Source organism: Rhinolophus ferrumequinum, chromosome 6, assembly GCF_004115265.2.
Source record: "Rhinolophus ferrumequinum isolate MPI-CBG mRhiFer1 chromosome 6, mRhiFer1_v1.p, whole genome shotgun sequence".
In the NCBI taxonomy this organism is placed as follows: domain Eukaryota; kingdom Metazoa; phylum Chordata; class Mammalia; order Chiroptera; family Rhinolophidae; genus Rhinolophus; species Rhinolophus ferrumequinum.
Window position 1 is genome coordinate 93225356 of NC_046289.1, and position 72089 is coordinate 93297444.

The 72089-nt window shown below is 35.3% G+C and overlaps 1 pseudogene; it reads right to left on the minus strand.

Moving 5' to 3' along the window:
- Positions 1 to 21405: 21405 nt before the first annotated feature.
- LOC117023221 (vacuolar protein sorting-associated protein 33A-like) lies at positions 21406 to 24449 on the minus strand (annotated as a pseudogene).
- Between the last annotated feature and the right edge of the window lie 47640 nt (positions 24450 to 72089).

Genomic DNA, 72089 nt, shown 5'->3' on the forward strand with positions numbered 1-72089 from the left:
TTTTGATAAATTATTAGAAGGACCCACAGAACTTATTGAAAGCTGTTACACGCACAGTATACTTTTTACAGGGAAAGAATACAGATTAAAATCAGCCAAGAGAAAAGACACATAGGGTAGAGTCCGGGAGGGGTCCAAACATGAGGCTTTCATTTTGTTGAGGACGCATTGCCTTCCTGGCATGAGCACGCAACAGCACATGCAGAATAGTGCTGTAACCCGGGAATCTCTCCTGAGCTTTCATATCCAGAGTTACCACTGGGGCTCCATGTTTGACTTCCCACATGGCTAACCACTAGTCTTCAGCTCGGTGGAGGTAGAGAGGATATCATATGGCCCAAAGTTCTCAACATAATTCACATTGTTAGACATCCAGTGGTAAAGACCTCCAGGAAAACAAAGATACTCTTACTTATATTCTCAGGGCCTGGAGATCACCTCCCATGGTCCAGTAGCTGAGGCCAGACCTCTCGTTGGTTAATGTTAAATCCTTATTACACACTTTTCAAATGTGATCTGGCAAGACAGTTTTAAGAAAATAAACTTTTACATCTTTGACGCTACTTGAACCACACAAATGTATTATTTGATTACCTTCAAGATACCAAATCAAATCAATTTATTTTAATGATTTAACTAATGCACCCTAACCCCACAGGGCTTACTGTCTTTATCATAAATATGCCTTTTAACAGTGAAATATGTGAATATGAAACATGCTCATTTAAAGAGGACATTTGACCTCTTATACAATATAATGAATCTGATATATGGCACAGGGGGTAGTAGGTATGATGACAAATTTCCTTTGATAACATCACCTCTTCTAAACCCTGGCTACTAGTAAGGAATGCATCACCCTTGAGAGAGAGTTCTGTGAGTGCAAGAAAAAGAAATTATTGAATGCTAACAACATCTTCCATTGCTATGACTCCACGTATTTAAACATAAGCAATTCTTTTAAGTTATTCTCAGTACTCTTCCTCATAATGAAAGCACTTTCAAACTGCAGAAATAATTGATTCAATCAATCAAACAATGATATTTAAAAATGTTTCTGGGATGTTGTACAGCAAATTTCTCATGGTAAAAGTTCTCAATGAAATGTGTGTGTGTGTGTGTGTGTGTGTGTCAGTGTCTGCGTCTGTGAGAGAGAGAGGGACAAAGAGAGAGAGAGAAAGATTTCTTTTTGATTTGTAGCTTCAACTTATTTAGTAAGGAAGTTAAAACCTACCTTATTAAATCATATCAAAAGCTATATGTCCAATGACAGGCAACTCTCATCTTATTTACACTTATAAAATATATTTCTTCTATCTGTAATTTGCAAATTGTTTTCTGGCTATCAGACCTCCATTAGTTTTAGCAATAGATAATTGTTTCTTTCATTAAACATTTAAGAAAATATGACCATGATGTATACAACAAACTAAATGGATTTATTTCTGATTTTTAGTTTTCACTGTTCAATCATTTTGAAAGCCCAAAATACACACACTCATACGAGTTTATCAAAGGAACATTATGTATTTCATCATGCTTCTTCATAAATGACAAATTTTAGCTACACACATTGCATAGCCTTATTACAACTAAAAAATGAGAAACAGCACATTGATATATTATCTAACTCTTGTAACTTAAGATGGATAAATTCATTATCAGATGTCCAATATTTCACTCTTGAGCGCATGTATTTACTGACCTGTTTTTCCAGAATGCGTGCCACTATTTATCCCTCAATATTCTTGATAATGTTCCTTGTAACACACTATAACACATTTATGCAAATTGACAAATGAAAACGGACTTTCTGTGTCAAAGAGGAAGAAGTGGATATTTGGCTTGAAAATGAGAATTGGCTTTTCTAATCTGGTTGTATTGTGGACATTTTTCATACATTTTTGGAGCTTAATCTGCAGCTCCAAAATATCTGCCAAAAATATCTTTAAAGTTCAAGGCAAGAACATTTAAAATATTAAATTAATAAAATTGTAACAGAATTAAAATATCTTCAGGACTCCAACTCTGTATCAGTCAATAGTCAACAGATGACACACAAAATTAGAATTTTTGAGGATGATGTATTTACAAAGCAACGAATTAAAGAGGAATGGTAGCGTTTTAGAGGAACCACATGGAGTAAAATGGAAATGAGGACCAAGCAGCAGTGAGGCTGTCATCTATGTTTAGCCGAAGAGACAAGGGAAGGGAGAGTTTATTGAAAACTGGAAGGAGAGTAAATCTTGTAGACAAGTCTGCTTGTAAGTGAGCACTGACCTTTGGTTAGGGACATAGCCATTCTGAGGCATGCTTGAAGGGGAAGGATCTAGGAGAATAAATGCCTCGATTTCACTCACTTCTCTCCTTTCAATAATTTGCTAGGGCTTCTTATTAGCTGAAGCCAGAGAGAAATTAGAAGGCATGGAAGCCCACTGACTACTGGATACAAAGTCAGTATATCAGAGTAGAGAGCAGGGCAAAAAAAGAAAGAATAAAATTTGAGTGGCACTTAGAAGCTACCCCAATACAAGCCCGGGTTAAACATGTGTCTAAGAGAAAGAATAGCAAGTACGATAAATTGTCATTTGCAAAGTCTCTATTAAACATTTTTGGGTAACCCTCCTGTGTTACTCAGGATTCTCCAAAGAACAGCATATAGGGTACATATACAAGTTCTGACAATTAAGTTTGCGAACTTGTTTCAATGATGTTGCTAACCATTTTTTGGAATCAGAGGGATTCTTCATTATGAATTTGTACCAACTGGACAGTTAACCAATTTCACTCTTTGGAAGTGCTGAAAAGGCTGCATGAAAAAGTTAGATGACCTGAACTTTTCGCCAACAACTTATGGCTCTTGCATTATGACAATGCATCAGCTCACATGGCATTGTCTGTAAGGGAGATTTTAACCATCAAAGAACTCCCCCACTCACCTGATCTGGCCCTCAATGACTTCTTTCTTTACCTAAAGATAAAGAAAATATAGAAAGGAAGACATTTTGATGACATTCAGGACATCAAGGGTCATACAATGACAGCTCTGATGGCCATTCCAGAAGGAGAGTTCCAAGATCGCTTTGAAGTGTGGACTCGCCCTTGGTGCCGGTGCATAGCTTCCCAAGGGGAGTGCTTTGAAGGTGACCGTAGTGATATTCAGCAATGAGGGATGTAGCACTTTTTCTAGGATGAGTTCGCAAACGTAATTGTCAGGCCTTTTATAGATATATAGGAAGAGATTTATTATGAGGGATTGACTCACATGATTATGGAGGCTGAGACATCCTATGATCTGCTGTCTACAGCTGGAGGCCCAGGCAAGCTGGTGGTGTAATTCCAGTCCAAACCCAAAGGTCTGAAAACCAGAGGATCCAATGGTGTAAGTCCCAGTCTGAGTCTGAAGCCATGAGAACCAAGAGCATCTGATTTCAGGGGGCAGGAGAAGATGGTTGTCCCAGCACAAGCAGAGAGCAAATTCTTCCTTCCTCTGCCTTTCTGATTCTTTCTATCCAGGCCCTCATCAATCTGGATGATGTCCACCTGCATGGGTGAGGCCAATCTTCTTTACTAGGTCTATCCATTCAAATGCTAACCTCTTCATTTGATAAACCTGCAGAAATTGCTTATTAGGTCTATTTGTCTCTTTCTTTGACTGTCTTGAGTTTATCAGTGAATGAGCAACCATATAAACTGCTAATAATGATAATTTTGATTGTTTCTTTTCAGTACTCTGAGTCTCTACTTCTCCCTTTTTGTGAAATTTCATTGGCAGGAATTTCCATTATAAAACTGAACCATGTTAGTGATAACATGTGTCAGATTTTTATTGGAATGCTTCAAGTGTTTCACAGTTTAGAATGCCATTGAGTGTTGGTTTCAAATGGATATATAATTTCCAGTTTAATGAAAAGTTTGTTTGTGTCGTTGTTTCTGGTTGTTGATGTTTTTCTTGGTTATTGTCTCATCTAACTCACCCAATCTGCATGGCTAATTTCACCAAATGCCTTTTTGGCATAAATTATAATCATTTGATGATCATTTTTAATTTAGGTTGATTGTAATGATGCATTTGTTAGGGATCTCTAGAGAAACACAATGAATAGATTTTACATATATATATAAATACATGTGTATAAAAATATATTTTCTATAAATATGTATAAGGAGATTTATTATAGGAATTAGCTCATGATTATGAAGCCAAGGAGTCCCAGGATTTGCCATCTGCAACCTGGAGAACCAGGAAAGTCTGTGGTGTCAATTTAGTCAGTCTGACGGCCTCAGAACCAGGGGAGTTGACAACGTAAGTCCTAGTACAAGTTCTAAGGTCCAAAAACCAGGACAGCTGATATTGGGGATGGGAGAAGATGGGTGTCTCTCAGCAAAAGAGAGCAAATTCTCCCTTCCTCTTTCTCTTTGTTCTAGTCAAGCCCTTATCAGATGAGATGATGCCCACCTGCCTTGTGGAGGGCACTCTTCTCTACTCAGTCTACCAATTTAAATGCTCATTTCTTCTGGACATAGCTTCACAGACACACCCAGAAGTAATGTTTTATCAGCTATCTCGTTATCCCTTACCCCAGTCAAGTTAATACACAAAATTAAGCATCACATGTCCCAAAAATCAAAACAATGAATAATGTTAATAACTGGGTAAAAAAAAAATTGTAATTTAAGTATTTTGTGTTCTTTGCTTTCCACAAATCTGAAGCATAACCTATTCAACTTGCCAACTGATTTATAATTAATAATATTTTTTTATCATAGACTATTTTGTTATTTTGGCATGTAATTATGAAGGAGTTAAAAAAAAATAAGTGACATTGTTAAAATGAAACCCCTTTGATTCCTATCAACTTACACATGTAAACAGCTATCTTTACCAGTTCAAATAATAAAATGAAAAATACCACTAGGCTTGAATATAAATTGTCATATTCTAGCAATAATTCATATATATTCATGGATAAGTTCAGTAACTGAAACAATGCTTTTTAGACCTCATTAAGATATGCATTTTGAAAAAACGAAATTTATGTTAAAATTTCTTAACTTTGTAATATAATTATGCTAAGATCAATTATGTACTAAACAATTATAGTACAACTCAACCCAGAATAAAAACAATTTAATTAAGATTTATATAGTAAAATCTTAATTTTTATTATGTATACTATTTTGTGACAGAATTAAAATGGAGTGTGCAATATAAGAGCTTTAAGCATGAAATGTATTAGCATGAAATTTAGTGCTATAAGTGAAATAGAAATATGAGTTCAAGATGAAAAAAAGAAAAAGAAAAGACCTCTGAATCTTAAAAAAGGACCTCTTAATATGTATTTTAAATGGTTGATGACAATTTCAAATTATTATAATTAGGAAAAAAATAGTGATGAGGTATCTCTCCTGCAAGGATTTATCCTGAGCTCTCTTGCAGAGTATTGAGAGTCTGGTAGTTTATATTCATTGACTGCATTCCTTTGGTGTCTCTGATCATCTACACCTAAAGAAAACTTCCACCAGAACATTTGGCATACTTTCTTTAAAAAATATATCTGTGTAGGGGTGGCAGGTTAGCTCAGTTGGTTACAGTGGGGTTCTGATAACACCAATTTGCCGGTTCGATCCCCGCATGGGCCCCTGTGAGCTGTGCCTAACTTAAAAAAGAAAAAAAAAAAAACTATCTGTGTTTTGTTTGTGTTTCTAAAATGTTTATTTTTAATCACTTGAATCCATTTTTTCTTGTTTTGGTTATGGTATGAAGAACAGATATCAAATATGTTATTTCTCTAAATTTATTGTCACTTATCCTATTTTATGAATAAATGTCATAACCTGGACTGCTTCTTCAAATCCTATATTTCTTATGAATTTGTTTCTGTACTTTCTGTTTTGTTCTATTGATCTGTTTGTCTTGTGCTGTGACTGGACCTTTTATTTATGTCATCTTCTTCCTCCGTTTCTTCCTTCCTTCCTTCCTTCCTTCCTTCCTTCCTTCCTTCCTTCCTTCCTTCCTTCCTTCCTTCCTTCCTTCCTTCCTTCTTTCTTTTTCCTCTCTCTCTCTCCCCCCTCCTTCTTTCCCTGCCCCTTCCCCCTCACTCTTTCTTGTTCCACTAAAACCACTTTCCAAAACTGATAATGTGTGCCAAGTATTCTTATTTTTGTCTTTATTATGTTACTGAGTTTTTAACAGTACACCCAAAACATTGTTATAATGGCAAACACTGTGGCTTATATGTGGCTTCGCCAAGAGCTGTTCTCTAATCTTGCCTACTAACAAAACTCTAACTTTGTTTTGACTCCAATGCTCCCAGTCTAAGAGGATTAATTATTGGTCTTGATCCTTCAAGCTGATCTCATTCTTCTGGACAGATCCTTGCTTTCATAACTGTCCATAACTATCTAGAGGGGGGCATGTGACCTAGCTTTGTCCAATGAGTTGCAATTGGAGTTTCTGAGGGAGTGCTGGGAAAGGGACTCCCACTTAGATGATTGAGCAATAGGCATGTGAAACAGACAGCTCTTGCCTCTCTTGCCTCTTGCAATTGAATGAAATCTTCTGAATATGTGATTCGTGTAGCTATGGCAATCATTTGCTATTTCAGGGAATTACAGGAATATTGTAGAAGAAACACATATTGCACTCTTTTCTTTATCACAGGCTCTCTGAATTGTAGCTGTGTTCACGGCTACTTGGAATAAGCCAATATGTACAAACTTCTTTTGATGCTAGTTGCTGTCAGTGTTCTGACCAAAGATATGCAACTTCTAATTGTTTCTTTCTCTACCTTTTCTCTTATTGTTATCTAGGAAGCAGATAGCATGGTTCTGTCAATCCTTCTATACTATAATGTGAATTAGGAATGGAAACCATACAAAAATGGTGCAACAAGATAGGAAGAACTAGATCTCCAATTCTGTGCAGCACATTTAAGGCCACGACCACATACCTGAGCTTCCATGTAATAAAGAATTAAATTTCCATAATTTGACCCTCATCCTAATTTTGGGTTCCCTGTCTCTGAATTCTGAAGCTAATCTTAACTAACACTGATGCCCATTCAGATTCCTGATGTTTTTTTTAGTTACATAATGGAGAGGGTAACTGCTCTAATTTCAGGTTCTCATTAAGTAAAATAAAAAAAAAATATTTTCTTTCTTCTTGGTTGGCTCCTCTGTAACTTGCAGACAAATCATTCACCATAGTTAAAAAATGAAAGCATCACAGATACATCCATAGACTTTATAATTTAGTATTATTGTATTAACAAATTTTCTATGTGAGGAAAATAACTGTGCCAATAACTTATTAGATTTGATTATGCTGGGATCCATGTTTGAAGCAAGATCATACTTGAAAACATACTTACTGACCTCTATTGCTGATTTTCATAGACACAATTTTTAAAGATAATAATCCTCATTAAAAGATAGTATTTAAACTTCCATATTTCATAGCCATATTACACATTTTTCAACATCATAGAATAATTTCCATTTAATTTTTTACTTGACTTCACATATGTATGTGTATGTTTATCTATGTATGTTTGAATTCTAATATTCAAAATTATATTTCCAATCAATTATGCCCTTTGTCATATGCTATAGTAGAGATTAAAAAGCTATTAAGTTTTTTCATTCAAGCAGCTATGTTTAAATGGCATAAATAAAAGCTGTTTTCCAAATGGAGAACATTTTTTTGATCCACTAGAAAATAATGAAGATTATGACTGTTGGACTGAGTTTAGAATGTTAACGTGTATAAAGTTAATTCTTATTTAATTGCATAAAGAGTGTTCAGGGGCAATAAGTAGCATGAAGAAGACAATTATTCAGAAAAGTAGACGGTTTTTCCTTCTCCAGATGACTTGTATTTCAAGGTCATTCTATGTCTTTAAATTGTCAGCCTTACTACTACTTGAATACTTTAGAGATGTCAAGCTATTCAAGGTATGAACACGGTCAACTCTTTCATTGCCTTGAGCATTGCTAAAGGATATTCAAGCTATTTGCTGATCTCTAGCTATGTTTTAACCAAACTTTATTTTATAAAGAGTCCCTAGGCTCAACTATGAGACATTTTTATGCCTCGTGCAATTGATGCTTCCAGCCATAGCCCTCAGTGAATTGGTAATATTTTAAATCCCTGCCTAACTTCTTTCTCAATTAGATAACCAGTGTGTAGAGCGCCCAGAATATTTGTATTCCATTTTCTGTGGCCAAGAATTGATTTAATGGTCCCTGAGAGAATTTTATTGTTTGATGGCTCTCCCCATTCTAACGTCTGCTTTCTGTATTTTCACGGAAAACTTATTGTCTTTGAAATTAGGCCTCCTCTACTTATCCTTCTGATCCTATTGCCTCCACTCTTCTATTCCTTCTGAACATGGCATTAAGTCAGTCATAGCTGATTTTGATACTAAGCTCTATTAGTATTTGACTTAGGCCAGGATACTGACCTCTGAGCCATGAGTTCCATAAAATCCACATTAGGATAAGTAAAGAAAGTTGTTATGTAACAGTGACAAGCACATAGTGAATATTTCAAATAAGGTGTATTTTCTCTCCTCCCCTTTTAGCCCCATTACAATTATAAGTAGTCCTTTTGTATTGAAGGACTAACTCATCAGGGATTTTTAATAATAAATATAGTTTTCAGTCAACATTTATTGTATATCTATACTTGTATTTAATCAAGTATTTGTTTCTCTTTCCTTTGTTTCTAAATTATATGGTTGTTAATTTGTAACTCAGAACTTTCCTGATTAATTGGATGATTACTCATTTTTTCAACTAGAAATACTTTGTTGAAATACAGTAATGTCAACTTGTTGTTACATTGGAATGATTCCACGCACTTTGGAATTTACTAAATAATCTATTTTTATGATAAAATCATTTATTAGTAATTTTATCAATTTGGAGTCTTCAAGCTTTGACTCAAGGTAATTGTATGCCCAAATGCAGATAATATTTTATATTCAGGTTTTGTCAAGCATATTTTTTTTTGCTTCCCTCAAGCTTTACACATTGTTTTACGTAAAGTTTAAGGCGTGGACCTATTATTATATTTTCAATGAATTGCACTAATTTTCTATTATACTGAAGATTAGACTTAAGCAATGCATCTTTGTATTCAACAAGAATTTTTATGTTTCCACAATTACCTAATTTTACCTGGACTTTTGTACTTACATTTCAGAATTCATGATCTTCTCTTAGTTCAATTGCAAACTGTTCTAATTTTACATATAGGAAAAAATCCTTTGTAACTTTTGTGGGAAACCAGAATATTCTCTTAACAGTTAGCCATCTGTGCTTTCTTAGCTACTGTATATGAGATTCATGACTTGAGGCTTAATTAAACCCAGGATGTAGAATTTGTACATCTTTCTAAGAAATCTCAATGGTGGGCATCTCAATATTTTTAGAGAAATTAAAACTAATTAACTTCTAGGAATAAGATAAATCAATTGCAAATATTTTAAAGATTTAAAGCATCTTTCATTAATCATTGTTCAAAGATATTATTGAAGGTACTAACTAGTCCATTAAAAATAAAAGATGAAAATTTCTGCATCAATTTGAGACATACGGAGTTGCAAGAGGATGTCCCTTCATCCTAGCTTAAGTTTCTTAAGCTTATAAGAGATATGAGCATGCAAAGAAACCTATTGAATTATCACCCACAACGTAATTAGCTGGTTATAGAAAAGAAGTGATCCATGGCTGCTTTTACATCTCATGAAACAGCAGGAGGAAGAAAAAGCCATCATAGCTGTGACTAAAGAGAAAACAGTTATACATTTAAGAAGTTGTTAAAGACTGATAATGGGGTGATATGACAGTTTAGAATCCCAGGGAGGTAGAGAAAGAAAATCCGCAACTATCTGCCAACTCATTTCCACAAGCTTCACTGAACATTCATGAGAAAGATTGTGAGTAGCACAGGAGAGATGAGAAGGATTTCATATGAGATTCAGGTGTGTAGGGGCTGCTACAGTCTAAGGACAGGACAGTAGAACTGAGAGAAACCTCTAGGCAATTCAGGTACTCATTGTGTGGCTGTGTGATGGGTCTGCTAAAATGGCAGGCAGGGGAAGGAATAATTGAGAAAAAGCCTCCAAGTCCTCCATACTTTATACTGAGGTGGGGAGTGGAGGCACAGCCTCTGTCTATGCCTGGAGAAGAACTGAAAGAAACTTTTAGATGTAGATGTGCAGAGATTCCTTAAATCTGAGGACCATGCTGAAGAATGGAGGTACTCCACACAGAGACTTTTAGTATGAGCAAGAGGCTGGGTGTAGGGAAAGAGAGAAGATAAAACTCCCCAAGGGGCATGAGCATGGGGCCTGCTAAAGTCAGAGGAAAACAGAGAAATGATCCAGGCACTCAGATCCCATGTCTACTAATGGGAAGCTTCTGAACTTACCCCCAAATAGTTTGAAACCTCAGTGAACTAAATCCAACTAAAGCAACAACAAATCTAGACCATGCACAACTACAGACAAGACTGACGTAGAACGAGCATGCTCTTTTCTAGGCATAAATATAATTTACTTCAGTCTCTATTTTTTCACAAACTGCCTGGCATTTAAAAAAAAATATATTAGACAAAAAAAAGAAAAGAAACAAAAAAAATAAGACCCAAAATCAACAAAGAAGCAGTCAGGAGATGTTAGAATTATTAATCAGCAATTTAAAAATAACTGTAGTAGAAATGTTAAAGGGTCTCATGGAAAAGACCAACCATTTTAAAGTAACTCTGATAAATACAGAGGGTACCAAAAATTGTGTACACATTTTAAGAAAAGAAAGAAAACTATTAAAATTACGCTAATGGTAACCACTTTGATCACCTCTTGTAATTGTAGAAGTCAAACATGACTTGTATTCATTATTTGTTATTGGTACATATTATTACAATTTTAATACAGTTTTTTTCTTTCTTAAAATATGTATACATTTTTTTGGCACCCTCTGTATGTTAAACAATCTAGAACAAAAGGCAGATGACAACAAGCATGAACAGATAGGACATATCAACAAAGGGATAGATGTTACAAAAGAATAGAGTCGAATACAAATGGTAGAAATGAAAAACATGGTAACAGAAATGAAGAATTCCTCTGATGAGCTTGTCAGTAGTCCACTGACAAGCAGAGAAAAAAATCAGTGAATCAATGTCCTTAAATATAGGTCAATAGAAAGGGTCAAAATTGAAATACCAAAAGTAAAATGAGAGAATATAACAGAACAGAACTTGTAAGACTTTGGGAACAATATAAAATGGTCTATCCCATCTATTTTGAGCCCAAGAAGAGGAATGTAGCAGAAAAACAATTTAAAGAGATAATAGCAAAAAACTTTTGCAAAATTAATAATACATCAACACAGAGTTTAAGCATGATATATGTAATGAAACTACACATGGCATTGAGTAGTCAAACATCTGAAAACTAAAGAAAAAAAGAAAATAGTAAAAACACCTACGGACAAAAAGACATTACATACAATGGAACAACATTAAGAATACTGCTGATTTCTTACCAGAAATGATTGAAGCCAGATGTTAGAATGACATGCCTTCAGTGTTGGAAAAATAAATATCATGCTCAAAGATTTCTATATTCAAAGATAATGTCTTCTCAAAATAAAGGTAAAATAAAGACATGCTTCAGTAAGCAGAAACTCAAAGAATTCATCTGCTGCAAACCTGCACTATAAGAAATGCTAAAAGACATTTTTCAAACTATAGAAAATGAAGGAATGAAGAATGCCAGAAAAAGCAATAATGTAAGTAAATATGAAGAACATTTTTTAAAAAAAAATTTCTAAATATTTACATCTATGTTCATGTCTTTATATATAATTATTTATATGTGTATCTAAAATATCTTTAAGACACTATTGACTGAAGTAAAATAACAACAGATTGTGAGATCTATAACATATGTCGACTTAAATATAAAATGAGGGCACAAAGAACAGGCAGGTGGTAACTTGAAGTATAAGTCTGTAGGTTTCTTGCTTTGTTTATAAAGTAATAGATTATTTTTGCAGGTAGACTTAATAAATGAAAATGCATAAGAGAAACTACAAAATAAATAACACAAAGAGACATGACTAAAAAGTCAACACAGGAAATGAAATGGAATACTAAAAATACCAATTCATTCTAGAGATGGAAGCACAAGATGAAGAGAGTAAGAGCGGATAGGCAAATAGAAAACATATATCATTTTAGGGGATGTAAACACAAACATATCAATGACTACATTAAAAGTAATGTCATTTGGTTCCTCCAGAAAATTTACCCAAGACAAAGTTAGAAGCTCAAAATATTTACCATGGTGACTCCTGTGAATAATAAAATGGGAGTCATTAGAAATCAGTAGGACAAGGCTTCATGTTGCCAATGTTGGTTTAATACCAGTAAAAGTAGAGATAAAAGGAAATGTATGTGTAAAAAGAGCTTCAGATTGTGAAAGTATTGTTTATTTCACATCATAGCAAGGGGAGATGCAGCATGATTTATTGTTGATGATGTTGACCTTCATCAACTGGCCAACTTAGTTGATAAGTTTTTCCACTGTGAAGGCACTCCCCACTTCCCCACTCTTTACTTTTTTGAAAGCAAGTCATTATTTGGTACGACCCATATTCAAGGGGTATGGGTCAGTTAAGCCCCACCTCCATGAGGAACAAATATCTACATAAATAATTTGGCATTTTTTGGTAAAGTACATTTGTCTCTTTTCCCCCATTTATTTATTCACTCAATTATTCATATCACTATGGACTCATCAGAGTATGTTCTCTGACCACATGGAAATTAAAATTAACAATAGAAAGATATTTTGGAAAACACCACATTTGTGGCAATTAGACAAAATAACCCATGCAATAGATAATTTTTAAAAATCACAAGGGAAATTGGAAAATATTTAGATATGAATAATGGCAAAAACACAAACTGTCAAAATTTGTGGAATGCAGCTATTCATTATAGGTTAACTTAAAAAACTTTAAATAATTATATTTAAAAGTTAAAAATATGTCAAATTTATGAAGTATGCTCCTAACTTACAAGCTACTAAAAATAAAGATAGAATGGAAGTCATTAAAACTGAAAATCAACAAACAGTAGACAATATAAACAAAATGAAAAACAAAAAAAAATAATAAACTTTATAAGCCTCTGAAAAGCAAGAAGCCATAAATTTCCAAAGATAAGGAATGAAACTATGGATATAAACACAAATTTTCCACATACTAACAGGATAATAAGAGAATGTAATAAAGAATTTTGTGTGAATAAATTCAACAAATTGGATGAAATGGAATAATTGCTTGAAAGACATACTTAGCATAATAAAATAACAGAAAATACGAATAGCATTATATATTAAAGAAATTGAAAATAACCACAGGCCCATTTGACTTCATTAATAAATTCCAAATATTTAAGATAATAATAACAATGTACAAATTATTTTAGAAAATAAAAAAGTAAGAGTACTTTGAGTTTATTTTATTGGTTACTATATCTTTGATTCCCAAACGAGCCAAAGATATTCAAGAAGTGAAAATTACAAAGAAAAACCACTCCTGAATAAGATGAAATCATTCTTTTAAAAAACTAACAAATTGAATGCAATATATAAAATACATTATTTGAATATATGGTTTACCCCAAGAATGTAAATCATCTAATATACAAAAGTGTTCAACAATTAATTTAATGTAATCACCATACAAATAGATATAAAGGAAAAAATATCATGTGGTCATTTCAGTTGATTTAAAAAATGACAAATTTAGTATTTGCTCATGGAAAAACTTTCATCAAATAATGAGTATAAGGAAATATTACTAAATGGATGGAATGATTAAAAAATTCTGCAGCTAATATGATTAATGTTAAATAGTGAATGTTTTCTTCCTGAAATTAGGAATATAGCAAATAATTTTTCTCTTACTTTTTTTTTTTTTTTAATTCATCATTGTAAGGAGATACTGGTTAGTATAAGGCAGGAAAATAATTAAATGACATAGGCATTAGAGAGTAAGTATAAAGTATCTTTCTTACATGACCTATTGTGTATGCAGGAAATCTTAAAAAAGTCTACCCTCCAAAAATACCTATAAGAATTAAGCGTGAATTTATCAGTGTTTCAGGGCAGAATATGAATACACAAAAAATTCTGTCTTTTAATTCTATCAATTAATTTGCAAATAAAATAGTAAAATCTACAACATACCTATGAGAAGTAATAAATGAATCCACAACAATTCAGGTCACTAAGCTAATATTCATTAACCAATTTATTTTCCATATACTAGCAACAATCAATTAAAAAAATTTTAAATATCATTTACAGTATTATTCAAAAATATAAAGTACTTCATGATAAATTTAATTATAGATATGCAAAACTTCTTCCCTGAAAACTCATTGTTTAGACTCTCACAGAGTATTTTAGGGATGGAAAAGAAAAATGAAACAATGACCTAATAAAATGGAAAGTTATACCATGTACCTAGACGAGAGGACTTCATATTATTAATATTTCAATTTTCCCCAAATTGACATATAGACTTAATATAATTTCCATATATCTCAGCAAGCATTTTGATGAAATTGACTTACTGTTCCTAAAATTTATATAGAAAAAAGGCAAACTAATTTTAAGAAAAGACAGATTTAAAGACTAACTCTAATTTACTTCAAGATTAACCATAAAACTACAGTAATCAAGAAAGTGTGGTATTGGTGAAGGAATAAACCATGAAAAAAATGAAACAAGTAAAAGTAAAACAAAACAAAACAAAACAAAACAAGATGGCTATGTATAGCTTCAAATGACATGGCAGCTAAAGAAAGTCAATGGAGAAACAAAAGCTCTTTTCAACAAATGGTGTCAGAACAACTGTGTATGCATATATTTTTTAAAAGAAACTTGACCTCTCCCTCACACCACACTTACAAATCAGTAGAATTTGAGTAAATAGCCCTAACATAAGCGCTAAAAATAAAAGCCTCTGAGAGGGGGAAAAAAAGCAAAAAACAAAATAAAACAAAAACATGACATAATTTGTGGAGGTTCAAAAGTATCAGTGAATATTTTGCTGTCCTAAATGAAATATCTTAATGTTTTATAAAATAGAAGCAATATAATGGAAGAGTGGCCCTTCTAGGGCACTATATTCCAAAAGATGTAGTTTGTTCAAAGCTATGTCTAAAATACAATTGTAGGGAATGGTTTATAAATAAACATGGAGCCATTTAGTGACAGAAAATATGAATACTAATTTGAAAATGTATAAGTACAATATATATAAAAGCATGTATTGTACTAAAATAAAGTTTTACAAGTCAAGAGTGACTTGTTTCATTAAAATTGAATCTCTGAAAATACATATAAAATTTTCAATAAATTAAAAATCCATTTCTGACAGGATTTGATGAATTGTTACATGAAAAACGTACCAGTGAAGCAAAAGAATGATAAATTGTGTTTATATTGTTAAAATTAAGAATAAAGAAAATTATTGAAATTAGTTCATATGGGGAGAATTATTGGAAAAAATAAATGGTATGACTTAAGCAATTTTATTAAGACACACATGATAAAAAGAAAATAATAATGTTTCTAATGTTGGTAACATTTTTCAAACATTAAATGAGTTATTCAAATCCAACAAATCAAATAATGAAAAATTAAATCGGGAAATATTTCAAAATCTACTATGTAAAGGCTTTACTATGAATGGTAAAGGATATAAAACATATCTCTAGTATCAAAAAGCTCACATTCTAACTTAGGAGGTGAAAGACACATAGAAAGTTTTTGTAAATGGCGCATGATCAGTACGCCATGATTTGTGTGTGTAGGTGCTACTGGATAAGAGAAATATTTTTGAATTATGTTATCTGGGATTTCAGTAGTTAGAAATAAACAAAATAATTATATAAAGATAAGAGTTTACCGACTTTTTATTCCTTTCTCTTCCCTAAGCTTAGGAGCAAAGCTCACCACGATGGCATTCTTGATTTGTTACCAGGCCTAGGTAGGCCAAACTGTAGCCCGGAAACAAATCCAGAGAGCAGCATATGTGTCCAGATATTTACTCTCAAACATGGCAATAAACTGAGATCTTGAGATTCATTCCAACAAAGTAATCCAAGAATCAAGAAGCCAGAAAGGCAAAATTTGTCTCGTTACACAAAGGTATTTTTCTTTGAGATTATAATGGAAATATAGTCTTTGTTTATCATAGACATAGCTGACATATTCTTATTATGGGTTGATTTTACTCTCTTGATTTTGCAATAGACTCATGACAAATGCACTAGAGTAGAAGACAACGGAATTACAGACAATGTCTTTCACTGACTAGCTGTTTGAACTTCTGAAAGTCACTTAACCTCTGAGAGACTTAGTTTATTTTTCTAAAAGACAGAAAGCAACTATTTCAGGGTGTTATACCTAAAATTCCTATAAGATAAACATCTGAAAGCAAGCATATGTTCCAAATGCCCAGTCTCTCTTAAAAAATATTTCATGACTGCAATTTAATTTAGGCCACTTAGAGGGTACCTCACGTTTGCCTTATTACCTTGTTTGTTGTATTTGTAAAGCAGGCAAAATTTATATGTGTCGTGCATGGCAGTTTCTATTCACATGTAATAAATATGTTTGTAATGCTATTTTATTGAAATAATCTTTAATATATCTTCTATAACACTTATTTGTAAAAGCTACTGATATTGATAATTAGTTGCTATTACAAACAAAACAAAACAAAACTGTAATACTCCTGTATTTGGCACTAAGTTATTAGGAAAGGATAACATTTCCATTTATTCTAATCTTTATTGTATCCATGTAAGAATTTGATTTTATGGAGATAATATCTCCAATCAAAAAAGTGTTTCTCTTTATGATAACCTTAGTCATTATGGCAGACCAATATTGGGAACTGGTATTTTGTGGAGAGGGATCCATTTCTGTAAATCATATGGGAAATGTAGCTTAGAATCAACACTATAATAATGCCAGCAACATCATTAGTAGCATTATCTTCAAATACACGGAATTTTTTAAAAGATTTAAGTATATCTTTCATTCCATATAAAATTTCATACAAAATTCGGAAGCAAACTTTACAAAAATATAAAACATAGAAAAGGGGTAATGCATTTCATTTTGCTATGTAGGTCAGTACAACCTACGCATGTAAAAAATCACAGTTGATTATATTCCCTCAACTGTCTTTCGTATCCCTGTAATGCTGTAAAGATTTTGTAGGGTATCCGATGGACACTTGTCTTATTAGGGAGACCACTCATGGATGGCGTAGGTGCCTGATCACTGCACTATACACCTGAAGCTGGAGCTGAATGATAATGAATGTCAACTATGATTTTATATATATATATATATATATATATATATATATATATATATATTCAGAGGATTTGGAGTACAGCATAAGAAATAGAGTCAGTGGAATTGAAACAGTTATATGCGATGTCAGAGGGGTAGTAGACTGGGGGAGAGAGTTTATCACTTTGTGAGGGGCATAGATGTCTAACTAGTACATTGTTTTGTACACCTGAAACTAATTTAAAAAAATTAAAAATCACAGTTGAATTTTCTTGGTTGGAAAAACACCATCACTGATTTTCAGACATTACACTAAGCCACTATAAGTTAAAATCTGCATTTGCAAGTCCAACAACTCCACGATCCTGCCAGCAGTGAACAATGCTGATTAAGGAGCCATATACCATTTAGCGATTATTTCATTGCACAATTAACATTTCAAAGTTATTAATACAGCAAAAGAAGAACTTTCATAAGAATACTTTTTTGAATACTATTTTATTCTCTAGTCGAATTCCCCTTTGTTATTATTTTTTCCCTAAATCCCATGGAACAAGTCAATATGTAAATAAGTCATTTGGCAAAGGGAAAGAAAAATAAAAATTCCCCAAACTCGGCACTAATAAGATTTTAGATAATAAGCATATGAAAATGATACATATATTTTCTACTTCCTCCAGGGAGTTTCTCTGTGACCTAGTTGCAATACTACATTGTTGAGGTATTTTCCACGTGCAGTCTTCAAAAAATGTTACAATGTTAAGAGAGATTTGGGAAGCTTTGTGATTTCTAGATGTATTAAAAGATAAGTGAAATAACTCAGGATGAAGAGGGTTAATCAAAATAAAACATTGGTTTTATGAGATTGGAAAAAAAAAGTAAAACCTTTCTTGGTGATATGATAATTTAAATTCCCAGTGAAATCTAACGTAAATGTGTATATTTGTCATTCCCAGGAGTCAAAAGCAGATAGAAAAACTGGAAGATAGAAAAAATAGACTAAAAACAGAAAAAAAAAAAAAAAGTCTCCAGAGCTCTCCTGCAGCTAAGGCCACTTGTAATCAAGGCCCTTCTTAAAATGACAGCTACCAGGTGAGAACTGTGGGCTAGAGGACTAAATGGACTCCAGATTCCTCAGGCTAGACAATGCAGAAATGATTGCTTTCCCAGAATGTTTCAGAACTATAATACATCTCACTACAAACACCCAACATAGCCTGGGGTGGTGCTAGATACTGTAGACAAAATCATTTGACATTAAACTTCAACAATATGGACCGGAATTTCAAGAGACAACACACTGTCATTTAGAACCAGCACACTTTTATAGTCAAAAGGAAAAGAAAAGGAAAAAAGACGCGACTTTTGTAATTCTCCCTCTCCCTCTCAGGGATCACATTTGACATACGAGAAGCATTTTGTGGAAGTGAAATAAGACTGTTTTGAATAATGTGAGAATTTAAACGGCTTTGTTGGTAAAAGCACTAGTTTGTCACATGTAGAGTACATGGCACGGATTATTGAAAATTCAGTCATAAATGACAATAGTGTAAGAGGAAGACAAGAGAAGTTGGATACATTCAGTTCCTCGTAAAGCAGGTCTCAAGTGGAGTGGGACTTATAGTTAGCTTAAAGGCAAGCAGTGACAGAAGTTTGTTAGGAAAACCCAGAAAATGATTAGAGACTGTAAATGCACTAATTAGGATTTTTTTAGCGATCTCACATTTCTCAAAAAGCACTCCAGTTTGGCTCAGCCAAACTTACTTACCTGTAATCCAGAGGGTTATTTTTTAGCTTGATTGAGATTTTGAAGTCATTCTGAATGATGAAATAGGATTTATGTTCATTTATCCAGTAAAATGTTAATATTGCATGCTAAGTAAAATATGGATTGATTTGTTACAATAATTATAAAGGTACCTGTCGTGCAGGGGACCCTGCTCGCTGAGCCATGTGTCGCGCAGGACGGCCTGCAGGGTCTCTGGTCCCGCTCCCCACACAAGAACGCAGGATATGGCTAGGCCAAAAAGGAACACCCACGGAGCCATAAGTAGGGGAGTCATATCTCTATATTCTCGCTGGCGGCTGGGTTGGAGACACAGGAAACAGGAGCCACACAATTCTCAACCCTCACTGCACCGCTTGCAGGCCCAGCCACCATATCCTTGCTAGCCCCCATTTGCTGCTAGCGTAGCCACAGCAGTTATATTAGTGGCCAATTGCTCACTGGTTACAGCTGACGGCCAACTAGCCACAGCTGATGGCCATTTGATCACAGTCGACGGCCATTTACTACCTGAGCCAGCACCTTTCTATGTGAGGCCGAGAGCCTGGAAACTGCTTTTTGGGGCTCTGTCCTCACAGTACCCTTTACAAATTCTATTCTGAGCCAGGCACTATATGAAGCTGATAATTTTTTAATAAAAATTAAAAGTGCTTAATTTTTGTAAAAATCTTTGGTTGAATTAACTACAATTTAATCACAAGTATGTTACAATCTGATTAAATGTATAGATTAGAATGTCACAAAAAAATAATATTATGGCCATTCTCTCAAACTTTTGAGAAGGAAATAGACAAAGTCAGGAGTAAACAATGATTCTTCACAACATATGAACTATGAGTTATAGAATAATATTGCTGTGGAAGAATCCGGGCAATGTTGATAACTTCTAGTTATTGAGCACTTAGTAAGCATATGACAGCTGCTAGCTCTTATTATACACCAGATGCTGTGCTTAATGCTTTCATACTGTATTTTATTCAATCCAAATAACAGCCCAGGGGAACAGATTTGCTATCCCCATTCCCCAGACAAGCAAATTGAGGTTGCAGACATTTAATAACTGGTTCATGTTCACAGAGCCAATACATGGTGAGATAAGTATTTGAATTCTGATTTCCCTGACTCCAAAATGTCTTTTTCTAGCTACTCAGCTATATTTTTGTTCATTATTATAAAGTCACCTACAGGCTCAGAGAAAGATGCAACTCTGAGGCTGTTCCTCCCTGTGGGCTTATTCAGTAGCGAGAACCTCAGGCTAAGACTTAATCTAAACCTATGTCTCACCCTAGCTCTTTGGAAATGTCAGTGATCTCGGTAAGCTCTGCTCTTTCATGAAAGTGAGGTGTTTTGAGAGGAGAGGCCAGGATCTTCTGGTGGTAGAGGCTCATGAAGTAGTGCACGTCCACACGAGGTTTCAACCTCTCCTCATTTGGGGAACCTGAGTCACCAACCGATTAGTAGGTAACAGCCTCAGAATTTCTGTGTCTCAACACAACATTTAATTTTCTCCAAGGGTGTATGTTTCAGGTGGATTCTTAGAGGGCTCTGCTCTACCACCACTCAGAGACCATCCTGAACATGTGGCCTCCTTGGTCATTGAGTTATTTATTTTTATTGGCATCCATATTGTAGATTCACACAATTTTTTTTTACTCTGATAATATACACAGTTAACGTTTTTATTTTAATGGCAATATCGTCCTGTAATACTTTCTTTAATTTAATGAATTTTTAGGGGTTGGACTTTCCACTTTTATTTTGATTTTAACCTGCTTGGTCCCTGCTTTCTTACTCTAAATGGCCCTATTTGTGCGGCAGTACAGTTTATCCATCCCCACCATCCTTAAAATATTTCCAGAGGTCTCTAGTGGAAATTCTGAGCTTAAAACATTAAAACAACATGATATATTGATGATGTATTACAGAATGGTACACTTGAAACTTATGCAACTTTACTAAAGATTGTCACCCCAATAAACTTTGATTGAAAAAATAAAAATAAAAACTGGTGTTTCTTTTACTTGGGTTGGTTCTCTGCTATTCTTCCTTCAAGAAATTAGGAACACAAAAGAGAAGCAGAGAATAGCATAATTTAAGAAGCTGACCCCAAAGTAAATTCTGTCTTCCTGTGTTATTTCTCTATGGGGTTGTACTTCCTTTCAGCAACTTCTTCAAAGGGGCAGTTTATTCTGCAGTTCACTTAAGTCCACTCTGAGTGCCCTAGAAAGATTTTTCCGTCAGAGACTCTATCCAACTGGCCGCGTTCACTAGCTTAGTGGTGGTGAAGACATATTCTGAACCTCCATCTTCCAAATGGGAGAGAAATAGCAGGGCAGCAATTTCAGCAAAAGTTACACTCCCGAGGGAAAAGATCAGGGTGACTCGGTATTCTACCGGTTGACGTCTCCTTTGCAGTTCCAAGGGCAATGGCTGCTGTTCTTCAAAGTGAAGCCCTGGTCACATGCAGAGAACTTTGATACTCCACCAGGCCGGGACGGGAAAAGAGCTGGCTGCACTGAGAGGGGTGTATCCACTATACACACAGGATGTATCCGTGGGATTTTGTTCCTTTACATCATCCATCCATCCAGAGGCTAACGTTTCCCGGTCGTTGGGTAATTGTTTCTGTCTCCTGGCTGTGGCTTCAGCGGCCAGCCTTCTCCAGGTTGTGTAAGATCAATATGTGCTCATAGCCATACGTATGGAAAATTTCTCTTTGTAATAATCCAAAACTTTTTGTTTGAGTCCACTATTGCCCAGGGATTGGAGGCAAATTATTTTAGCACCTTGATCAGCGGATGCTTTTGGGTAATACAACCCTTAATGTAACTGTTGACCTTACCAGTGTCTAGTCCAGATATAAACTCTTGCTACACTGTTCAGTTATCAAAGAAGTCTTTAGAAGTTGTGACATCTTTGATTCACTCCGCAATCAAGGTGTGGTTTGCAAGTGAGCCTCTGCCCGCCTGCATGCGGGGCAACTGGGACATAGACTGTTTGATCTCCCCCACGTTAGCCTCCCAAAGCTAAGCACCGAGGCCACGGCGTTTAAGTTCTTACCTCGGATCTCAGCATACAGCTCCCATGCAGAGTTCAGCTGAAGCTTCTGGGCTTCCGAGGGAAAGTCCTTACCACCATCGCCCTTTTTCTTGGGCGCAAATTTCTCTGGAGGTAACTTCACGTAACTGTCGGGAATCCTATCCTTCTCACCAATAGTCTTGGTACGGAAGGTGGCTGGCAAGAGGCATTAATAAATCCACGTTTCGATGGAGCAACAAGAGATTATAAAAACAGGAAATATTGAATTTTGGCTTCCTGTAAACTCGCTCTTCATCGTGATCATCATATTGGTCACTGCCGGGGGCACTGTCCTTTCCCAAAGATCTGGGAGATCGTCGGGTCTAGAGCATGCAGGGTCATCAGCCCCTTGGCTGCGTGATGCAGGCTCCTCCGGTTGCTTTCCAGGTAGCACTCCGAACACACCCTCTGATTCCGCGGATAAAAGATCCCCATCAAATGGAATGAGATTTAGGCTGTAGGGCTCCCTATGAATAAAGGAGCCCCGAAACAGCCAGATCCTTTAACTGCTGTTCCCACAAGTAAGCTATGTTGTGGCCCAAACGAAATGTGGAGATCTCTTGCTGGACCACGTTTGTTCTGTCTTCACTGGGAACGTTTTCAGCAGTTATATCCATCAATTCTAGCCTGGGTCTGACAAAATAATAATGATATTGCTGACATCAGCTGCCGGCAAACGACTTCCTTTACATGTGAACATTTTTTCCACTTCATGTTCCTTTTGCAGTGAATATTGTGCCATCAGGCCAAATGGTCCGGTGACGTCTCATTCCAAACTATTGCCTTGCTTCCGGCGCACTGGTCCAGGAACTAGCGCAGCTCGGGACTCATCGCCTCACTCAGCAAATTCAAGTTCACTCGCTGGTAGGACAGGAGCTCCGCTATTTTGCTCTACCACCCCCCCTTTTTCTCTGTCCCATAATACTTTAAAACATGTATCATTTAGAGTGCTATATAAAAGAAATCATTTAAATAATGTAAATAACTTACATCTTAAATTTTGTTAATTTTATAAGGTACAATGTTATCTCATCATTTTAATGTGCATGTATTTGTTTACATGTCATATAATATTTAGATCTTTATTTTTGTGATAATAAATATTTTTCTATTTTCTTATTTTCAATGAGATTCAACATTTTGCATATATTGTATATATTTGGTTCTTCAAACATATTACTTTCCAGAAGTCATTGTAAACTGGTGTACCTTAACAGGCAGATGTGTGGTTTTTCTGCTGCATAAAAATCAATAAAGACTGCAGGGAGTGAATGCAAGAATTGGAAATGATTTAGTAAAAGGTATATTTGTGGAGGATCTGTCCTGGGATATTTGTTTTCCTTCATTCCCCCTTTTAGGAACAGTCCTTGGCAGAAAAAAATGTATTAAATTTGCTTTCAGTCATTATTTTTAATTATACAAAAGTAAATGTTCCAATGTACTTGTTTGCAAATATAAAGTGAATATAAAGTGAATTGACATTTAAGATATATCTATATCTATCTATATCTATATCTATATAGATATATATGTACTGGGGATGCCAAAAAATGTACACAAGTGGACACTTTGGTCAGCGTTGCTCAAGCAGTAGTTCACCGTCATCAGAAGTGTCTGGACGCTGATAGTAACCACTTTGAGCACCTCTTGTCATTGCAGACGTCAAACGTGACTTGTATTCATATTTTGTTATCAGTATACATTGAGTATTACAATTTTAATAGTTTTACTTTTTTCCTTTCTTAAAATGTGTATACATTTTTTGGGCACTCTTTGTGTGTAAGAATTTTTTACTTTGTAGAATGTGTATAACTAACTTGTTATTTTCTGGATTCTTGCTTTTAGTTCACTTACATTATAGTATTTTAATATATATATGAGTTAAATTTTCAGAATGCTATACCTGCTTTCTGCTATATATCCTAAATGCAAGAGACACCTTGTTCCTATTAAATAATTTGATATTATACTTCATTTATGAGGTCAGTAATCTGATTTTTTTTCTTCTTCTCTTCTTTTAACCAAGCTAATTGCTTTGCATTATGGTCAAAATTGGCACTATCAATTCCCTTTTCAGTTAGTTTCTCCTCTAATCTCTAACAATCATAGATATTGCCTTTATAAAATACAATTTCTAACTCACCTACTTTCATCACATTCAGTGCCACATAAACCAAAATATACATACTGCGTTCAACTTATAAGGATTTATTTATTTTTTAAGCTGGGAAATTATAGCAGCTATTGTCAAGCTTTACCAGTATTTGTTCAACAAATTAAATTTTTAATAAAAATCAAATATTTATGGAGTATCTAGTGAGTGAAAGAACTTTATGGATATAAAGAATTAACAAAAAGCAAATATCTGGACTCATGATGTTCACAAACACGAATAAAAACTTAAAGTGTATCAGCACTAAAAATGAGGCTAAAAGACAATTTTATGTCACTTTCCCACCTTAATATTAGAAACTTTGATTTCTACAGTGGGTTTGAGAGATTTGGTGAAATGTTGAGTTTGTGGAGAAGAGGAAAATGAGGAACCAGAGAGCATGATAATGAAGGTAATCAGTGTCTTGAAGACATTCTTAAACTCTTACAGACAGCAGATTTTTACCCCTACGTGCCCAAGCCAGGAATATTTTACCTTCTTTCTTTTTCTCCACAAATGAATCTAAGTCTATTGCTTTAAAGGATAAGAATTGTGCATAGGAATATAACATGGGATATTTTAGGTACTAGGGAACTGACAGCAGAATCAGGGGAAGGATTTATTTATTACTTCCCAACATCAGAAAATTACTCTGTGGTAGGAGATTTAAGGGAAGATGACTGGAAAAGAAGCTGTGGGAGAGAACACAATGACTGGACCAATGAGCAAAGTAAAACTGCAGGAGAAATTGTACAACTCTTCACAGGAGCAAGTACTTACAAACCTAAGTTTATATCAAGGACTAATGAATAGTCTGGTTGGGCATAAACTCTCTATCTCTTTAAAAGTGAGAAGTTGGGATGCAAGAAAGAGGGGTAAAAGCATGAGTGACAATCGAAAGACGATAAATAGCTTTCCAAATTACTCCATCATAAATACTGCTTTCAATGAGACTAATGTGAATGAACCAGATGATTTATGGGTAAAGAAATGTTGACTATAGACAGAATCCCAGGAGAATAAAATACTGAGGAGCATGAGTTTAAAAAGAAGTAAACAGATTTAATTCACACTGGTAGCCCTGATAAGCCTTCAGAAATGGGATTTTCCCACAGTTCTAATTATGAAACCATCAAGAGCCTTAAAATCCTTCCATCATTTAAAATCCTTCCAACTTTTAAATTTACCTGTTTAAAGAAAATCAGTATTTCCATGTAAATGTAAAACACAGTGACCTTGGCTTATTTGTTTTCTAAATCCATGGTGTTAATCCATAGACTATATCAAACATATTTTAGGGGGAGGAAGCAAATTTCACTTATTCCGTAACTTCAGTGTTCATGATTAAGGATAGCAGGATACTTCAACGGGAAACAAGTTAAGTAGAGTGACAATAAGTAAAGGAGGCAGAACATTAAAATAATAGCAACAATAACAATAATAATTATTGTTGATGCACTGAAATAGCACTTCCAAAATCATTTTGATAGTCTGGGAAAAAAATTCTGGTATTTATTAAAAGTAATATGGTGACCTTTTAAAGAGGAAAGTTTGAAGCACTCCATAAGCATACAAGCTAAGTTGGAAGACCCATCAGTAGAAAGTAGAAAGTGTTAACTAAACTTGACTTTTACTATGCCTTAAAGTCATTTAATCTCGAGATTTGTTTTTATTTTTTTATTATTAAATAGTTTCCTGTGGTTGTTGTAAGACTTAAATAAGTATTTTAATATTTTATCAGTATTAGGTACACATTAAATGTTAGTTTCCTACCTACATTTGAAGCAGACACAAATATTGGCTGCAGAAGCAATTCAATGAATCCTTTTTATACGTGTGTCATAGAGGAAAGCAATGTTGATTTTTTCATGCTGAAATACATAGTGGTCACTATAACATTTGCTAAAAATCATTGCCTCTGTATTATAGACATGTTAAAATGAATCCATGTAATTACGTGTCATAGTATAAAAATATGAAGCTGGCATTACACGAGATTTCATAAGATTTCATGTAAGAAAAATGATTTCATCAAGAAAGTTCCCCAATGTCATCTTTCTGTGACAAACCCAAAAGTCTCTTTCAAAGGCCAAACTTTTAATGACACCATCTTTTATGAAAGAGATAGAGATAAAGCAAAGATTACTCATTGACTATAGAAATGCAAGTGAGAAGGACACTAAATAGCGATGACAGGAAAACATGGCATGATCTGCTATAGTTTCTACACAGATAGCACAATTCATTGTTTTACATCTTAGTCAGTGCTCTCTTTGGGGGCTGAAGCACACACCTTCTGGTTATTTTGGAAAGTTATTAGAGGCATTTCTTTGATTGTTAAATTATTAGGAGGTACTGCTGCATTACTAGGTAGAGACCAAGAATGCTAGACACCTCGTAAAGCACAGAGAATCCTACATGATTATAATAATAAAAACTCCCCTATCTGGAGACACATGTTGAGTGTCCCTTGTTGCCATTTAAAATTATCTGAGCCTAGAAACTAACTCAAATATATGATGGTGTGTTGTGTGTGTGTGTGTGTGTGTGTGTGTGTGTGTGTGTGTAATATTTTTTATGGTTGTAGCATACACCAAATTTTCCTGGAATTCATCTATAAATCAGAAGGACAATGTCCATTATTTTGTTCAAATTTTGCCAAAAGTCACTCTCCATTTTGGAAAATCAGATTACAATGACAATATTGCTTGTGATATTTGAGTCACCAATGTAACATACTTGTGTCAGTTTTAACTTATAATTATTACACTTATGAATTTATAATTATTACATTTATGAAAATTCATATAAGTATGCATACACTTTTTAAAATCCTCATTTAAAAACATCAAATATAAAGAAAATATATCAATGGTGTTCAGCTAATTATTTAACATTAGGTTATATTTGTCCAACAATTGAACAATCTCTTATACTCCTAATCTGCCAACACAATTTTAAGTGAAATGAAAAAACTAGAGAAATGTAATGCAAATTTTACAAAGAAACACATGAATTAAATTAGGAAATATATATCATATTTCTGAAATTTACAGGAAAAATTTCAAACTGTATTACTGTTACCAGACTATTTTAAATATATCATAACCAGAGGAATAAAGGTCTCATTATGTCTTACAGAATAGCACAATGTATTATAGGATGTGTAAAACCAAAAATATTAAAGAAAAGTTAATCTTTCCAGCTGTTTGAGAGGTTATTTTCATTTATAGGAAGAAATTCACGTGAAAAAAAATTCTGTATTTCACTGAGCAATGATATATCAAGAAAGCTTGATGAGATTGTGAAAAATGTTGAAGAGCAGCTTTGTAATGAACTGCAGTCAAGCAAATTTTCATACAATGGATGAAAGTCTGGGTGAAAATGAATCATTACTGCTCATATATATGTAAGTTTCATAAAGATTAAAAAAATCGTGAAGGAAATGTTACTTTCAAAATGACTGAGAATGGATACAAGGAGATTGTCAGTTCACAAAGCCCTTCAAAATATCTAATGGGAAAACGTCTTCACTTTCCAAGCATCACTGCTTCTAGAGCAGCTACTCTGATGGGTCTACAGAGGGGATTCAGAGCTCACATTAACAGCACTAGGTGCTTTGTAATTCATTATATTATTAACTGGCATCAGGTATGTTAAAGAAATACTGCAAAATCAATGCATGTATTTGGTGTTGCTAATAAAATTAAGAGTAAACTATCAATGGCACTAAAAAGAGTTTGAAATTGGAAGTAAGGTAAATTTTCAATATATAGTTCGAACATTTTATTATTAAAATGACCAAAGAATTTTTTTGATTCATTAAATGAAAACTTAAGCATCACAATTGAAATATCACAAGAATATGACACATTTTGCAGATATATTTATATTTGCAAAGTTAAATGAGATCCTTTATAAAATGCTAGAGAGGAAGATCAATCTCGTAGGGAACAGACTTATCAATTTGTCAGCAAACATGTATCATTTAAAATTGGTTTTTGCATCAAACATTTTTATAGTTTTCATCTTTGCAAAAGTTTGATAAATGTAAATAGATTGCTTTCTTTTGAAGGACTACTAAAAAGAGAGGATGAGTAGATTTTTTAAAACTTTGGTTTAATTTACAAAACTGGATTGACTAATTCATTAATCCATTTGAAACAGATGAAGAACACGTTAGCCAAAATTTTCAAAAAAATTTAATTGATCTGGAAAGCAATGTTGGGGCCAAAGCACACTTTAATCAATCTAATTATGAAAGGTTTTGGATGCTGTTAAAATGTAAATATACTTCTTTGGAAAGAAGTGAATTATTCTAGGTTTCCAACAGCATATTTGGGTGAAATGGTTGTCAGGCCTGTAGTGTTATTCTGGCAAAAACACCCTGTCATGTGGGGACTCATGCGGGGTCTCTGGTCCTATTCCCCACATAAGAATACTGGACACAGTGAGGCCAAAAAGGAACACTCACAGAGCCATAGGTAGGGGAGTCACACCACTATATTCTCACTGGCGGCTAGGTTGGAGACACAGGAAGCAGGAGTCACACTGTTCGCAACCTGCCGTCCTAACTGCAATCCACAGTTGCCAGTCACCATCTTCTTGCTAGCCCCCAATTGCTGCTAGCATAGCCACGGCAGTTATATTAGTGGCCAATGGCTCACTGGTTACAGCTGACGGCCAACTAGCCACAGCTGATGGCCATCTAATCACAGTTGATGGCCATTTACCACCCGAGTGAGCACCTTTCCACGTGAGGCTGAGAGCCTGGAAACTGCCCTCCTGGCTCTGTCCCCACACACCCCCACCAATATGTACACATATCAGAGGAAAGATGAGATTCCTTTTAATGTGCTTTGAACAACTTTATGAGCATGTATAATGGGGGTGTGTGGGGACAGAGCCAGGAGGGCAGTTTCCAGACTCTCGCCCTCACGTGGAAAGGTGCTCACTCGGGTGGTAAATGGCCATCAACTGTGATTGGATGGCCATCAGCTGTGGCTAGTTGGCCGTCAGCTGTAACCAGTGAGCCATTGGCCACTAATATAACTGCCGTGGCTACGCTAGCACCAAATAGGGGCTAGCAAGAAGACTGTGGCTGAGCTAGCAAAAGCGGATTGCAGTTAGCAAGTGAGGTGGGTTGGCAAAGAGAAGTGGAGGGCAGGTTGCGGATAGTGTTGGTCCTGCTTCCTGTGTCTCCAACCCAGCCGCCAGCAAGAATATAGTGGTATCATTCCCCTACCTATGGCTCCGTGGGTGTTCCTGTTTGTCCTCACTATGTCCTGCGTTCTTGTGTGGGGGGTGGGACCAGAGACCCCGTCTGCCACCCTGCATGACAATTATATATTATATTTAATATACTACAACTCCCAATTATCATTTCAACTGTAACTAATCAATGTAAACATTATTGAAATATTTTACACCGATTTACTTTTTAATATAAACCTAATTTAATTAAAATTAAATAACATTAAAAATTCAGCATTTTTGTGTCACTGACCTTATTTCAAGTGCTCCACAGACATTCAGGACTACTCATTACATTATCAGACATCACTGGTTTATAGTCTTACTGATATCTCTGTTATTAGTTGTCTTACTGACAATTAACAACTATTAGTTAGCTTAATCAGTTTTTATTTTAGTGTCCATCACATCTCTGTTCTTCCATTTCCTGCATGTATTATATTAAGCTCCTTCTCTTAAATCCAAACTTACTATAAGGAGGTGTAAGAATTACCTACTTCGTTAGACCAATTATTTTGTTAAAAATCATGTTTTCTTTCCCTTATAGTTAGAAAGTTAATATATATGATTTTGCATCAATAATGCATGACTGAATTACTCTAATGTTTGGTTTCAGGTTATAATTTTTTATAAATGTCTTTTTAGGCAGTAAAGAGAACTTTAGAAAATATTTGTTATATGGAGTTTAGAACCACTGATCTCCATGAATACAGTAATGGTGGTTTTCTTCTGTCTCTGGCAGGAAGAACAAGCCATGTTTTATTGGGTTTCAATGAGAGAATTGTGCTGATTGATTTCTAGGCTTGTTAAACCACTACACCAGCTTAGCTCTCTGCACACAGCAAACCTCATTAGCTATTACACTGACCTTTCTTCTTTATTGCATTTTTCTCTATTGCTCTCTTCTGGTCATCATTTCTGTCCATCTACATTTATCCTAAGCACATTAGATGTATGTGTCTTCTAATTAAGTGGTCTAAAATATGAAATGAGAAAAAATTTTCAAATGCTGAGAAAAGCATAAGAAAATGGATTAACAATAATATTCATAATAAAGTGATAAGGTAAAATATATTCAAGGACTTACCATGTCTTAGTTGCTGCGTTAAGACCTTACCCTATATTAGTTGACATATCTCAAAACACTCTGAAGAATGTACAATCTCCTTTTACAATTGAGGTTGATATTTGCCTTACGTCAGATTAGTAAATAGCTGAGATGAAAATCACATGAAGATCTCCATTCCTCAAACCTTTGATCCTAAGCGCTGTAATATACTGCCTCACAAGGACATAGATACAGGCTTTTACAGATGGATGGATGCTCCACACTAACACACCTGTGTAGAGTGTAAGGGAAGATTATTGCAATTGCACATTGTATAGTTTTTACTTTAGCCCTTTGGTTTTAATCTAATAAACCATTGCTGGCATCCCTCAAATGAACAACACAGATGCATTTATGTAACAGTGCTCCGTGACCAAAAGATTATGTGTTGTTTCACTCTCTGCCCTGTTGTACAATATTAGGTTTGTGCTAGTCATACAGCTGTTCCTAAATAGAGACTCCCCAGAACTGTCTGAGTTAATATTGGCTCCAATCATTCTGCTGCCTTGTGGAGTAGTAGAGCATGACAGGGCTGTAGTTACATGTCAAAGGCAAAGGGCCTCCCTGTGCTCAGCTCACATGCACTGATTACACTGGTCTACATTACTTGCCATACTTGTTTCACTTTGCTTTTACTTTGGTCTTAGTATATGGAGTCATTTGCCTGTAGGTTTTACAATTTGCTTATAAACTTCTGTAGGGACGGAGTCCCAGAAAGCAGTTTCCCGGCTCTCAGCCTGGAAAGGTGCTGGCTCAGTTATTAGATGGCCATAAGCTGTAATCAGATGGCCATCAACTGTAACTAGTTGGCCTTCAGCTGTAACTGGTTACCCATTAACCACTAATAAAACTGCCTGGCTACGCCGGCAAGAGGGTTGGAAGAGAAGTGGTCGACAGATTGCGGATCGTGTGTATCCTGCTTTCGGTATCTTGAGCCCAGCCGCCAGCGAGTATATAGTGGTATGAACCCCCTATCCATGGCTCCGTTGGTGTTCCTTTTCGGCCTCACCATATTCTGTGTCCACCCGCCGTGAGCGGGCATTACAACTTCTAAGTTGAATTTGTTTTTTCTCTATAGATCACTTGGTTCAGCTTGCATTGAAAGAAGTAAAGATGTTAGTATTTCTTTTCTTAAAATTAGGCGACACTCATGCTTTTGAAGGGAGCTATTTCAATAGGCAGCCTTTTTTTTTGGTCTTTTTTTTAATGGCAGAAATTATATTCTTGTTTAAAAGACTTTTCTAAGGAATTTTTAAATGGAAGCTTTAGGCTGCATTTCATCCATTATCACCTTGACACATGTAGGTGCTGAAGTTAGGAAAGTGGCTGGCTGAAACAGCTGATTTTAAAGTGGTGAAGGAAAATTATATTAGCAGTTCTAAAACTTTTAAACATTTTCACTTATCTATCAAACATATTAAAAGCATAATTTATTTAAATAGTAAACAAATATATTTTATTAACATTTTCATCAAGAAACTTAACCTCTCTTCTTATCTGTAAAAGAGGAATAATTATTGAAATACAAATTTCTCCACATTGTAATAAGAATTGAATGAGATAATATATAGAATTTAGTTTATACATGCGATTTGCACATATTTTTATTTTATACATATTTTTGATGACTCATATAATTAATGAGTTCTATTTAAAGATGATTTTCGATAATAGTCATCCCAGCAAACAATGAAACCTCCTGTAAACTTATTCTTGTTAGTTAAATTTTTCCATCCATGAAGTCATTTTCACTGAGTCTTTAAAGTAACAAAAAGTAGAAATGCTCTGTAAAAGGAAGAAAGATGTATGCAAGGTTACAAAATAGATTGTCAGGTGTGCTAAAATCTTACTCCATATTTTATTTAATTTACGAAAAATTATCATTTTCTAATTATTTCTTACAGCAGTTTTAATATCTTTCAACCACTCCTCACCCAAAATATGTTAATTTTGCAAAGTTAGATGAGTCATAACAATGTATTAGAAATGGAATAAAATTATATAATTGAAACATTGATGTGTATCAGTCAATACAATAATGCTGCAATAACACTATATAACAAATACTTGAAAGCGCAATGGTTTAATTTTTTTAAAATTAATTTTCATACTCATGAGTCATGAAGAGACTGCATTGTGGCAGGCGTTGGCTCCAGACTTCGAACTTTAGACTACAGATTGGGTTTAGGTCTGCTCCTTCTGATGCTCAGTCTTCTGGGTCTAACAATTAACCCAGTGCATATGGCCATCTCCACATATCTTATTCTGCTTGATTGAGCTTGGAAGACACTTGTTTTGTTGAGGGCATTTTCTTCTTATGGTGAACCATCAAGGTTAAAGAAGGCAAGACAAACTCCACAACCACATTCCTCTCCTATCTCATTGGTCAAGAAATTCTGTGCTCAAGTCCAAAGTCAAGATGAGGGCAAGTATACTTTGTTTACATTGAAGCTATGCAATGGTCACAGTTGTATCAGTATATCACAGAAAAGTAGATATTTTAGACTGGTGGATTCAACAACTATTCCCACCACCTTCTAGTATGCCAAAAATTGAAAAAGCTGGAACTACTTTAACCCAGCTATCTTGCTTCTGATGCTTTGGAGATTATTAAGGGTCAAGCAACAAGAAGAATATCATGCAGAACATGAATGGAATTATAGGCCAAGTGACATCCATTCTAAAAATGCATTTTATGAGAGAAGCTATTGAAAAGAATTTTCTGATGTAAGGTGATATATGTGTTCCTCAAAATCATCACATTACGAGGTCAGACAATTAAGTTCGCAAACTCATCTTAGAAAAAGTGCTGCATATCTCATTGCTGAATATCATTACAGTCACCTTTGAAGGACTCCCCTTGGGAAGCTACGAACTGATGCCAGCACCTAGTCCACTCTTCAAAGCAATTTTGGAACTCTTTTTCTGGAATGGCCATCAGAGCTGTCATTGTGTTACCCTTGATGTCCTGAACGTCATCAAAATGTCTTCCTTTTAATATTGCCTTTATCTTTGGATACAGAAAGAAGTTGTTGGGGGTCAGATCAGGTGAGTAAGGAGGGTGCTTCAATACAGTGATTTGTGTGCTGGCTAAAAACTCCCTCACAGACAGTGCCCTGTGAGCTGGTGCATTGTTGTGATGCAAGAGCCATGAATTGTTGGCGAAAAGTTCAGGTAGTCTAACCTTTTCATGCATCCTTTTCATCCCTTGCAAATAGCAAACTTGGTAACGGTTTGGCCAGTTGGTACATATTCATAATGAATAATCCCTCTGATATCAAAAAAAAAGGTTAGCAACATTGTTGCAACAAGTTTGCAAACATAATTGTCAGACCGTGTATGCTGTCATTAAGGTAAGGGCAACATACTCGTATACAAAGATAGATGAAAACTACACATTAAGCCCTTCTAAGAATACCTGATAAACTGAGTACAGGAGAAAGATTGGTGTTGGGGGTGAACGGGAGTAAACGGTATTATGTTCAGGGAGACAGTGCCACCTATTGGTACTTGCACTAGATTGTATTAGTGTACTTTGCCTTCAGATGTTATTTGGTATGAAAGATTAACAAACTGGGAAACATTCTTATAAATCAAAGCAATTTTTATACTGTACTTTTTTTCTTAGTACCTTATTTAATACTCATATAAGCTAATTCAGGTAATGGGAACACACACTGTAGCAGAGGATACTGTAATGGCAGTTTTTCTAATTGACAGGCAGCCACCTAATCATGACCAGGTTGCCCCTGCAGGCCTAATTCTTGGGGGTGGATTTGGACCCACTCCTACCATCTCCGGCTTGATTCCATCTCATCAAGCCTTCCGAAAATTCTCCACTTGATACCATGTAATAAGTCCCTTTCTGTTTAATTAGTTAGGATGAATTGTTTTTTTCTTGTATTGAATACAGACTGATAGAGTAAATATCACCTGGAGATATTAAAAGTCAGAGACTCTGAAGAAAATAGATGGCTGAGATTGCTAGGTACGGTTTAAAAATAGTAAATATCCTTCTTGATTCTAGAACTTAAGATCTAAGAATGATGCAGTGTTAGTCGTGGTACATAGTTGTGAATGATCTATTTATATTATTGCCTGAAATCACCTAGAATGAAGTGCTTGTTAAGTAACAGAAAGACTAAGTTTTGGGCTGGATATTTTTAGCTTCCTTAAAGGACTTAGAGAAAGAAAAACAAAAGATAAGCTTCATGCTTTAAAATTCTTGCTTATTGATAATCAGATGAGAGATCTTCTTGTGCTTTCTAGTGGAATCTGATCTTTTAAGGCATAATTTTACCATACGAAAAAGAGAAACAGAGATCTCTGGGTTGCTAAATTACAAAGTAAATTGAATTCATAGCCTCCTTAAATATCTTATTTAAATTTAGGGTGTATGTTAGAAAAGAAAGCGACTCTAAAAATTAAAATGGGTACTTTGGTAGATTCAGATATTTCTTAATACCTAAATCTAAATTCCACTGAGCCTTTCTTGCGAGCTGAAGCCACCCTTCTGTCTGATAAATTGTGCCTGCTTGTCTGAAGTTGTCGTTTGATGCTGTTGGCACATAAAGGGATATTATACAGTTTTTTATTGTATTTGTCTTTTGTATTCAATATAATATTTTTGAGAATCATCTATGTTTTTGCATGTGTTAGTAATTTGTCCCATTTATTTCTAAATCATTTTCCATTAAATAGATATACCACAATTTACTTATCCATTTTCCTGTTAATAGACATTTGGGCTATTTTCAGTTTAGGAAAATATGAATAAATCCACCATGAACATCTTTTTGAAGTCTTTGGATATATGCTTTCATTTCTCTGGTGTAAGTATCTAGGAGTAAAATTGCTTGTTTAAGTAATAGATGCCTAACTGCCAGACAGTTTTACAAAGTAGTTGTATGGTTTATAGCTATTTAAGAGTCTGGTTGCTCCAAATCTTTGCCAACAGTTGGTGTGGTCAGTCTTTTTAATTTTAGCCATTCTACTGGATCTGTAGTAGCATCTCTTTGTTTTAACCAATTTCCATGTTTACTAATGATGTTCAGTATATTTCATGTGCTTATTGGCCATTTTTAAATATTATTTTTTGAAGTGTCCATTGAAGGCTTTGCCCATTTATTTTAATTGGATTTGTCGTTTATTAGTGAATTGCAAGAGTTCTCTTATACTTTGGATTTTCAGTTTAATTATTAGTGATTTTTATGGCCTGTCAAAAAAAACTGTGATGCAAAGATCACAAAGGTTTTCTCCAATGTTTGTTTATAGAAGCTTTATATCTAAGGGCTGCTTATATTATTGGTCTTTTATGATGGTTTAGTATTAAAGTGTGTACTTTTGCCTTCCTTTGGTTCATTTCTCCTTGCGTATATTCTTCCACTGTTACTATCAAGCTTTTTAAATCCACCACCCTCCTCTTTCAAAGTCTGTTTTTCGTTTGTTACACAATGCTGGATCTTGGTTTTGTAAATCCATTCTGAGAATTTCTGTTTTCGTAAGTTATTATACTTTAACTCATATACATTTATTTTGGTAAATGAATAGATACAATTTTCAGTATGCAGAATTTAAATCTTTCTGTGCTTCACTTGGCATCTAATTTGTTAAGGTCATTTAAAAATGTTTTCTCTATCACTTTCTTGACATCATAATTTTGTTTTTCCTTCTCAATAAGACTGGCATGCATTTACTTCCTGATTGGTCATTCTCTATCTTACCTCCCAAATTGGTATTATTTTGAGTTTAGTTATGTGTTCTTTTGAATATGTTTTGTTTATTGCATATTTATAAATATGGTAGGGTTCAATTCTTGATTTAGGGAACTGAATTTACCTGGAAGACTCCTTCGGACTTCAGACAGGGCTTCCATCTGAAAGATCACAGAGAAAACATGGTAATGATAGAGTATCATATCCACAAGTCCATTGTAATAGACTTCCTCTTTACATGGTTATAAGATTTCTAGAGACCTTGAAACAGTTGTACAATTTAGTAAATGACATAAATCTCTAGACTCTCAAGTCTTTCTTTCACAATATTTTGTGTATAAGAAACTCTTTCAATTCTTATCACTTGACCCTTTACCCAGCACCCCACAGAAAAAAACGTTATCAAGTCCAAATGGTCAGTAATGTCAGTGTTAAGAAACTCTGGTTAACAATGATATTTATAAATGGAAATTACTTATTTCAAAACTAAAGGTGCAATCTAAACTGTGATGTGACAAAATTATCATTTAATAAGCATATATATTTAACAAACTGTCATAATTAAATTCAGTCTTCTTAGATTGAAATAATATATTCTTCCACAAGAAAAATTTACAGTATTGTAAATAGTAGATTTGAAACAAAGAACCCATCAATTTTCTTTATGGATGGGGAACAATAATGGTGGAAATATGTTATGACATGTCTAAACTCAAACATAGGAAATACAATTTATATTATGGAGTCTAACATTCCCAAATATTGACAAATAAAAATTTGGGACAAAATAACATGTAATTTGTTTCCTTTTAATTGTTTTAAACATTGACTAATGTTTTTCTACAAAACAAATATGTCAATAAATTTTGTCCAAGAGATCCTTGCAATTTCTTTCTTTAAATGACTATCCATTTTTTTAAAAGAAGAAACAAAACAAACTTGTGTTGTACCTTGTGTTGAGCTATCTATAATATCTATGTATCTATCTCTCTATATAAGAATATCTATACATAATGTAATATAATATATAATATTAGAGTATCTTCTTTACTCATATTTTGAGCATTTCCTATAACCTTACATCTTCTTCAAGGACATGATTTTAATAAGTATATCTTGTGGGGGTATCATAAGGAATTCAACTGATTCCTTTTGATTAGATATTTCACTTCCTCTTGTTTCCTAGAGATATAATCCTGTATTGTTAGTTCTTCCTTTTACATAATGTGTATAGCCTTAGTGTTTAGCTCAAACTTAGAGTTTTTCTATTTAAATAAGGGTATTTATATATTTACACTTTTTGGTAAAACTGATGGTCTTCTGTTATTTTGTTTTATGTATTTGACTTTTAAATTTTTTTGCATTTCCTCTCTTTGACTCTAAGTATTAGCTTTCTCTTCTGTTTTATCCTCCAATGATTTGTAAGCTATCCTATTAGTGGCTACATTATACAATTTTTAAACATTATTATTTAAACTATTTTTCTAATTATTTTTTTTTACTTTAAAAAAGTAAAACTATTTATTACTTTCTCCTTCCTAGCTTATTTCTAAAGAGTGAAACTATATAAATCTCATGCATTAGACAACCTTATTCAAGGGCATATTATAAAATTAGATTAATAGATGGATTGTCTCAAAATGTTTATATTAGAAGGAGGGAAATAAACCTTTTCACCTAAAAATGTCGTTGTGAAAATCTCTCCTCTGTGTGACCCCATTTAATTTTCAAAGAATTTTAGTAAACTATATTATATTCATCAAATTCTTTTATATACAGCCCACTGTCCTAGAATATATCACTAGAAAATTGAAATACAAAATATGAAGGCAGTATACTGCCTACATAAGATATACAAACTTGTCTTGAATAATTATTTTATTTTTATGTTTCTGCTTTATAGATATTTGTGCAACGTATGTAAGATTCTGAGGAAAATAGTTCTACATACACTAAAGTATATTAATCTCTGTTAGGAAACATATCATTTTATTCTTTTTTTCTTGTGTCTATACAGTTTCCATACAGTTTCTCTCTTCCATTTTTCTACTCTCAAATTCCTATAAATTTGAGAATGATGAATGAAAATCAATGTAAAAATTGTTGTTCTTTCATTACTATCATTTTAGCAAGTACATCCCTTTTGGTGGGTAGAAACCTTTGCTTTAATCTTTCATTTCAAATGAAGGACTACTCTTTGATTCAAAATGAATTATCTTTTGGGACACATTTTCCCTTTTGGGACACATTTCCAGGCTTTTACTTAAGACTAACAAGTTAAGTATTTACAAAATTATGGGAAATATTCTGATTGTCTATTTTATAAAAAGGGAAGTTAAATACTGGTGAATTATAAATGACTAATTAAAATAAAAATTATTTAAGGTAGAAGCCATAGTATGAATTTATCATACATTTAGTTTATAAGTTATATTCTTTTTTTGTTATTGTTGTTAAGAAGCATGATGGTTTTCCACATTTATTTCCAAACGGATCATAAACCAACTGTCTCTAATGAATAAACAGCTGCATACATCATATTATTATAAATATAAAGACACAAGAACAAATTTTCCATAACCATTAAAATTCTGGGTCATTTAAAACTTTGCGTAGGAAAATAAAAAATAGCACTGCAGCTTGGTGGGGTTTTTTCTTAAAGTGGCTTTTTGAATTCTCACAGCATACTGCCTTTCTAAGAAATACAAACTTGTCTGGATGCCAAGTATGCTTTGCTCATTAACCATACTAAACAATATTTTTATCTGCCTTCTGTGTTTTGAGGGGTATGGGGTTACCCTGCTCCCAGTATCTTAATAAGACTTGCATAGAGCAAGGTATTCACCACCCTATCTACTGGTCTCATGAGAACCCCATCTCCCTAAATGCTTGAAGATAATGGATATCTGGAAAAAGAAGTTTATATGGGTGCTGAGAGCAGTACAGTATGGAAGCCAGCCACGGGTCTTGCACATGGCGTGTGGGCTCAGGGTCAATATGATTGTCAAGAGGTGAGGGGCCAATGCCACAGAAGTATAGGGAGTCTGAGTGGCAACTTCCAAGCTGCTGGGCTCTGCATGCCTGAGGGTGAGTCAGTGTCTGTAAATACACAGCCTCTCCTACAGCATAGTCTTTACTTCTCTGCAGGGAGTGCTTCAGTTCTTAGGTAAAGTCCATTACCATTCTATTTAGTAATAACTGCCACTTTACGTCAGTTGTTCTTTGTTCCCAAAAGTTTACTCCATACTTTTTCTTTACTTTTGCCTTAGTAAATACAAACCATTTACTCAAATGAAAAGGAGAAAGTCATTTAGTCAAACAATCAACTTCTTTATTGAGAATTCGCTAGTCTAGTCTATGTAGTCTTATGGACCATTTTGAACAGCACATACCATATGCTTCTCACATATTTCTCCTACTTTAAATTCACAAAGACATTATAAGATTTCAAATGCTTATTGTCCCCTCCATCGACTATTGCAATGGCTTTCTTACTGGTCTCTCTGCCATTATTTTCTTCTACCCTCAATTCATTTCCCACACTGATGACGTTATAAATTTTCTAGAGCGAAACACTCAGCTTTTCAACATGGGAATCTAAACTCCTTGGCTAGCGTTCAAGAATCTACATGGTTTGTCACCACCCTGCTGTTCATGACTTACTTTCCACTGTTATACTTAGGACACAGTGTACCCTGGAGGATATGGTTGGTTAGGGGGAACATGCCCTCATTTCCTTGCCACTGCCCTGGTCCTTCTCACCACTAGGACTGCTTCTCTCTTCATTCTTATACTCTCTCCTTTTTGAGATCTTTTTTTAAAAAAGATTTTTATTACATTATAACTAACATACAATACTATATTTGTTTCAGGTGTATACCATAGTTATTCATCATCTATCTATCTAAAGAAGGGATCACCATAAGTGCAGCAGCCATCTGACACTCTTTCACGTTATCACAACATTATTGACTATATTCCCCATGCTGTACATTACATTCCCATGACTTGTTTGTTTTATACCTAAAAATTTGAACCTCTTATTCATCTTTTAAACCTCTTTTGTAAATTTTTCAATTACAGTTGACATCCAATATTATTTTATATTAATTTCAGGTGTACAGCATAGCGGTTAAACATTTATATAACTTAAGAAGGGATCCCCCTGAATAGTCTAGTACCCACCTGGCACTATACATAATAATTATCATATTATTGACTGTATTCCCTATGCTTTATATCCCTGTGACAATTTTATAACTACCAATTAGTACTTCTTAATGTGTTCATCTTTTTCACCACATCTCAAAATCCCCTCCTACCACCCCACTAAATCTGGTACCCATCTGACACCATACGTAGTTATTACAATATTATTGACTATATGCCTTTTTCTATATCCTACATCCCCATGACTACTTTGTAACAACCAATTTGTACTTATTAATCCCTTCCCCTTTCTGACGCATTTCCAACCCTGCTCTGGTCTGGCAACCATCAAAATGTTCTCTGTATCTATGAGTTTGTTTCTGTTTTGTTTGTTCATTTGGTTCTTTAGATTCCACATATAAGTGAAATCACATTGCATCTATCTTTCGCTGTCTGACATACTTTACTCAGCACAACACCCTCCAGGTCAATTCATGCTGCCGCAGATGGCAAGAACGCATTTCCTTCCACGGCAGAACAATATTCCATTGTATATATGTACCACCAACTCTTCATCCATTCTGCCATCGACAGACACCAGGCTGCCTCCACATCTCGGCCATTGTAAACAATGTTGAACATATGGATGCAGATGTCCCCTGGAATTAGTGTTTTAGGTTTCTTGGGATAATTAACCAGAAGTGGGATTACTGAGTCTTTCTTTGTCACTTGTTATAGACTTTGTTTTAAAGTCTATTTTGTTTGGTATAAGTATCGCTATCACAGCTTTTTGTTTCTTCTCATTTTCATGAAATATCTCATTCCCATCCCTCTAATTTCAGTCTCTGTGTGTATTTTGATCTGAAGTGAGTCTCTTGTAGGCAGCATATGTAAAGGTCTTCTTTTCTTATCCATTCAACCACCCTATCTTAAGATTGGAGCATTTAATCCATTTACATTTGAAGTAATTTTTGATAGATATGGAGTTATTGCCATTTTATTCATATTTTTTATCTTTCTTTTTGTCTTAAAGGAGTCACTCTAAGATTCCTTGTAATACTGGTTTGGTGGTGAGGAGCTTCTTTAGCTTTTTCATGTCTGGGAAGCTCTTATTCTGTCCTTCAATTCTAAATGATAGCTTTGCTGAGTAGAATAATTTTGGTTGTAGTCCTTGCTTTTCATCATTTTGAATAATTCCTGTCAATCCCTTCTAGGTTGCAAAATTTCTGTTGACAAATCAGCTCATAGTCTTATGGGGGTTCCCTTGTAAGTAACTAACTGCTTTTCCCTAGCTGATTTTAAGATTCTCTCTTCGTCTTTAACCTTTGTCATTTTAAATATGATGTGTCTTGGAGTAGGCCTTTTGGAGTTCATCTTGTTTGGGACTTTCTATGCTATCTGGACTTGTATGTCTATTTCCTTTGCCAGGTTAGGGAAGTTTTCAATCTTTCTTTCTCCCTTCCTTCCTTTTTTCCTTTCTTCCTTTCTTTCATTCTTTATTTCTTTTTTTTTTTTTATTAGTTTCAGGTGTACCAAACAATGTAATAGTTAGATATTTCACCTCTCACAAAGTGATAACCCCTGCCCCTAATCTGTTGCCCCTCTGGCATCATATATATCTATTACAATTCCATTGACTCTATTCCCTATGCTGTACTCCATATCCCATGACTATGTATAAAATTATAGTTGACATACAATATTATTCAGCTTCAGCTTCATGTGTACAGTGCAGTGATCTAGCATCTACACCGTTCATGGAGTGGTCTCCCTAATAAGACGTGTCTCTCTGACACGCTACAAAATCTTTACAACATTATTGATTATATTCCCCAAACTGTCTTTCATATCCCCTTGACAATATTGTAGTTACCAATTTATACTGTCTAATCCTTTCCCCTTCTCCCTCATCCCCATCCCCCTCTCCCATCTAGCAACCATCAGTTTTTCCTTTGTATCTCTGAGACTATTGCTGTTTACTTTGCTCATTTATTTACTTCTTTAGATCCCACATAGAAGTGAGATCGTATGATGTTTGTCTTTCTCCAACTGACTTATTTCACTTAGCATAGTGTTCTCTAGGTCCATCCTTATCATTGCAAATGGCAAGATTTCATTCTTCTTTATGGCTGAGTAATAATACTCCATTTTGTAAATATGCCACAGTTTCTTTTTTTTTTTTTTAATTTATTGGGGTGACAATTGTTAGTAAAATTACATAGATTTCAGGTGTGCAATTCTGCATCACATCATCCATAAATCACACTGTGTGTTCACCACCCAGAGTTAGCTCCCCTTCCATCACCATACATTTGATCCCCCTCACCCTCATCCCCCACCCCCCAACCCCCTTACCCTCTGGTAACCACCAAATTACGTTCCCCAGATTAATTTTCAAACCCGTGGCCATCCTGTGGTCACCGACTGCCCTCCAATCCCCTCACCCTCCCCTCCACCCCCCACCCCTCCCGCCCATCTAGCAACCCTCAGTTTTTCCTCTTTGTCTCCAAAACTGTTTCTGATTAGTTCATTCACTTATTCTTTTCTTTAGATTCCGCAAATAAGTGAGATCATATGGTACTTATCTTTCTCTGTCTGACTTATTTCACTTAACATAATGTTCTCTAGGTCCATCCATGTTGTTGTAAATGGTAAGATTTCTTTCTTCTTTATGGCTGCATAATACTCCATTGTATATGCCACAGTTTCTTAATCCAGTTGTCTACTGGTGGATATTTCAGTTGTTTCCAAGTCTTGGGTATTGTAAATAGTGTTGCAGTAAACGTAGGGATGCATATATTTTTTCAAATCAGCATCTTGGATTTCTCTGGATAGATACCAAAGAATGGAATTGCTGGGTCATAAGGTAGTTCCATTTCCAGTTTTTTGAGATACCGTCATACTGATTTCCATAGTGGTTGCACCAATCTGCAATCCTACCAACAGGTCACCAGGGTTCCCTTCTCTCCACAGCCTCTCCAGCACTTGTTGTTTGCTGATTTATTGATGATAGCCATTCTTCAGTCATTATTTCTTCAAACAGGTTTTCAATTCCTTACTCTCTCTTCTCCTTCTGGTACCCTTATGATGCAAATGTCGGTATGCTTGATGTTGTCTCAGAGGTCCCTTAAGCTCTCCTCAGTAATTTTTGGATCCTTTTTTCTTTTTGTGGTTCTGATTGGATGTTTTCTGCTACCTTATCTTCTAAATCACTGATTCAATCCTCTGCTTCATCTAATCTGTTGCTTCCCTCTAATGCATTCTTCATTTCAGTTATTGTCTTTTTTATTTCTGACAGGTTCTTTTTAATGTTTTTTAATCTCCATTTTTATGTTTCCTATCTCTTTGTTGAAGTTCTCCCTGAGATCATTAGGCATCCTTGTAACCAGTGTTTGGAACTCTGTGTCTGGGAGACTGCTTGTCTCCATTTATTCAGTTCTCTTCCTGGACCTTTGTTCTGTCTTTTATTTAGGACATATTTCCTTGTCTCCCCAATTTGGCTGCCTCCTTGTGTTTGTTTCTATGAAGGGCTGCTATGCCTCCCAATCTTAGTAGAGCGGCCTTATGTATTAGGTGTCCTATGGGACACTAATGGTGCAGCTTCCCTGGTTACCAGAGCCAGGTGCCCCAGGTGTGTCCCTTGTGTGGATTATGTGTGCCCTCTTGTTAAAGTTGAGACTTGATTGCTTTTGCTCGTCAATGGGAGGGATTGACCCTCAGGAAGACTGGTTGTGAGGACTGGCTGTGACTACAGTAGAAGAGTTGTTGTGCAGGGGCTGACCCTACAGAACAGGCTTTGCTTTAGTGGGGCTCTCTTGCCTGCCTAGTCTGCCCTTTGGGTGTTTCATCCTTGGAGGTGGCTGGGTGAAACTCTGGCCCAGTCCAAACCTTGCCAATGGGTCTGTCAGCCCTGGGGCCTTCTGTGAGGCGGCCCACTGCAGGCCAATTTCAGCTGCAGTCTGTGTGCCCTGTCCAGGGCAACCTGGCAGAAACCAGAAAAGCAATCCACAGATGGCTGCTGTCCATGATGTGCTTGGAGGTGCCTCAAGAGGCCACGCCATGAACCAAGGCTGGCTGTTGCTAGTGCTGGGCTTATGGCTGCTCAGCCAGAGGTTTGGGAAACGCCGAAGCCAGATGCTGCTTATTTGGGTTTTGTGAACCTTTGAGAGATTTTAGGAAAGTCTGCAGTATGAACAAATGCAGGCCATTTATATGAAAAAAATCACTGGAAGAGGCTTCAGTGTACCTCAAATTTGGGTGGGGCATGGTCTCAGGGAATCACTAGGATGGAGCAGACGAAAGATAATAGCCAGATTGATGGAGGCTCAAATATGGTGTTTGTCTAGTCTGCACACTGGGAGGGGGGAGGACTCAACAAAGAAACGATGGCTTCCATCAGCTCCTCAGTCCAGAAGAAAGCTGCTCTTCCACACTTCACCCTCAAGTTACACAATTCAATGTCTCACCATATGTCCCTGGTGCCTTCAAGCTGCTGCCCCACTGTTGGAGCTCAGATAGAGTCTAAAAGTAGGTAAGTCCATGCACAGTCCCTTGAAGAGGAGCACCTAGGAGAGCAGCAGCACTCTGTCTCACTCATTCACAATCTCTGCTGGTTTTCACAGACAGAAGACGTCCCTCCCTGGTACTGAAACCCAGGGCTGGGGAGGGGCTTGGACCCCTTGCTCCTCAGTAGGGACCTCCTCTGCTGGGGTATCCCTCCTGATTTTTAATGGTCACAGTCAGATGTGGAACCAGTTTGTTCCACGTCTCCACCCCTCCTACCAGTCTCAAGGTGGCTTCTTCTGTATGTCCATAGTTGTAGGGCTTCTGTTCAGCAAGACTTCAGGCAATTCTCAGTAATGGTTGTTCTGTGTTTAGTTGTAATTGATGTAGTCCTGAGAGAAGGTGAGCACAGTATTTACCTACTCCACCATCTTGACCAGAAATTCCTCCTTTTTGAGACCTTTTAAAACATAGTTCAAGTGGTTAATCCTTCCTTAAGCTTTCCAGAATAATTTCCAATCACTATTCATGTCGCTCACTTTGGGGCTTCCCACAGGATATTTAATTCTTCCTGTATTGAAATGTTTTATTTTTATATCTAATCTTCTGTACTGAATGTTAAGTTTTATAGAGCAGATTCTGAATCTTTTTTTTCTTCTAATTATGGTAACTAGAAAAATATATGGCACATAGTAGGCTTTTAGTATGCATTTATTTTATTAGCTTATAATGGTATATATATATTCAATATTAAATAAAAATTAAATACAGTTAATTATATTTTGAGTAAACTGTTATTTCAGAAGAGCAAGCATTCTATCATACCTAAAATGTCAAGTTTTTTCCTCTCAAAAAAACATAAAAAGCACCATTGTTAAGACAGACAAATATAATACAAATTAACATAGGAAATAAAAATACATACTTTTGAATTAGTAAAATGCTAAATATGTCCTATAAACATATGTTATTTCTTGATAATTGTATCTTATTTAAACTAAATCCAATAAAATAATGTTCCTTATTTTAAAGCAGAAAGGTATCGGAATTCAGTTTTGGAATTATGTCTAAAATCATGTGACTATCTTCAATAAGTTGAAGTGGCAAAAAGTGCTTTGTATCTGAAAACTTTTTTCTGATACTTTCCTCTATAATGCTTGCTTTAACTGATAATGATCCTTTTTCTGTGTATTAACATCATTTAAGGTTATATGACTTTTTTATTTACATTCAAGCTCCATCACTAAAACTTGACAATTTGAGTTCTTAATTCTACTTCTGCTCTTTGGTGCATTTTGTGTATGTATATATATATATATATATATATATATATATATATATATATATATATATATATTTCATGTCAACAAATTTTTTAGGAGGCAAAATAATCTAGTATGTTGTCAAGAAATTTTTATACCAGCACAAAAATAAGTTATGAGCATGGATGGAAAGAAGCTATTCCCCCACCCCCACCCCTGGAGATAAATGAAGAGAGAAACACGCCACACAGTTCAAACCCATTCATAGGTCAATTGTATTTTCTATGTGCGGTTGGGAATCTGCAGATGCAGAGGGCCAACTTAATCTATACGCAAATTTTTTACTGCATGGGTGTCAGAGCTTCCAATCCCTGTGTTGTTCAAGGGTCGATTGTATCTCTGTTCCTCAGTTTTTTTCTTTGATAAAGTATAATAGAAACTCACTCATAGAATTATAATATCAAATTAATTATTTTATATTAAACACTTAGAACTTAGTTCTATATAAATGAGAGCTGCAATTATGTCATGGAAACACTTGAAATATCCAGGAACAGTAATAATTGCTAACTTTTTTTGTAGAACTTACTCTTCCAGGCACTTGACATATATTGGGGTGCCAAAAAAATGTATACAAATGGACTCTTTGGTCAACGTTGCTCAAATAGTAGTTCGTGGTAATCAGAAGTATCTTGACTCTGATGGTAACCACTTTGAGCATCTCTTGTAATTGCAAAAGTTAAACGTGACATATTCATCTTTGGTACCGGTATGTAGAATTAAAATTTTAACATACTTTTTGTATCTTAAAATGTGCATACATATTTTTGGCACCCTCTGTGTTACCTTATTTAATCTATTCAGTTACTCTATAGGTGCCAACAGGAAACTAATGGCATATTCAAAACAAGTCATGTAAGGAGAGTTGAATCTACCTCATAGAGAGGTATTGATAGCATAGGGCCAGCATATGGGCAGTCTTTACCGGCCCTAGGCCTGATTACTGGGACCTAATGTATGTAACTGTATGAAAAGTGTTGCAGCCAAAAGCTGTGGTATTTGATAGGTGGTAGTAGCCAATTTATATATAGTAACTGGCAAGAAGAGAACAGAATAAATACCCTTATTTCACATCCCACCATCTCCATCTCTGGTCTAATGTGAAGGGAGAGGGAAAGAGAGCTCCATGATTTGGTTCATATCAGTAGGCCTCTCCAGGCACAGAGCAGGTTAAGGATAAGTGGAGAAGGGCATCTGATGGGCAAACATAAGATATACAACAAAAAATTTTACAGAATAGAAGCTATTGTTATACTCAGGTATAGGTGAAAGAACTGAGACCCAGGAAGATTAAATAATCTAATTACTAAGCAATCACAATTAAGTAATCACACAATTAAGTAATCACAATTACTAAGCAAATGGTGGAATCAAAGTTTAAACCAGGAAGTCTGGCTCCTAAGGCAATGGTCTTAAACGGTATGCCATACTTCACAGCATGTGTCTATTGTTTACACTCAGCAAAAAGCAGAAATCAAATGAAGCCACACATCTTTCTCAGAAGAGTTATCTTAGAAAGTAGAGGAAATCTGGAGAAGGATATTGCTGCTACAATTTATTTTACCTAGTAAAGGGTCACTGAGGAAGTAGAAGTGTTGGAAACTTGAGAAAAGTGGAGCTTTGGAGTTCATAAAAATTATTAAATGGAATATAGAGCAGAGTTAGTTGTGAGATTCAAGTGGTAAAAAATTTGACTAAGGATAGAAGGCTTCAAATAATTACATTGTAAATTAACAATTAATAATTAGGCTTAACAGTGAAAAACTGAAAGCCTTTCCTCTAAGATCAGGAACAAGCAAAGAATGGCAAATCTCCCACTTTTATTCAACACAATACTGAAATTCCAAGCCAGAGCAAAAATAAATAAATAAATAAATAAATAGCATCCAAATTGGAAATGAAGAGGTAAAACTCTCTTTGCTGATGACATGATATTATACAGTATAGAAAACCCTAAAGACTTCACACACAGAGTTAGAACTAGTAAATTAATTCAGTAAAATTGCAGAATACGGAATTAGTGTACATAAGTAAATTGCATTTCTATATACTAACAACAGACTATCAGAAAGAGAAATTAAGAAAACAATCTTATTCACAATTGTATTAAATACCTGGGGAAAATTTAAAGAGTTAAAAGATTTACATACTGAAAGCAATAGGATATTCATTAAAAAAATTGAATAAGACACAAATGGAAAGATATTCATGCTTACACATTGGAAGAAACAATATTGTTAAAATATCCATACTACCCGAAGAATTTCACAGATTCAGTGCAATCCCTTTCAAATTACAATGCCATGTTTTCACAGAAGTAGAACCAATAATTCTAAAATTTGTATGGAACCAGAAAAGACCCTGAATAACCAATGCAATCTTGAGAAAGAAGAACAGAGCAGGAAGCATCACATTTCCTGATATCAAACTATATTACAAGTCTATATTAATAAAACAGTACTGTATTGGCATAAAAAAGACACATAGATCAATAGAACAGAATAGAAATCTCAGAAATAAACTCACATGTATGTGGTCAATTAATTTATAATAAAGGAGTCAAGAATATATGAGGGAAGGATTGTCTCTTAAATGGTATGAGGAAAACTAAACAGCCACATGCAAAAGAATTAAACTAGACCCCTATCTTATACTATACACAAAAGTCAACTCAAAATAGATTAAAGTCTTGAACATAAGACTTGAAATCATAAAATTCCTAGAAGAAAACATAGGGGTAAGCTCCTTGACATCAGTCTCGGCAATGTTTTTTTCTGGATTTGACACCAAAAGCAAAGGCAACAAAAACAAAAAAACAAATGGGAGCACACCAAACTAAAAAGTATCTGCACAGCTGGGAACCATCAACAAAATGGAAAGGCAACCTAGGGAATGGGGGAAATATTTACAAATCTGTATCTCATAAGGGGTTCATACCAAAATACATATCAGAATCCATACAACTCAATAGCATAAACAAACAAAAAATAATCTTATTTAAAAATGGGCAAAGGAACTGAATAGACATTTTCCCAAAAAAGACATAAAAATTTGCGACAGGTACATAAAAAGGTGCTTAACATCACTAATCAACAGGATAATTCAAATCAAAACTACAAGGTATCACCTCACACCAGTTAGAATGGCTGTCATCAAAAAGACAAGAGCTAACAAAGGTTGGTGAGGATGTGGATAAAAGGGAACCTTTGTACACTGTTGGTGGGAATGTAAATTGGTGCAGCCACTACGGAAATTCCTAAAAAAATTAAAAATAGAACTACCATCTTCATCAGTTCCACTTCTGGATATATATAGCCAAAGAGATTAAAACAGAATATTAAAGAGATATCTGCATCCCCATGTTCACTGCAGCATTATTCATAATAGTAAAGATATGGAAAGCACTTACATGTTCATGAATGGATGAATGGATAAAGATGTTGTGGGGACAGAGCCAGAAGTGCAGTTTCCAGGCTCTCGGCCTCACGTGGAAAGGTGCTGGCTCAGGTAGTAAATGGCCATCAACTGTGATTGGATGGCCATCAGCCGTGGCTAGTTGGCCATCAGCTGTAACCAGTGAGCCATTGGCCACTAATATAACTGCCGTGGCTATGCTAGCAGAAAAATGGGGGGGGGGGGGCTAGCAAGAAGATGGTGGCTGAGCTAGCAAGCAGCAGAGTGTGGTGGAGTGTGGATTACGAATTCTGTGACTGAGCTAGGAAGAGTGGATTGCAGTTAGCAAGTGGATTGTTTGTCAGAGAAGTGGACAGCAAGTTGTGGATCGTGTGGCTCCTGCTTCCTGTGTCTCCAACCCAGACACCAGAGAGACTATAGTGGATGGCTCCCCTATCTGTGGCTCTGTGGGTGTTCCTTTTTGGCCTTACCATGTGCTGCGTTCTTATGTGGGGAGCGGGACCAGAGACCCAACATGACACCCCTCATGACAAATGTAGTATACAATGGATTACTATTCAACCATGAGAAAGAAGGAAATTCTGCCATTTGTGACAACATGAATGGAACTGGAGGACATTATGCTAAGTAAAATAAGCCAGAGAAAGACAAGTACTGCGTGGTGTCACTTATATGTATAATTTTAGGGGGAAAAAGTCAAACTGTTAGAAACAGAGAGTAGAGAAGTGGTTGCCAGGGACTGGTGAACATAAGAAATAGGGAGAGGTTGGTAAAAGGGTACAAACATTCACCTATAAGACTAATAAGACCTGAGGATCTAATGTTGATACTCATAGCTACTATAGTTGATAACATTGTATTATGCAAGTAAAATTTACTAAGAGAATGGAACTAAATGTTCTTCCAAAAAAAAATTAAGATACATATGAGGTGATAGATCAATTAACTACGTGGTGGGAATCCTTTCACAATATAAGTGTATATCAAATCTCCATAAATGTACACTTTAAATATCTTTTTTTTCTGGTTTTATAAATTTTTTTTTTCCATTAGTTTCTGATGTGCAAAGCGATGTAATAGTTAGACATTTACACCCCTCACAAATTGATAACCCCCAATCTACTACCCTCTTGACGTCGAATATAGATGTTACTATTCCATTGACTATATTCCCTATGCTGTACTTCACATCCCATGAATATATAGTTGACATTCAATATTATTCAACTTCAGCTTCAGGTGTACAGCACAGTGGTCAGGCATCTACACAGTCTATGAAGTGATCCCCCTGATAAGTCCAGTGCCCGTCTGGCACCCTACATAATCTTTACAACATTAATGATTATATTCTTCATACTGTATTTTATATCCCTGTGACTATATTGTGACTACTAATTTGTACTTTCTAATCCCTTCACCTTCTCCCCATCCCCAACTCTTCCCATCTAGCAACTATCGTTTTTTTTTTCTCAACATCTCTGAGTTTATTTCTGTTTTGTTTGTTTGTTTATTCTGTTCTTTAGATTCCACATATAAGTGAGATCATACGGTATTTGTCTTTAGTCTGACTTATTTCACTGGGCATAATATTCTCTAGATCCATTCATGCTATTGCAAATGGTAAGATTTCATTCCTTTTTATGGCCAAGTAATACTCCATTGTATAAATGTACCACAATTTCTTCATCCAATTGTCTATCGATGGGCAGGCATTTTAGTTGTTTCCATGTCTTAGCTATTGTGAATAGTGCTTCAATAAACATAGGGGTGCATACATGTTTTTCAAATTAGTGTTTTGGATTTCTTTGAATAGATACCCAGGAGTGGAATTGCTAGGTCATAAGGTAGTTCCATTTTCAATTTTTTGAGGTACCTCCATACTGTGGGATTACATCAAACTACAAAGTTTCTTCACAGCAAAGGAAACCATCAATAAGACAAAAAGGCATCCTACTGAATGGGAGAAGCTATTTGCCAATGATATGTCTGATAAGGGGTTAATATCCAAAATTTATAAAAAATGCATACAACTCAACACCAAAGAAACAAACAATCCAATTAAAAAAATGGGCAGAGAACATGAAGAGACATATCTCTAAAGAGGACACACAGATGGCCAACAGACATATGAAAAAATGCTCAATATCACTAATCATCAGGGAAATGCAAATAAAAACCACAATGAGATATCACCTCATTCCTGTCAGAATGGTTATCGTCAATAAATCAACATACAACAAGTATTATAGAGGCTGTGGAGAAAAGGGAACCCTGGTGCACTCTTGGTGGGAATGCAGATTGGTGCAGCCACGATGGAAAACAGTATGGAGGTGCCACTTTAAATATCTTATGATTTTATTTCATTATACCTCAATAAAGCTGAAAAAATATTAGAAGAGGGACAGTGGAAGTGGGATTTATAGAGATAGACAATAACATCATATATACAAATATTGAAAAAAGAAGTGTTTACTTTGGCCAATATAAGGTATTTTATATATTGAGTAAGACATTTAAATATGCTAACCAGGAAGACAAAGTCATGTTATACTTTGGAAGTGGTACAAGAAGAAAACATAGAAGGGAAACTGTGGCTTGAGGCCATCCAAATTACGTTGTCTCAGAATAGTGCACATTTTCCTTCCAAGTTCTCTGTTAGAAACTGGTAGTCTGAAACTAATCATGATAATGGGGAAATCAATCCCCAAACAGTTGAGGAGATTGTTCAAGAGCATTGAGTCATATTAAAAAAGCTTGACTTACTAGTTCTAGATAAATTAACTTTGTAAAGACATTTCTGCAGTCTTAAACTTTTGTCCAACTCCATGCTGAACAATTTTGCTCCATATCTTGATGGTGTCTCAAATTCACCCTGTAAAAACTGTTCATCCTTTATCCAAAACTTGCTCCTACTTCTCAGTATGTTTGTTTGTTTGTTTGTTTGTTTGTTTGTTTGTTTCACTTCAGTCTCTTAATTCACTTCATTCTCCTAGTCATATGTTCCTGAACTTTCGTAGTCAGATCTGTCTGTCCCACTTCATGAGTTCTTATAGTCAGTCATTTTTTTCAGATGCTGCAGGCAAGCATTCTACCATTTCTTAAATCTAGATTCTTTGTAATCCCACTCAAGTAATTATAATTCAGTCTTTAATTACATTAATGCAATAACAGTTATATTGAGTATGTACAAGCATAAGTAATATGCTGCTTATGCTTTGAATGATGTCATAGTTTAGTTTGTCTCCCTCCTGGATTATTGTGACGCTCTTTTCTGACCTCCTTTTTTATTTATTTTAAATTTTTATTTATTCTTATATTTTTTAAGATTTTTATTAAAATATGGTTAACATACCAAATTATATTAGTTTCAGGTGTACATCATAGTTATTCAACATTTATACACCTAAACAGTGATCACTATCGTAAGTCCAGCAACTTTCTGACACCATACCACGCTATGACAATATTATTGATTATTGATTATTGACAATATATTGATTATTGACAATATATTATATTGTCAATAATATATATTGACAATAATATATATTGACAATGTATTATTGATTATTGACAATATATTGGGACTATATTCCCAATGCTGTACATTATATCCCTATAACTTATTTGTCTTATACCTGTAACTTTGGACTACTTATTCCCCTGCCCCTTTGCCCCCTCTTTTTAATTTTTCAATTACAGTTGACATTCAATTTTATTTTATATTAATTTCAGGTGTATAGCATAGTGGTTGGACATTTGTATAAAGTAAGAAATAATCCGCCTGACTAGTCTAGTACCCCCCTGGCACTATACATAGTTATTACCATATTATTGACTATATTCCCTATGCTTTACTTTACATCCCCATGACTGTTTCGTAACAATCAGTTTGTACTTCTTACTCTCTTCACCTTTTACACCTTGCCCCCAACACTCTCCCATCTATCACCCCAACAAATCTACTACCAATATGACACCATACATAGTTATTGCAATATTACTGACTATATTCCTTATGAAATACCCTACATCCCCATGATTACTGTGAAACAACCATTTGTACTTCTTAATCCCCTCCTCCTTTTCACTCATCCCCAACACCCTTCCCATCTGGCAACCATCAAAATGTTCTCTGTAACTATTAGTTTGTTTCTGTTTTGTTTGTTTATTTTGTTCTTTAGATTTCACATATTTGCGAAATCTCTTTGAAGCTGTCTTTCTCTGTCTGATAGTCCACTCAGCATAATTCCCTCCAGGTCCTTGCTTGCCACTGCAGATGGCAAGAACCCATTCCCTTGCATGGCCGAGCAATATTCCACTGTGTATATGTACCACTTCCTCTTTACCCATTCATCCATCCATCAATGGACACCCAGGCTGCCTCCACATCTTGGCCATTGCAAACAATGCTGCAATGAACATATGGATTCACACGTCCCCTCAAAGTAACATTTGGTTTTTTTCAGATAAATACCCTGAAGTGGGTTTACTACGTCCTTCTTTGTCTCTTTTATAGCCTTTGTTTTAAAGTATATTTTGTCTGGCATAAGTATTGCCATACCAGATGTTTGTTTGTTTGTTTTATTTCCAATTTCATGAAATATCTTTTTCCATCCCTTTATACTCTGTGTCGTTCTTTCAATCTGAAGTGAGTCTCTTGTAGACAGCATATGTAAGGGTTTTGTTTCCTTATCCAGTCAGCCCTCCTATGTCTTTTGATTGGAGTATTTAATCCATTTACATTGAAAGTAATTGTTTATAGATATGTAGTTATTGCCATTCTATTATTCATAATTTTTATTTTATTTTATTTTTTTCATCTTGAAGGAGTCCCTCTAACATTCCTTGTAATACTGGTTGGTGGTGATGGACTTCTTTAGCTTTTTTCTTGTCTGGGATGTTCTTTATTTGTCCTTGAGTCTAAATGATAGCTTTGCTGTTTAGATTAATCTTCGTTATATGTCCTTGCTTTTCATGACATTAAATATTTTGTGCCAATCCCTTCTGGCCTGCAAAGTCTCTGATGACAAATCAGCTAGCTATCTCATGGGAGCTCCCTTGTAAGTTACTAGTTGCCTTTCTCTTGCTGCTTTTAGGATTCTCTTTTTGTCGTTAACCTTTGCCATTCTAATTATAGTGTGTCTTGGTGTGGGCCTGTTTGGGTTCATCTTATTTGGAACTCTGTGCTTCCTGGATTTGTGTGTCTATCTATTTCCTTAGCTGGTTAGGAGAGTTTTCAGTCATTATTTATTCAACTAGGTTCTCAAACCCTTGCTTTCTCTCTTCTGCTTCTGGTACACCTATGAGGTGAATGTTGTTAGGCTTGATATTGTCCCAGAGGCCCCTTTAACGCTCCTCAGATTTTGGATTCTTTTTTTCTTTTTGCTGTTCTAATTGGGTATTTTCTGCTACCTTGTCTTACAAATCATTGATTTAATCCTCTACTTCATCTAGTCTGCTGGTGATTCCTTTTAGTGCATTCTTCATTTCAGTTATTGTATTCTTCACTTCTGACAGGTTCTTTTTTATGGTTTCTATGTTCTTTTTTATGTGTGCTATCTTTTTGTTGAAATTTTCACTAAGTTTTTTGAGCATCCCTATAACCATTGTTTTGAACTCTTTATCTGGTAGGGTGTTTGTCTCCATTTTATTTAGCTCTTTTTCTGGAGGTTTTTCCTGTTCTTTCATTTGGGATGTATTTTTTTGTTTCCTCATTTTGGCTGCCTCTCTGTGTTTCTTTCTATGTCTTAGGCAGATCTTCTATTTCTCGTAGTCTTGGCCAGGTGGTCTTATGCAGTAGGTGCCCTGTGAGGCCCAGTGGCACAATCTCTCTGGTCACCTGCTCTGGGTGCTCCGGGTGTGTCCCTAGACTGGGTTGTATGTACCCTCCTTTTATAGGAGAGACTTGGTTGCTATTGGCACATCACTGGGTGGGACTGACCCACACGCTGATTGGCTGTGGGGTTTGTCCACATCCACAGCTTACAGGCTGCTGTGTGGGGGCTTATGCCACTGAGTGGGATTTGCCCCAGTTGGCTTTGGTGCCTGTTGAGACCACCCTTTGGGTTTGCCACTTGTGGGGCTAATTGGGCTGTGCTCTGTTGTGGTCTGAGCCAACTTCGAATTATGTTGGTTCTGGGCCTTCTTGCAGGGGCCGCTCTGCAAGCACAATTCACCCACTGCCTGTGACAAGCCGAGGACTCCCTGGTAGGAGCTGTAAAGTAATCTGCTATTGTTTGCTCCCTGTGCTAACCCTGGAGGCATGTGGGAGAGGTCACGCTGTGAACCAAAGACGTCTGCCAACAGTACAGGCCTTGGGGTATCTCTGCAAAATGCCAGGACACCCTGAGGATTGCAGCTACCTGACAGCTCCCTTAAGGTTCAGCCACTAATAAAGCCTCTTGTGGTATGCAAGTTGGGTGAGGCAGCATCTCAGGGAGTCACTAGAGTGGGAAGAGTTGTTGTCACCAGGTTAATATAATTTGGATTTGGTGCCAGAACTGAGTCTGAAGTTATTCGGCAAAAGTCTCAGAGCACACTGAGGCCAGTGACAACCTGCCTGGGGTCTTTCAGACTCTGATAGTTTTCCAAGAGGGCAATGCAGGTGGGGCTGGCTGCTTGTGGAGAAAATTCTTCTGGGATTGGGTTAGTTGGGTGGGGCAGGGTTCCAGCAGAGATCAGCAGATCAATCAGATTCAGATTTGTCTGAGTAGGGGAGAGCTCAACACAGGAAAGATAGCATCAGCCTACCAGCTGCATAGAAGGAGGACCCCTCACAGCAAAAATTCCGACTGTCCTCCATCTCTCTCTCCAAAACCCCCTGAGTTACTGTCCCTCCGCTGGAGCCCAACATGAGTGCCTGGGAGTGAGAGAGTCTGTGTATGGGCCCTTTAAGAGGACACCTAGGTTTCCCACCATCTTCCATCTCATCTGGATGATTGGAATCCCCACTGTTTTTCACAGCCAGAAGTTGTGGGCACTCTTCTTCCTGACACCAGTACTCTGGGCTGGGGAGGCCGGCGTGTGGCTGAGGTTCCTTGCTTCTCTGGGAGAAACCTCCACGGCTGAGATATCCCTACTGGTTCTCATCCACCACATGGAGGTTTGGGGTTAGTCAGTTCTGCTTCTCCACGCTGCCTACCAGTCTCAATGTGGCTTATTCTTTATATATCCTGACCTCCTTTTTTAAAAATTAATTTATTATTTTCAATTACAGCTGACATTCAATATTATTTTATATTAGTTTCAGGTGTACAGCTAGTGGTTAGATATTTATATAATTAATGAAGTGATTTCCCCCTTCGATTAGTCTAGTACCCATCTCGTACTATACATAGTTATTACAATATGATTAACTATATTGCCTATCCTGTCCTTTGCATCCCCTTGACTATTTCATAACTACCAATTTGTATTTCTTTATCCCTTTACCTTTTTTTACCCAGTCCCCAAATCCCCCTCCTATCTGGCAGCCATCCGTTTGTTCTCTGTATCTATGAGTCTGTTTCTATTTTGTTTGCTCATTTATGTTCTTTAAATTCCACATATAACTGAGATCATACGATGTTTGTCTTTTCTGTCTGATTTATTTCACTTAGCATAATACCTTTCAGGTTTATCTACGTTGTACAATTGGTAAGATTTAATTATTTTTTAAGGCAAAGTAATATTCCATCATATATGTGAATATGTACCACTTTCTTATACAATTGTCCATTGAGGGACACTTAGGTTGCTTCCATATTTTAGCTATTGTAAATAATGCTACAATGAATATACGGGTGCATACATCTTTTCAAATTGGTGTTTTGGATTTCTCTGGATAAATACCCAGAAGTGGAATTGCTGAGTCATAAGGTAGTTCTATTTTTAATTTTTTGAGAAACTTCCATATTGTTTTTCATAGTGGCTGTACCAATTTGCAATCTCGCCAACAATGCACAAGGGTTCCCTTTTCTTCGCATCCTCACCAACACTCGTTTGTTGATTTATTGATGATGACCCTTTTGACAGGAGTGAGATGATGTCTCATTTCTGCTTTAATTTGCATTTCTCTGATGATTAGTGACATTGATCATCTTTTTATATGTCTATTAGCTATCTGTATGTCCTCTTTGGAGAAATATCTATTCAGGTCATCTGCCCATTTTTTAATTGGATTGTTAATTTTTTTATGTATTGAGTTCTCTATGAATTTTGAATATGAACCCCTTCTTGGATGTATCATTGGTGAATATCTTCTCCCAGATTGTCTTTTTGTTTTGTTTTGTTTTGTTGATGGTTTCCTTTTCTGTGTAAAAACTTTAATTTGATGTAGTCCCATTTGTTTATTATTTCTTTTGCTTACCTTTCCTGATTTTCTGTCCTCCTTTTACCCATTTTCATAACAGTCTATTTTATCCTGAAGACTGTCACCAGTTACAGTCCAAAAGTATAGATTTGATCATGTCACATCCTAATAATCTGCACGTGACTTTCCTGAATTACCAAAATTCCCTTATGTCAATAAACAGTATGGAGGTTGTTCTAAAGTTAATGTTTCTTATTTTCTCAACTGGATGGGCTGGGGAGTAGGTGGTTAATAAAGAAAAAAGGAAAGGATCTTAAATCTCTGGCCTGTTTGATTATCCTAGACTGATGGGCCAAAAGAAAAGAAAAGCTCTAAGAAACTCTTCACAAGGTTAATATCTGGTTTATAAATTTGGAAAAATATGTCTTTTCCTAATTATTTTAAGGTACTGTGATTCTAAATGTTTTACAGTAGAAAGTGGAACTATAACCTTCAAAGATTAATTATGCAATTATTTAACGGGATATTTTATGCTCACTTGTCTTTTAAGAATACTACATAAAACAGAGAAAATAAAACAGCAAATTGCTATATTATAGGCTAAATTAAAAAAAGGAATAATGGCTTAAATAGTTTCTTGCCTAGCATTCTTAAAATCTCTTTTAATTTCTATAATAAAATGATCATACTACTAATTTAAATACTCTAATGATGTTAATGGTATTAGATTCAGTCCCTTTCATCATTTTTATTTGCACTTCTCTCATTTTAAGAAACAGGAGAGAAGATGAGATCTGTAGTGATGGATACAACAACAATACTGATTTATAGCAATATTATAGTCCCTAATGAATAAGTATTTCTCCTCCAAGCAGTGCCCAGATAGGGCATTTCTAGTTATTACAATTTATTAGACTTAATAATTTTACTCACAACAAAATGAGACAGTTAAAATGTCATTTCACAAATAAAGAAATTGAGGTGCACAGAATTGAAATAATTTGCCCAGGGTCACATTGCTATTAAGAGCTGGAATTTAAGCCCCAGTATTTTTGGTCATAGTGTACATTCCTAGACCTTTATAATTTGCAGCATTCTTCCAATCGGTATTTTTACTAGATTATTTATCACTGCCAATATTCCAAATCCAATTACAGAAGTACTCAGGGTGAGTTAAATTTTGGCCTCCAAGTGCTGCTCATTGGGAATGCGGTAATGGTCCCTCGAGAACTGTTTTGATGTATCTTTTATCTTTAGTCTTTCCTCTTGGCTTCTTTCAGAGGGCGTAAATGCTGCTTCCACAAATATCTCACTGTCCTGTTATCACCACCATTTCTAAGGTTTTATTGCACTTCCAACGTAGTCCTCCAGATAATTTTTTTCCTAATTTCTCTTTCTTCTGCATAATCTTTCTTTCATGTTGTTTTCTTTTTAAAGATTTTTATTAACATGTAGCTAGCATACAATATTATATTAGTTTGAAGTACACATAATAATTATTAAACAGTACCCACCTGGCACTATATATGGTTATTGCCATATTATTGACTGTATTCCCTATTCTTTATTTTACATCCCATTGACTACTTTATAACAATTTATATTTCTTAATCCCTTCACCTTTTTCACCCTGCTCCCAACCCTCTCCCAACTATCACCCTGATAAATCAAGTACCCATCTGACACCATACATAGTTATTATAATATTATTGACTATAATCCTTATGCTATACTCTACATCCTCATGACCACAGTGTAACAACAAATTGGTATTTAATCCCACCCCCCTTTTCCACCCAACCTCAACTCTGTTCCCACCAGGCAACCATCAAAATGTTCTTTGTATCTAGGACTATTTCATTTGTTTGTTTATTTTGTTCTTTAGATTCCATTTATAAGTTAAATCATATGGTATTTGTCCTTTGCTGTCTGACTTACTACACTCAACACAATACCTTCTAGATCCATTAATATTGTCACAGATGGCAAGATTTTATTCTTTTTTATGGCTGAGTAATATTCCATTGTATATATGTACCACTTCTTTATCCATTCATCCATTTAGGGACATCCAGGTTGCCTTCATATCTTGGTTATTGTAAACAATGCTGCAATGAGGCATCATTGGATATGGATGCATATATCCCCTCAAAGTAGCATTCTGGGTTGTTTCAGATAAGTATTAAGAAGTGGGATTACTAGGTCCTTCTTGGTCTCTTGTTATAGTTTTTGTTTTAAAGTCTATTTTGTCTGGTAAAAGTATTGCTACCCCAGCTTTTTGTTTGTTTGTTTGTTTCCATTTTCATGAAATATCTTTTTCTTCCCTTTACTTTCAATCTGTGTGTGTTTTTTGATCTGAAGTGAGTTTCTTATAGGCAGCATATGTAACAGTTTTGTTTTCTTATTCATTCAGCCCTCTATATTTTGATCGGAGCATTTAATCTATTACATTGAAAGTGATTGTTGATAGACATATTGTTATTGCCATTTTGTTATTCATATTTTTGATTTTTTTTTTTTTTCATCTTAAAGGACTCCCTCTAACATTCCTTGTAATACTAGTTTGGTGGTGAGAAGCTACTTTAGCTTTTTCTTGTCTGGAAAGCTCTTTATCTGTCCTTCAATTATAAATGATAACTTTGCTGATTAGAGTAATCTTGCTTGTGGGTTCTTGCTTTTCATTATCTTGAATATTTCCTGCCAATCCCTTCAGGCCTGCAAAGTTTCTGTAGAGAACTCAGCTGACAGTCTTATGGGAGCTCCCTTTTAGGTAACTGAATGCTTTTCTTTTGCTGCTTTTAAGATTCTCTCTTTGTCTTAAACCTTTGGTATTTTAATTATAATATGTCTTGGTGTGGACCTCTTTAGGTTCATCTTGTTTGGGACTCTGCTTCCTGGGCTTGTATATGTATTTCCTTCACCAGATTAGGGAAGCTTTCCATTATTATTTCTTCAAATGCGTTTTCAATTCCTTGTTCTCTCTCTTCTCCTTCTGGCACCCATATAATATGAATGTTGGTATGCTTGATGTTGTCCCAGAGCCCCCTTAAATTGTCCTCATTTAGGGGAAACTGTTTTTTTTGCTGTTCTGGTTGGCTGTTTTCTGTTACCTTATCTCTTAAATCTGTAATTTGATCCTCTGCTTCATCTAATCTGCTGTTGATTCCCTTTAATGTATTCTCCATTTCAATTATTGTATTTTTTATGACTTTTTTTTTAATGTTATCTGTCTCCATTTTTATGTTTCTTATGTTGAAGTTCTCCTTGAGATCATTGAGCACCCTTATAACCAGTGTTTGGAATTCTGTAGATTACTTGTCTCCATTTTGTTTAGGTTTCTTTTTTTTTTTCTCCCTGGAACTTTGTTCTATTCTTTCATTTGGGACATGTTTCTTTGTCTCCCCACTTTGGCTGTCTCTCTGTGTTTGTTTCTATGTATTAGGCAGAGCTGCTCTATCTTCTGGTATTAGTAGAGTGGTCTTATGTAGTAGGTGTTCTGTGGGGTTCAGTGGCACAGTCTTCCTGGTCACCTAAGCCACACACTCCAGTTGTGTACTTTGTGTGGGTTGTGTGTACCCTTGTCTTGCAGTTGAGCCTTGGTTACTATTTTCATGTCAATAGAATGGATTGTCCCTTGGGCTCATTTGTTGTGAGTACTGGCCATGACTACAGTGGAAGAGTTGTGGTACAGGGGCTGATCCTACAGAGCAAGATCTGCCTCAGCAGGTCTCTGCTGCCTGCCCAGTCCAACCCTGGTCATCCTTGCACGCATGGGTGATGCTCCAGTTTCTTTCAAAGATGGCCACTGGTTACACCAGCCCCAGGGCTACCTGGGAGGGGAACCACTGCAGGAAAAGTTCAGCCACAGACCACGCCTCTCCTGGAGCTAGCCAACAGAAGCCACAAAGTAATCTGCAAATGGCCATTGCCCAAGTGGTGGTTGGAGGAGCCTCCAAAGGGCAAGCCACCAACTAAGTTTGCCTGCCGCTAGTGCCGACTTAGGGCTGCTCTGCCAGAAGTACAGGGCAGGCTCAATCCGAATGCTGCTTATCTGTGTTCTGAAGACCTTGAAGAGACCCTAGGAAAGACTGTAGCATGAACTAAGGCAGGCGGTTTGCACTAAAAAACCACTGGAAGTGACTTGGGTGTGCCTGAAAGTTGGCACACTGTGGCACACTCTCACTGAGCCACAATCTCCACTGGTTTTCACAACCAGAAGTTATGGGGACTTTTCTCCCCAGCACTGGAACCCTGAGCTTGTCGGGGTGGGGGGCTGAGACCCATTGCTCCTCAGGTGGGGGCCTCCACAGCCAAGATTTCCCTCCAGATATTCAATGGTCACATGAGGGCATGAGACCATCCTGTTCTGCATCTCTGCCCTCTTATCAGTCTGGGGGTGATCTCTTCTGTATGTCCTTAGTTGTAGGGCTGTAGTTCAGCAAGATTTCAGGTGCTTTTCAAAGTAGTTGTTCTGTAGTTTATTTGTAATTTTGATGTGACTGTAAAAGAAGGCAAGCACTGTGTTTACCTACTTCATCATCTTTACCAGAATGGCCAAGTTGCTTTCTTTTTTCCTATATAATTTAAGATTCACTTTCATTCCTTGGTTTTCCATTCTATGGTCATCTGTTCCTACTGTAACCTTGCTTCCTGTAGTGTTATTTTATTTTGTTTCTAATCATCCTGTAAATGATCCTTTCTTTTTCTTTAAAAACCTTGATATTAGAAGGAAACATTTTATTCCCAATATTTTATTTTATTCCTGCAAAGAAAACAAGTTCTCTCAAAAACAATGCACATGTCCTCATGTGGCTTTTCTTCTCCTCGAATTTAAACCACCTTCTGCTCCAAAAACATTTATATAAGTAGTTTAAAGATTGTTAGACAGAAATGCTGATGTGGTAAATTGGTGAATTTGCTTTTTAATCTTCTTTTATCCACCTGCATTTGCATTTATATCTGTTCACGGTTCTTACGTAAGACTATGTGAGTATTCATAATACAAATTATTTGCTTACCTTGGTAATTATGTTTGGAAAATAATACAAAGCAGTTAAATAAATTTGTTTTCAATAACTAAAACCCATTTAAACTTCATTATTGATAACTAAGAATAATTTGTGAATAGATAAATTTCTTAACCTGAGTGTGTAAGTTATTTGAGTTGCTAGCTCTTTCATCTCTTTCCTCTGAAATTTGTTAACTGAAAAGACATTAGAATAGGTATTATTTAATAAATATTTCCTAAATATAAAAAAACTCTCTTCCATACAAATTATACTTAGAAAAATATGATCCACATAATTTCTGTGAATTTTGAAAATATACACCAGATAAAATAAGAAAATGGTAGGGATTCTAAACACTTCACAAAGTCTGACTTCTTGAACAAGTAAGTTCTGCTGAATAAGCACTCAAAATAAAAAGTATAGTATACCGTAAAGAATATCATAGCTGATTTCTAGTGAGGGTCATGTGGCTCTTGGCTCCTTTAATATCTTTTGCAAGATCTGGGTGCAGTAAGCACACATTTTTTGGAGTTTATACATTATCAGCTTTATATCAAGCTGGGAGGCAAATACAGATGCCTTGGAAAAATCCTCCATCGTAAATCATTGAAAGGTAGCTTTTTTAGGTTATAGGAGATTTTAGCTGAATCATATACCAGAAGTGATTTGTGACATAGAGTGTTGTGATGGAGGATGATTTATACACACTTTAAAAGATACCTTCTTTCAATTGTAGATCACACTCAACTGACTGCACTGAACAAGTTGAAACTTGTCACACAATGTTACTAAGTTTCCACACGCCACTTACTGTATTGAAAATCCCTGCCTTTCCATTGGATGGTACTCGGCAGCAGCATTCACTGTATTTGTTGATCACAACAGAAATGCTCCATGTCAAACATCGCTTCTGGTATGGCAATTTCTGTCAAATAAAAACATTATGGTGTGCCCTCATCCATTTTATTCACCAGATCTGGCACCGTGCGACTTCTGGCTCTTCCCCAAAGTCAAAATGACCATGAGACGTAAACGTTTTGAATCAATTCAGGACATCGAGGCAGCATGACAGTGCGACTAATAACACTTAGGAAAGAGGACTTCCAGAAGTGGTTCAGAAAGTGGTAAGAACGATGGGATAAGTGTATTCAGAGCAAGGGAGAATATTTTGAGGGTGATTAATGGCAATGTGTCTTTTACTGTAATAATTTTTCTTTTTAATTTAAACATTCACTATTTTTTTTATCACACCTACTACATATGAATATAAATATGTACTTATTTTTTTGTGGAATGTGAAATGAGAAAATTTGAAAAAAATATGCTGTTTTAATTAAACTGAATTTATTACATATAAAGAATTGTTCTTTATTATCTAATAATGAATTTCCAACATTAATAAATAAATTGCTCTTTTATAAAATAGCAGTAAGATAATAATAACATGTAGGGTAAATAGCTATTTTTTTTAGTTAATAGAGACAATGTGCCAGGCACTGTTCTTAGTTATTTACAAATACTTGTCCTGAGGTCGATATCTTTAAAATTGGCTACATAATTATTTACCGCTTCTCTCATTAAGATGTGGAGTTTATTCCTTTTCTTTCCAATCTCTGTGATTTGTTATGACCAATAGAAAGTGCCAGAAGTAACATTTTTGTTACTTCTCTGTTTCTGTTTCAAGGTGATTTTATAGATTACACCCTCTCCCATTTGGAATGCTGCTTACCTCAATGTGAAAAAGTCCAAAGGGGTTCACCAAAGGGGCCACATGGAGAGATTAGGATACCCCAGTTACCATTAGATATGTGAGTGTGGCCATCTTGAACTACCTAACTCTAGTGAAACTTCCAGATGATGACAACTTCATGAATGATCCCAGGAAAGAGAGCAGCAGAAGAAAGGTCCAGCTGACTCCAGCCCAGATTGCAGAATCCTAAGCAAATTAAATAGTTAATATTTTAAGTCACATAGTTTGGACTTGATTTGTTATACAACAAGAGATATCTACTACGTTTCATTATCAATTATGCCACTATTTTACCTTTGTAGTATGCTATTATTATCCCCATTTTACAGGTGAAGAAACTGAGGGTCAGAGACATTAATATCTTGTCTAAGGTCATACCCCTAGCTAGCAAGTAGCATTTACTGATTCAGATATATAGGCAAATTTTTAGAAACTAGAATGTTAAGAAGATATTTATTTTGTTTTTAAATATCCATGCTTGTTTTAAAAAGAAGTTGGCAAATGATATATTAGGCTTTTATTTTTTTTTAAATTTACCATTCAGTGAAATCAAAATGCTTAGAAACTGCTCTTAGAATATTTATCATATCATAAAGCATAAGACAATTATATTTGATAAAAACTCTCTATAGGTCCATTGCTTTATGTCTTATCTGAAGTTCCTGAAAGGCATGATTGAAGGAAAGTTTGGCATGTAGGTAGTTCATTTGGGAAGTGATCCCAGGGAGCAGGAGTGAAGGAATAACACAAGAAAATGAGAAAACCAGTCAAAGATGCAATATTAAGTTGGCATTTGTTACTGGCCATCTGAGCTCCATCCAGGTGGACCTCCTGAGGAATCCTGTAAAATTAGCCAGCACTCCCTCCAGTTGGAAGAAATGGAGAAGAATTTATCCTCATCACTCAAAGAGTGGTTTCGTGGATGTTAACTCCCCAGACTCCCTGGTAACTCTTGTATCCTAGAGCAGGAGAGAAGAAATATAGGGCACTGTCAAGTGAATTTTCCTAAAGCTGTTCAGAGCCTGCAAGGAAATGATGATTAGAACATCAGCTGGAGAAAGAGGTGGGGCCACGAGGATTTGAAGTGGCCGTAAGATGGATCTTATACACCTACTTAAATACTCATATTTCTTTGGAAGGCACAGCAGGAATAGTATTTTGTGTAAATTCTCAGTAAGGTTAAATAACCTCAGGTTAAATGCTCTGAAACCAAAATTAAAAAGGTTAGTACCGGGAAGAAGGCATAAGCACTTTTCTTTATGACGCCTGACTTCTAGAGACTTGCTTCCTGCCCAATGTCAAGAGCAAAGTAAGAGAGGCATTAAACCGCATGTGGTATTTGACCTTGCCCGAACTCTCACTAGTTTGCACCCCCTCCCCAACTTATTTATTTATTTATTGCTTCTGAAAGCTAAGCATTAGTAATATTAAGAGAAGTGCTAAATGCAAAAGAAATGCTAAAATTCTCTTAATGTGCTATGCTTGCATTTAGTTATACGAGGTCAAAGGAACGTGCACATTATATTTGAGCCAAGCCAGCTACTTACAGCAATATCAGTGTGCGAGAACCAATTTGAACTTAATATTAATTAGGTTTTTAGTGGGCTGTAAAACTCACTCAGTGTATGAAGTACTTCATCATTTGGGAGATTATGGTTGTATTCTGAGGAACCGAGGCAGAAAGACTCTGAATAAAGCAAATTGCATATAGGTCTGAATATAAGAAAGTTCAATGCACTTCATATCTTTGGAAATGTCATGAAATAAGTTTTACATTGTGGGTTTTATAAACTTTTAAGAAAAGCTAAATAATTGTTAGGCATGCAATGGCAAAACTGTAAATTGTACGTATACATATGTTACACTATATATGTTACATAATATATGTGTTTTATATATATATATGATATACATATGTATATATATAATAATAATAAATTACATGAAATAAGATTTCTTATCACCTGGCACTAAGTTTTTCAAAGAAATCAGCCTACTCATTAGAGCTGCAGTATGGTACTGAACACACAATATTTAACAAGGACATGCTGCTCATGTGTAACCAAGGGTAATAATTTACATTCCCTCATTTGAAACAGGTAGCTGCTTTGCTCTCACAACAAACAGCTTTTCTGTAACTAAGTGAGACCTTTAAATATCCTTACATTGTGTATATTAAGTGTTGCTTTCAGACCAATGTGAATTTCCTTTCTTCTTAAAACATTTTGAATTGTAATTTAGTGCCCAACAGGCTAATTACAATGAGGAAACTGATGAGTTAGTGGAATTTAAAGATTAAATTATATGAGAATACATACAGTCACTGACCTAAACCATTATTGAAAGTGTAACGAGTTTGTGGGAAATGCTTTTGAAATTAATTTTTGAAATCTATTAAAAAATGTAACAGAGATGTTCGAGTGTCATTCACAAGTGTTTTAGTAGTATTAATTTAATTTACATTCTCCAACTAACATGAAGAAGTTGGAGATATTTACTTTCCTTCACTTTCTAAGAAATTGTGATGTGAGTGCAGTTTGCAGACAGTGTTTTTCCCCTAATTACTGAATGACATTGATTTTGAATGATATCACAAAGTACCCCTCACTTTGTTGGTAGCGTCAATGACTATATTAGTATATGAAGGATTAAAGACTCGATCCAGAACCTACCAAATCAAAAAAATGCTAAATAATTATTTAGAGGCTAAGCATTGTTTGTAATCAGTATCCTCTGGTCTGCAGAGGAAAAATATGTCGAAATAGGGATGAAAAACAAAGTAAAATGTCAAGAATTCAAAAATCCAAATAGTATAGCCATATTACAGAATTTGTAGGGGCATGGCTTTTTGGTCCTTCAACTTGATCTACAAATTGATGTCCAGTTTTTTCTTTTAGAGTCACGAGTCATGTTTCCTTTCTTGAATTCTCCTTCATTACTATTGTAGTACATTTCTTAAGTACACATTTCTAAACATGTTTAAAAATATAAATTACTAAATATTTAGTTTCATAAACAGGAAATGAGCAATAGATAGTGAGCACTTATGTCAATACCGTGTTTCCCTGAAAATAAGACCTAGCCAGACAATCAGCTCTAACGTGTCTTTTGGTGCAAAATTTAATATAAGACCCAGTCTTATTTTAGTATAAGACTGGGTTAATATAATATAATATAATATAATATAATATAATATAATATAATACCGGGTCTTACATTAATTTTTGTTCCAAAAGACACATTAAAGCTGATTGTCCAGCTCGGTTTTACTTTTGGGGAAACAGGTTATTATAAAATATCAAGATTATGAATTTTCTAATCAGCTTGTCTACAGACATGATGGTTGATATTTTAGTTGAGATTATATTGAAACTATAGACCTATTTTAAGAGTTCTATGCAAATTAATGATTGAGGCTCCAGATCCATCAAGATAGTATAAACCTCCATTCATTCATTCATTTATCTTTTTAATTAAAATTTATTGGGGTGACAATTGTTAGTCAAGTTACACAGGTTTCAGGTGTACAATTCTGTAATACGTCATCTATACATCACATTGTGTGTTCATCACCCAGAGTCAGTTCTCCTCCCATCACCATCTATTTGATCCCTTTTACTCTCATCTACCACCCCTTTTCTCCCCTACCCTCTGGTAACCACTAAACTATTGTCTGTGTCTATGAGTTTTTGTTTCTTCATTTGTTTGTCTTGTTCCTTTGTTGTTTTCAGTTTTATACACCACATATCAGTGAAATCATATGGTTCTTTTTCTTTCTTTCTTTTTTTTTTAATAGTTGCTTAAGGTGTACTATGGACTACATGTTTGTTTCACCCCAAATATCCATGTTGAAATCCTAACCTTCAATGTAATGGTATTAGGAGGTATTAGGAGGTGGATTCTTTGGTCACACTGTCTTGAATATTGTAGCTTTAATTCAATTTTAAATTAGGAGAGTGCAAGTCTTCCAACATTTTCATTTTGTAAGGTTCTTTTGGCTATTCTGGATGATCTTCAAAGCCATATACATTTTAGAATCAGCTTGTCTATGGATATGCCTGTAATTAGGTCATGAGAGTTCAAGCCCTCATGATTCGTGCCCTTATAAGAAGACAGGTGAGAGCTTGCTTCTCTCTCTGTCTCTCTCTGTCTCTTTCTCCCTCTGTCTCTCTCTCTCTGTCTCTCTCTGTCTCCCTCTCTCTGACTCTCTGTCTCTTTCTCTCTGCTCTGTTCCCACCTTGTGAGGATACAATGAGGAGATGGCCATTTGCAATCCAGGAAGCAGGTTCTGACAAGAAGCTGAATCTGCTGCCTCCTTGATCTTGGATTTGCCAGCCTCTAGGGCTGTGAGAAACAAATGTTGGTAATTTGCTGTAGTAGTCTAAATTGACTAAACTAAAATGAAAGTTCAGATACTTGATTTTAGATATTTCTTCTCATCTAACTAGAGCATTTGAAGCTATTATTTTACTAGCTGAAACTCACTAATAGCTTGAAACTCAGAGCAACGGAGACACTATAAGTGGTCAAAGGACTCAGTCTCAATCTCCCACAGGGTGCAGGTTGCATGATAAGTTAACTGTGTTTGTTATATATGCGGGAGTGAGGGTGAGGGCTGGTGCAACAATGCCTAATATGGTCAGTAAAATACCGAAAGGAGCTAATGCCTCAAGTAATGTAAGCCTATAAAAAAAAAAAAGTAAGCAAGCAAAAAATAAAATATATGAGTACCTTCCTTAGGTCATGAAACTGCCTGCTGAAAGAAACGCTCCAACTGTAGTTGATTCCTATGTTACCCACAGACAACTATACCTTTTAGCTGGCAAATACTACTATTACTACTATTACTACTTCTAAATATATGCGCGCGCGTGTGTGTATATATATATATATATATATATATATATATATATATATATATAAATATATATATATACATATAAATATATCGCTTTCCTTGTGTATGTGTAATGTCTGGAGGGAGTAAAATAGTTTCTGTCCATATATTTATATGTATGTATGTGTATATATGTATATAATATAAAACAAATGAAGTCTTTCTCCTTTCCCACTTAATAGGATCTAAAAGTTTTAAACATAAACTGATATAACTTGGACAGAAACTATTTTACTCCCTCCAGACATTACACATACACAAGGAAAGCGAATATATGAAGTTTACTGGATATGTGAAAAGACTAGAAGGAAGACTCTCTAGTAAATCACATAAATTCTCCAAGGGAGTTTTAGCCTGATAAAATATTTTATTCATATTTAAGTTGTTCTTGAAAATGTGCTTCTAGATGTACATGCAGTAGAACTAAATAAGACTCTTTTTCAAGTTTTTGAAGAAAAAATAATTTTCCACTTGTCCAATAGAGGAGAGTTATATCCCATCAATAAATATTTTTTTAGATATGTTGAAAAACATTTTGATGCCAAATCTAGGGCTGGCTGAGAAAAAAGGTGTTATTGAATGTTACAACAAAGCTTACATGATTAAGGAGAAAAGTTTGATATCACATCATAGCCAGGAAGCCCTGGTATCATTCTGCATCATTTGGAAGGATTTTAATGTGGCTAGTGTTCCCACAGTTGTATGAGATACACTTTATTATATATATATATATATATATATATATTTATTGTGGTCTGGTTTTTATCCCTAAGATAGTGTGGGTCAGGGAAACGGATGGAAATATTTATTATAATAACCGTCGTTATACATTTCAATGTAAGTTTTAATCTTTTTATGGTTTCATTTTACTGATGTTTAGGAAACTAAAACCTTTCTAACATGCATAACAGTTCATCTTAAAATGTAATAAGCATCAATAATATCAGATCGGCTATAGTGTTCTCCTAGGGAATGGAAACTTAATTGTGGTTCCAGAACATAAGAAGTGGAGTAAAGTGCAGGCTCCCGCAAACTGTTTTACAGAAAGAACAATCCTTGTTTGTCCTCGAACTAGTGTTCCATCCTGAACAAAATTGGTGCCATCTAATTTGCTTTTTTAATGGATGTTCAAAACATATATTTAGAAGTATAGGCAATAGAAAGTAACAGAATGAGAAAGTACTAGTTAAGCTGGTTGAAAGAGGAATGATTTAATGAAATTGCATGTTGTCCTGAATAATTCACTATACAAGGATCAAGCTGAGAGAACCACAGACTCTCAGCTTAACTTGTGACTGTTCCTATAAATCAAGGCTTACTCCCCCAGCTATGTAACTAATAAAGTCATCATTACTACTGGGCGCTAATATTCTAAAGAAAACAAAGTCTTTCCTAAAAAAAAAAAAAAGAAAGAAAGAAACAAAACTACACAGAAAAATTGGGTATGTATTAAATTGCATTTTTGTTTCATTCACTCTACATGCTTTTGCAATAATAGGCTCTTCAGCTATGAAAATGGTAATTTTAAAAACTGTGCTGCACTTTGTCTAGAGATGTATATTTTATCGTCTTATACTTATTCTGGACTTTTCACAGTTTTGGTGTATTAACAACTCTAATTTGGTTATCTGAACTCTTGAGCTAAGGAAAAATAAAAGAAGGAACTTAACCCTAGTGAGGTTGACAATTGCGTTGTTTAATAAATTAGGGATTTTCATGTATTATTTTTAATTTTTCAATTCTCTGACCTACCCCAAACTTAATATAAAACCACAACCATTACGTTATGCTCACAAATTCTCTCACATCAAGAATTCAAACAGGGCACAGATGAGGGCTTGTCTCTGTTCTATGATGTTTGAGGCCTCTGGGGCTTTCCAGTGGAATAGCAGGAGTGATATGAACTGAAGAGGGCTGAAGTCACCTAGGGACCTCACTCAAATGTCTGGCATTTAGGCTGAAATGAGTTGAAGTCTAGACTAGTTACCATTTTCAGTGTTCTTCATTCCTTTGTGTTGATCTATATTTCTGGTATATAGCTTTCTGCATGAAAAACTTCCTTTAATATTTATTGTAGTGCAGATCTGCTAGAGATTAATTCTTTTGGCTTTTGACTATCTAAAATCATCTTCAGTTTTGAAACATATTTCCACTAAGTATGGAATTCCAGGTTTATGGGGATTGTTTGTTTCACTACTTTAAAAAATGCTGCTTCATTGTCTTCTCACTTGCAATTTTTCCTGCAGGATATCTGCTGTCATC